The following is a 65,862-nucleotide window of genomic DNA, read 5'->3' on the forward strand; positions in this document are numbered from 1 at the left end:
ATGTCAGTTAGAACTCTTCTATCCGATAGTTTGAGAAGTCTGGTTTCGGTACGTAAGTTATTATAATTTATAAATTCGATGGAAATATTCATTTCAAAATTGATGTACCGAAGAAATTTATTTTGTACCTTTTCTAAGGTTTGAGAATGGACTTGGTAGAACGGTGACCATACTTTTTTTGTTATTTGTTTTTGGGGTGTTATGCCGTGTTGCGCTAACGCCTTCTTTAGCCAACGTTTCGGAAAGCATTGCAGTGTCCATCATCAGGGCAGATGTGTTAGTTATTTATAAATAACACATCTGCCCTGATGATGGACACTACAACTAACACATCTGCCCTGATGATGGACACTGCAATGCTGTCCGAAACGTTGGCTAAAGAAGGAGTTAGCGCAACACAGCATAACACCCCAAAAACAAATAACAAAAATACTTTTGGCCGTGAAAATCTTAAATCATAGGTGACCATACTGTTGAATTATATTCTAATTTACTTCGTACAAGCAATATAGATGTTTTAAAGTTAACACATTTTTAAAGTTTGTCCCCATTCGCAAAATAAAACCGAGCATTCTCATTGCATCGCTAGTAGTTTCATCGATAAGTATGTAAGTTAAACTGTAGACTTTCGTGGAATAAGACACCGAGATCTAGAATCTGTGAAACTCGAAGAAGATTAGCACCATTAATGAAATAAGAAAAATGAAGAGGATTTTTACCTTTGTAAAAACTAATAATCTGGCATTTACTAATATTTAGTTGCAAATCATTTTCTGAACACCAAGCAAATAGTTTATTCAGATTCGACTGCAAAATAGCGCGATCATTATCATTTTTAATTATTTTGTAGATCTTTAAATCATCGGAAAATAACAGAACTTTGACTTTGCTAAAAATATTTATTATGTCATTGATAAACAAACAAAATAATATTGGGCCCAGATGAGATCTTTGCGGTACTCCACTTGATGCCGCAAATTTGTAAGAAGAGAATGAATCCACCTTTACCGCTAAGTACCTTCCCAACAGATAATTCTTAAATCATTCAAACATGCTCCCTCTCACTCCCAACAATATTTTTTTTTTTTTTTTTTTGAATAAATAGTTAATACATAATATCAAAAAACAAGTCCTGCTAAGCCGATTGAATTGGCTTGTCAACAGGTGCTTAAAGTTAGTTTCAAATACGTTTTTTAAAGTTATAATTTACATCTTATATCTACAGAATTAATTTACGTATTTAGGTAAACGTATTTATTTAATTTACGTATTAAGATTCTGTGGTTTACTTTATCAAATGCTTTACTGAAGTCAGTATATATGGAGTCAGTTTGATATGATGTGATAAAGCCATTAACGATATCATTAGTGTATAATATTAAATTGGAAAGCGTTGATCTTCCTTTAATAAATCCATGCTGAATTGGTGAGATTACTCGTTTAAATTAAGATATCAACTTGTCCAGTACTAGGCTTTCGAAAAGTTTGGGTATAGAAAACATTATGCATTTTGGCCTATAATTTGCTACTTCGCTCTTATTTCCTTTTTTGAAAATAGGCGTCAAATGACTAAACTTCCAAAGGTCAGGAAACTCACCTGATGAGAGTGACTTCATAAATAACTTATGTATGGGATGTGACAATGAATGCACATAATTAACTAGGAATCTAGGTGGAACTTAATCGGGTCCTGCGGATTTGCGGGAATCGAGATTCTTCAGCTTAGATATAACGTCCTCTATAGTTACTGTACAGTCAGATATATCAAGGTTCTCAATCAAATTAGAACAAGAGTACTTACTGTCTACACTTTTACTAACATATACAACACCAAAAAACTCAGCAAACAGATTAACAGTTTCCTGTAGATTTTGTGATTGTTTACAATCGAATGACATAGTACTAGGTATAAAAGTTCCATTTTCTTTTTGGGATTTAACATATTTCGAAAAGAAATTTGAGTCCTCTGTGAGAGAGCCTTCGACAACACACATGTAACTGTTATAACATTTAGTAGAGAGCTTATTACATTCTGCCCTCATCTGACAATTTACTCGGAATTCACTGGAGCGATTTTTGCCATATTATGCCATTTTTTGAGCAATCGCTTGTCAGAAGGTGCTATATTTACAGAACCTAAAAATACGGGGTAAACCGCGAAATCTTTGTGGATTCATTGGCTTTAAACGGCAGTAAGCAGTTTCATATGTTACCCTCTGAATAAACTGATGAATTATATTAACGAAATAATATGGTAAATGTATATACAACTGATCGCTCGAGTGGATAACTGGCTTTATCACAGTTTGATAATGCCTTCGGAAGGCGAAACAGCTGTCACGCTTAGTAATAACAATTACAGAGCAGAACCTACATACATAACCCATAACATATAAGAACCTGTAACAGTTAGTTTATAAATCAACTTTGATTTAATTTAATAAACATGATTTGAGATTTTCACGGCCAAATATTGGCATTATATTGTCCATTAACAAGCAGATGTCTACGATGATTGTGTCTATGATGTCACTAATGTCATTCAATTTGGGAGGCGGGTTAAGGTACCGCCGCCCCGGTAACCATTTATTGTATAACCAACACATCTGCCATAGGTAGGGTTGCCATCCGTCCCGATATATCGGGATTGTCACCTTTATTGAGCTATCTGTCCCGACGTCCCGACAAAAGCCTTAAATGTCCCGATTGAAATTACGCAATGCAAATTTTAATTTTCCTTGCGTCCCATAGCCCAGAGACTGTGGAGTCGATTTTACAGTGTCAAGTCAATTATAACATGACTTGTACAGAGTTCTACAATTATGTTAAAAGGTACCCAGAATTGTTGAGAAAAGCGAAATCTTCTGAAAAGTATGGCCAGCCAAGTACTTCTGCTAGTACCAATTAAAGTAACCTATAAAACAAACATATTAACTTACTTATTATAAAATAAAGAAATTGTTTAAGTATTACAAAATTTTTATTTGCTCCATCCTGAAACGTCCCGACGAGACCCTGGCCGAATATGGCAACCCTAGCCATAGGTCACCCCAAGTGGTTCGCTAAGTTTGATGATTTAGTAGGGGTGCCAGGGTTCATCGGTTGAGGTGTGTTCAGAATGCGCTGGCCCACCAGGTGCGCGACGTGCAAGATCGGGAGAGGCTGGTTTGGGAAGACCCTTTGACCTCTCCAACCGGTCTCTCTTGACCAATCGCCTTACGCTTAGAGATAGATCATTCGTCCGTCACTCCTGTACACTAATGAAGGATCAAGCGCTACACGGCATAATACACCAAAAATCACTTCTAAACCGTTTTTTTGATAAATTAGATAATAATATCATTAAATTAAAAAAATACTTTTATTTAAAATTGAGTTCTCCAAATTAAAGTTGATTTAGGGTCGCTGTGAACTGTGCGTGGTTTAGATTTGCAATACTACGAATGAACGATATTGGCGACAATTTTGTGCGCCAGGTTACATACTAATGATAATGGTTCATAGCTCATGTCCCTTATGAGTGCTAATATTAAATAAAATAACATCATTGATGTTGTTGTAGCTGAAAACTACATTTTTTAATGAAGATTTTCAGGAAATTTCAGTTTGGCAGTGCACTGCACCAATTTCGTAAAAAAACTAGATACAAAAAATCAATAATGCCATTTTCTTTTAAAATTATAGCACTTTATTACTCCCAAAGGTCACGAGCTGCCACTGGTTCTTAGTCTCTATAATTGAAGCCATAGGGCATAGGTAAAACGCATCGCAGAACAGGCCGATCCGCACCTGCGCGCTGCGTACGAAATTGCCACAATAGCATGCATTGTTGGTCCAAAACCGCATAGTATTAAACATGTTTGTTTGTGGTTGAGCTTGCTTTGAAACAAATTATACCTATGCCCTGTATTCAAACGAAATAATAATTACATCCACAAATCACCATAACTCGTGAGAGATCCGCTGTAAGCCAACGCGTATGCAACGAACACAATAATATGAAATATACATGAAACAGAACTAGACACCGAAATATAAAGAATAAACGAAAACCATTGGGACCTTGTTATTAAATGTCATATTTGTCGATCTCATATCGAATGGTTAAGACGCTATCCCGCTAAGACAAGAGATCCAGGGTTCGATTCTTAGTTGCGACCGTTATCTTTTTATTTTCTGTGTCTTATTCTGTTTCATGTTTCCTTTAGATTTGTTAATATTATCTTCTTCTTCAATTATATAGTACATTGATAGGTATAACCCTTAAAAAATTTAAAGAAAAATACTTTCCAGAATAATAATATAATATTGTAACTGTATTATATATTTAACATGAAATAAAACCTCCATACAGGAGGCCTCGGGGAAAATAATTTCCCTCAGGGCCTATGTAGTATTTGGGGGTGCTGTGTGGAGGGTTTTTTTGATGAGAAAGAGGAGTGAAAATCAGGACAATGGAAATTGAACACACTCTTCAAAAATGATATAAAGTCATGAAAAGTGATGAAAAAACTAGCTTAAATAGATTACGTTAGGTTAGGAAATTTTTTTTCTTCTCTTTTAATGACTTTTCAAAAGTGTGTTGAATTTCCACTGTCCTGAGTTGGAAACTTTGAAGAGACCCTTTTTGTGGGAGGGAAGAAGCACAGTGGCAAGAAGCAAATCGTTCCACGGCAGAGCTGTGGAACTAAAAAAAGAGTCGTAGGAACGACCCGTTCTCATGTGACGAATTTCAACCTTGTACAAACGTTGAGCACGTATTGGGCGTCTTTCCCGACTATGCACCGGTGACCAAAGGATCAATGACGATGATTCTTCGAAGTATCTTCCATTGTAATACTGAAAGAATAAGGACAGCATACCCACCTAACGCTATCGATATTTCCGTTTCATTCTGTGAATACCATACTAGAGTCCCAGCTGCTCCCGATCATCTAGTCTAAGCCAGTGAGACTATAGCATCCTCAATTGGGGAATGTTGTACGGCTGAGGATAATGAGAAAACGAAGGAGATGCTAAGGAGGAAGGTCATTTCAAGCATCCTTTCGATTCTGAATTGTGGTGATACTGAGAGTATCTTCCACTTTAAACATCAGTAGTAAAGTAGGCCATATGCACCAGTCATATAATGTCATTATTCAGGGATATCGTTAAATCGACGCTTTATGAGCTACTTACTCGTATATCCGCGCCGTGGATTTTACAACGCCAGTTTATATCGTCATTATCCTATTACTGTTGATAGTAATTCGATATTATATGACGGAACATAAATTCAACTTCCGAACACGAACAGACATTAAAGTTTGTGAATAATTCACAATAATTTTATTTTAAGGACGGGTTATTTCAGAGAATTTGAACGATTCATCAAATTTCGAAGTTAATTATCAAGTTCTGTGAAGGTTTTATTCAAGTTCTGTTATTATATAATTATTTGATGGTTGTTTCACAAAACTAAAATAATAACAGAACTTGAATGGAATTTGATGAATTGTTATAATTCTCTGAAATAACCCGTCCTTAAAATAAAATTATTGTGAATTATTCACAAATTTCAAAGTTCTGTGAAAGTCCTATTGTTATAGGACTGTTATTATATCAACATCGGCCAGTTACTTCACAAAACTGAAATAATAATAATAATAGAACTTGAATAGAAATTTCACAGTCCTTGAAAAATAACTGTGAAATTTGGTGAATTGTTCAAATTCTCTGAAACAACCCGTCCTTACACTTACACCTAAAATGTAAGATCCTGACGTGAGTTGACAAGTCTGGCTATTCTGGAGATTGATGAATGGTATCCATAATTTGTGGTGTTGATTGAGGAAAAGCAATCATTTCTGAATTTATGGGAAGGGATACTGAAAGGGAAAGGTTGCAACAAAGTAGGTGAGTTAATCATAATGTTAATAATTTTGAAAATGCAGATGAGATCAAAGTCCTTCCTACGATTTTCTAAGGAAGAAAGAATTAATTTTACTTCAAGTTCATCGTAATTCGTAATTGCATCATTCTAGCTCTAACCTCCAAGCAATTCCGCTTAAGAATCGATGCCGTGCGGATTCGATTTGATTAATGCGAACATCATAGAATGGAGACCAAATAAAGCAGGCATATTCTAGATTAGGGCCAATAATGAACCAAGATTGTCTGGCAATAACAAATCCATCGTTTGAAGTGGTGATGTATTATGAGAATGTTTTAAGTTACGATACAGCACGAACAGATAATACATTTAAATAATTTAGTTACATTGTGTCTTTATTTATGCTCAGCTTTATTTAATGGTAATTTGACTATAAAATATTGAAAAAAAATTATAATTTTTTTTTTTTTTCGTTGAATATCCCCTTGATGTAATTCTATAACAAGGAAGGAACTGGTTATAGATACTGTATTTCGTAGAACAAAAAAATCTGCTCACTATAACTTTGCTCTAAGACGTGTGGAAAGTTTTTGTAAATATTTCGATAGTGTGATAAATTAACAAACACGTTTGGAACCAAACGAAAAATATAAAACTTAAAAACTAAATACCGTATCTGAAACGTCAATAATGCTAGCTATCGCGTGACAGTCTGAAAAACTGTTTCCTAAACAAAATATCGTTTGGAAATAGTCAGATTACAGGTAAGCAAACCAGAGTTGACACGAACACAATACTCGCATAGATGTTACAGAATATTATTTCCAACTTGCTATTTTTTTTTTCAAAAAACTGCACGCAGCCAGTAGGACTATAACATCCCCAATTGGAGTATGTTGAGAGGCTGAAGGGAGTTGGAAAGGGAAGGATGTGGAAAGAGGAAGGTTGGGAAGTGCCTCAAGTTAGATCGGTGGTAAACCTGTCGATTTCCGCTTCATGTAAAAACTATTTCAACTTAAATATCTAAAGGTGGTTTGAAAGGGAGCTACGTGAATACAAATGTTAGAGGGAGAGCGCCAATTTAAAAATAAACGATAATTGTTGCGTTCCGAATCGATTGGTACTCGATGAATGGACTGTAATTTTTTAACAAGAAAATAAGAACAATTGTGTTTATCGCAAGGAAGAATAGGAGTGTAAAGAAGGTCTTTACCTTATGGAAGTTCTGATGTTGGTTTTGAACGTTTTATGGGCACTATAGATCTAATATTGTTTCACCAAATGAACGGTTTTGTATCACAAATAGTTATGGTTTCACAACATGAACGGTTTTGTATCACAAAAAGTAATTGTTTCACAACATGAACGGTATCACAAATAGTTATGGTTTCACAACATGAATAGTTTTTGTATCACAAATAGTAATAGTTTCACAACATGAACTGTTTTTGTATCACGAAAGTAATAGTTTCACAACGTGAACGGTTTTGTATCACAAAATAGCCACAAGCTAATGCTTCTATGGAAGAGGGGTCTTGAAATATTTGATCATATATTGTAACAAATAAACAAACATGTCCTTATATAATAAATAAAATAAAAATAAAAATAAAAAAAATAAAAAAAAATAGTTAAGTATGCTTTCACAACATGAACGGTTTTTGTATCACAAATAGTAATAGTTTCACAACATGAACGGTTTTTATATCACAAATAGTAATAGTTTCAAAACATTAACGGTTTGTATCACAAATAGTAATAGTTTCACAACATAAACGGTTTTAGTATCACAAATAGTAATAGTTTCATAACATGAACGGTTTTTGTATCACAAATAGTAATAGTTTCACAACATGAACGGCTTTTGTATCACAAATAGTTATGGTTTCACAACATGAACGGTTTTTGTCACAAATAGTAATAGTTTCACAACATGAACGGTTTTGTATCACAAATAATTATGATTTCACAACGTGAACGGCTTTTGTATCAGAAATAGTAATAGTTTCACAACATGAACGGCTTTTGTATCACAAATAGTCATTGTTTCACAACATGAACGGTTTTTTGATCACTCTCGATAATATACAAAATTTATATAAGGCCCCGTAGTAAGCGTTCAAAGATAGTTTGAAAGGGAGTTATGTAAATATGAATGTTAGAGGGAGCGCCAATATTAAAAAAACGATAATAATCAAGCGAAAATTAAGAAAACATTTAATAAAACACGACTCGTTTGAAATAGAGCAAAAATCTCTCGACAAATGCTTTAGTTTCATTTAAAGATACACTGTGAATTTTTTCATGATTATAACATATTAAATAACAGAACGTGTTTTTAATCATTTTTGGAGTTTACTTTGCGATTTTTTTCTATCGAGGGAATTTCATGTAATTAAAGTTTCGGGCATAACAAATTTATAAATATTATTTTTTGGAACTTAAAAACATCACGAGAAACTTGTTATAAATCGATAGAAATTGTTGATGATAAATTAAACTGTTTTCCGATAATTATTACGAGGGGGCGACAAATATGCCACGATATGTAACGACGAAAATAACATCAATTTAACAAAAGACACGACTCGTTTGAAATAGATTCAAACTTTCTCGGCAAATATTTATGTTGCATTTAAAGATACACTGTGAATTTTTTCATTCCTATAACATATTAAATAACAGAACAAAACGTGTTTTTAATGATTTTCGTAGGTTACTTTAAGATTTTTTTTCATCGAGGGAATTTAACCTTTTCGGCGTTAAAAATGTATCTTCAAAAATAACATATATTTTTATAGGGATTTAAAGTGTTGCAGAGAGATATGTTATAAATCAGTAGAAACTCGGAATGCGGTTGCTTAAGTTGGGGGTTTACATAAGTAAACATACCCAAAACAGGTTTTTAGGGTGTTAGTTTGGGTTTTTTTGATAATTTATGAGTACTTCCTAGCCTTCAAACTTAACTTTGATCGAGTAAAAATGAACCTAATTCCTTTACCATCTCCCAGAACATGAATAGTTATATCTTGTAGTACTTAAGTTGAAACAAGTTATATTTATTTATGTTTTTGCTTATTAGGGGCCTTACTAATAAACATGTTTTAAATTTTACATTTCGTTGTGTAAATTTAAAGCACGTTTATTAGTAAGGGGGGCAACGTTTATTTGACAAGTGAATCAAATTTAACAATTTGGAATTTGACAAGTTTATCGTCAGCTCTGGTTACCAAACACAGTTAAAACCATTTCAAGCAATGTTTTGATTCTGAATTATAGGATTTCAACAGGGGTAACTGAGAGTATCTAGCCTGTGACAGACCACGCTATAAGCGCGCTATATTTTCGTGGCTTGGCCTATTTCAGCATATCGCTCGCATACATTCCCATTAGTAGTGCATGGCGAGCGATGTGCTGAAAAAGGCTTAGCCATGATGCGTATGGCGTAATAAAGTCGCATCACAGTTTAGTATCCACAAAATCTACACTAGCGACGCTACCGACTGAAAAGTTAAGCATGTCAATCTTTTTAATTCAAAAATAATTGTGGTTTTTCAGTACATACATACAGTAATTATTCTCTAACGACATTGTAAAACACTTTGAAACAGGCATAAAAATAAATAGCGCTATATAAAACATGGAACTTATTGCGAAACTTGAACATTGAACGCGCTTTTTGTAGGAAAAGTACGAACATTGTTTATAAAGTTTGTGCAGGGCGGCCAGAAAATCTCATTACAATATTGATAAAAAAAATTTAAGACTGCGCTATTTCTATTATATGGTTACCTATTAATTGAGTGAGCGTGGCGAAGTCCAATTTTAAAAGACAATTAAATTTGGCATTTCGTCTGTCTGTAAATTTGTTTGTTACGTCCCGGTTCCGACTCAAGATGGTGGCCTTATTGGATAGTACCTTTTATCCGGCCAGAGTTGCTATGATCGTGGTTAAACTACTACGAGCTGTCAAAATAACATGTGGAGTGCCCCAGGGATCAACTCTTGGACCGTTGCTGTTCCAAATCTATGTTAATGACACAACAAACATGGGGTATTAAAGTAACTCTACAGTTCCAACTCCATATAACTATGCCTTGCATTATTTCCGGAACTCCAAAATTTAACAGAGACAAAAATGGTTTTACCACATTTACGCCTCAGGGATCTCATTTGTATGTATCATATCTTTTCCAGTATTTCTTTGCCAGTTACATGCTTTACTGCCATTGATGTACAGGGTTTTCCAATAAGAGGTGTTATTTTGATATTCAATCGTAAAAGATCATTGGTTTCGTTGCTTGTGTGGCACGTAGCGCCGTCTTGTTGAAACCAAACGTTGTCCAGATTAATACCATCCAATTTCAGCCAGTAAAAATCATTAATTATCTCTCGATACCGCAATCCATTCACCGTAACTGTTGATCCAGCCTCATTTTCGAAAAAGTAAGGTCCAATGACTCCACCGGACCATAAACCGCATCAAACAGTCACACGTTGAGGATAGAGAGGCTTTTCAACAATAACTCTTGGGTTTTCCGAGCCCCAGATGCGATAATTTTGCTTGTTGACGAAGCCACCTAGGTGGAAATGGGCCTCATCACTCAAGATGATATTTGCATTTGATTCACTCAAGTGAATTTAAATAATTTCAATGCGTTTTTGAAGCGTGTATCATTTTTATTAATGGCGTAGTTTCTACTTGTCAAATGTAAAAAAATGACAGCTTCAAAAGTAACATCTACCGAAATAGCGGGCTATTCAAAATAACACCTCTTATTGGAAAACCCTGTATTATACTCGTATTAGTCTATGTTTACTGCCATTCATCAAGGTTGGTAAAGTATGTTGATACATTTATTTATACTGCGTTTTACAGATAATAAATATTCTTGCAAATAGTAGGGTAAATTATTATCCAAATATAACAGAATATAAATAATGGCAGTTCATATAAGTTTTAAAGTAAATTTTTGGCCATCCGATATTAGCGTTTGGATACTATCTTTCTCATAAAATATTCAAAACCTTTTTGACGTCAAATTCCCTCCTAACAGCAACGAGAAAATTGTCTCCCAACTGGAAACTGTAATATTTATGTGCGTACTTATGTCGAACCTCCGAGCACTACTGAAACATCTCAATCTCCTTCTCTCCGTTTCCTTTTTTACATTGTAAGTTCTCATAATTGTAAGTACTTATCCTTGTAAGTGCTTATCTTTTTTAAGTACTTAATTTTGTAACTACTTGTAATCGTGAGTACTTATCTTTGTAAGTGCTTATCTTTGTAAGTGCTTATCGTTGTAAGTACTTATCTTTGAAAGGGCCGAATGTAAATGTATATTAATGGAATCGGTTACACGACGAAATTATATAGGCACAAATTACACATACCACTGCCAAAATTACACATGGAGAGAATTTTATCTACTCGAATCATTACTTAAATAAACGTAATCTAATCTGAATTTCGTTTTTTTTTTTAAAGTAAATTTATTTAGCATACACTTGAAATAACATTAAAAATGTATCATTAAATGTAAGTTTTCTTTGAAATAAAAAAATACAGCTTACACAGCCTTACTAATAAGCATGTTTTAAATTTTGCACAACTGATAAACAACCGTTTACCTTACATATTATACCGGTCGGTGGCCGAGTTAACATCGCGTTTGGGTCCCACCCAGGCGTAGTGTGTTCAATTCCTCGGCTAGCTAAGTCCTCCATCACAACACAAGCAACCTTTTCAGCTTACTGTGGTGGTAGTAAGAGATTTTCAAATATTGTCAGGTTATTCGTAACCCGGGAATGTTTGTCTTTCTTTTAAAAAAAAAATATTTGGTTTAAATTTAAACCTATTCAAAAAATAGATTTTTTGACGTACTTAAATTACAGTAGGTGTAATTCTCTTCATGTGTAATTTCGTCCGTGTGTAATTCTGGCAGAGGACCTCCACATTTTACCTCGACATACTTCGTATTGTGGCGCAACTTGCGATTTTTTTTTTAATCCTCAAAGTTGAAAAAAACACTTTTTAATGTTGATGATTCATTTTAATGCTTAAATGCTTTACATATGAGTAGGCTTGCAGGGTGAATAAAATATTGTAAACTAGACAAAGCATTACATTTTTCTTAAAAAAATACCCTTGAAAATTCAAGTCTCTATGTCTATGAAAGGCGATTTTCAGCCCACTGTGTGGCGGTCGTGCGGCGCGCGGCGTATATTTGATTTATATATAAATCTACAGTTTTATTCGGAGATTGATGAAATTTTGCACACGTGACCTTCAAAACAAGAGGAAGGTCACTGTATACATTAGATTTCGAAATAACTCTGCGTAAAGCATGGGCAACGCCGGGGACTAGAGCTAGAATTATATACAATCCTTTATCTTTCCATTCGTATGTCGTAACTAGTGAAAACACGGCGCCATTTCGAAAGGTCGCTCATTTCAAAAAGAGAACTCTCGTAATGGCGGCGCTCTTCCGTTGGCTTCCGGCGCGGGAAAATTACGACGGAAGTAGGAAGTAGGAAGCGGGGGGGGGTAGGTACCGGAGGCCGGAAGTGGCCTGCCCAGTTTTCTGTTTGCAAAGGACGGGAACAAATGGAAAGGATATATAAAACGTTACCCTGTACAGAGTATCGTGTGGTGATCGCAAACTGAACATATCATCGCATGTCTATTTTATTCATTTTGAAGATTTCCGTCGCTGGATTTGGAATCGATGCATCCAACTGATTTGGATTGCCCATCAAATATCAAACTTCTTTAAGGGAGAACTGAACGCGATGGTCTTTAATAAAGTTAACTATAATGGAGTGCTGATACCAACCCTGGTGTTCGGCAGCGGGAATGGAACTGACTAAATAAGGATGAAAATAGTCTGAATGCTGTAGAAATGAGATCCCTGAGGCTTTTACCAGTTTGTGTGGTAGGTGTGGTATGTGGAAGATCCTTACCAGCATGTGTGGTAGGTATGGTATGTGGAAAAAGTTAGATAAGTATGTAAAAAACGTTTTTTTCGCTTTCGTAATTTTTATTTAAATTTGTTTATATTTTGTAGTCATTTTATTACCTATGGTAATTCGCCAAAGATTTTCCGCACTTCGTACATTAACGACTTTAAAGGAAAATTCATAATATTTAGATTTATTATGCATAATTAAATTTACACCAAGAGTTTTTTTTTATTGTTTATTTACTTGCTGGGGCTGCTAGCTGCAGCCAAGTTTAACGACCAGATCTGAAAAGCCAGATACTTACTTCTCAATCACTTACCTTCCTCTTTCCAATTTCCTTCAACCTCAAATCTCGTAAGTTAGCGACTGCTCAGTTCGATAAAAATGTACGAGATACTAGATAACGTGTGTTGTCCATTTCAATACAAATCGAATAGCTCAAAGAGATTAATTATGAATGGTTTCTTTGTATTCTGATCAATAAACCCCCTATAGAATATAAACACACGTCATATGTACAAACACATGTATTAAATTTAATAATACATATATGTGTTGTGTCGTAACACTATCCACTGGCAGTTGTTCATTTTCCCATGCAGATTATTCCATACTTCTCCAGTACGATTATAATGAAATGTCTCCCAGATAAAAACAAACCATTAATCTTATCTTTTGCACAAAGCATACTGTTTTTCCTGCCTTACGTAAGTTATGTTGTATATGTAATTCTCTATGTTGTTCTCTATGTCATTCTACGTCGTTATCCATGTTATTGCGAACAGAGATACGCCATTCAAAATGGCGTAGCTGTGTGAGTATTCCTCGCCATGATTCTTTCCAATAATTAAACATGAATTTTAAATGGTTTAAAAAATCGATAAAAATAATAATAAGGAACCTGCTGACTCTGTATTTTTTTAATTTTATTGTTATGGTTACTTTTAATAGTTAAAATAAGGTTTAATTTATGGGTCTCCAAAAAAGTATCGAATCTATATGGACGTGGCCCGTTACGTCACCAGTCTTAAAAGTCCTACGTTTTTTTTTTGAGTCCAGACTTTGTATGGGAGTCAAGACGTTTTTTATTCTAAAGATTACCCGCTTTTAACATCGAAGAACACTAGGTAAAATATTAAAACATTAATCACTAATGCTATCGTATTGAATCAAAGTACAAAAATGCAAATATGCATGTGGACCAGAGTTGCCAATGCATATAATCTAAAATGCCCACAACAGATGAAGAGATTTTCAAATTCTCCACAAAATCCCCACAAGTTCCTTTACCTCCAAAATGAAACTAAATTCTATTAAAATTAGCATCGTTTTTTTATTATACTAGAAAATAACGTATACTTTCGGATTTTTTCTTTCGTTCAGGCTTTAAAAATAAACATTTATGAAAATTTGCAGAAAATCAAAACGAAATATTGTGCGTTCCCACAATTATAGTAAACATTATTTTTCAATATATAACCGAGAAATGCCCAGAACCCCCGCATTTCCTCCACAAAAAGGATATCCTCGTAAAAAACCCAATTCTTGAAAAAATTAGATATATCCCGCAATTTGGGGAATTGTTCATGAATTAGCAATCTTGATGCGGATTTTGTAGACCATAGATATATTACTAATGTGGACTGGTTGTGAGCAGTTCAGTCTTACCAACCAAACGGTGTGTTATAATGGGATCGTGTTTTATTCATTTTAAAATGACGATTCACAAATTTCACGCATAATAATGTAAAATAAAACTTGGCGTTTTTTGATCAATATGGATATATTTTGAGCGATAGTATGTTTCACAATAGTTCCCCATTGTCTTATTCAAGCGTCGTATGGTAGTACGCCTTTCGGAGTCTGGACGAAACAAAATAATAAAGTAAATAATTTGTAACATTTAAAAGAAATTCGTTTTTCCAAATTATGTACGAATGAATTTAAATGAATAAAGTAAATCCATTGTAAAATATGTTAAAAGCTTAAAATACATGCACTCTTGTTTCAAATTAAGAACTATGTAAGGTAGGTACCTACTTTCCGCGTGAACAATGTTTCATACTCGGTAATGAATTCAATTGAATAAAGTCATTCCATTTTACAATGTCAAACGTTTAAATTAAATTCATTCTATTTTCAAATTACATATACATTCTTATGTAGGTACCTACCTATTTCAGTCGTGAATAATGTTACACACTCGTTAATGAATTCAATTGATTAAAGTCATTTCATTGTAAAATGTCAAACGTTAAAATTAAATTCATTACGAATCCGAAGCGAACTTTAGCCTTTACTTGCGCGTAAATGGCTAAATGTGTCATAAATCTCCTACGCAATTCTTATTTCCATTCAACTCTTGTCGTTTAACAGCGTGCACACTTTTACAGGAGTTTCAAAACCATCCTCTCTTCCTTAAAGCCAATATTACATGGGGAAAAATATACATTTATGAAAGTCTATAAAAAACGGTTCCATGACAAAACAGAACAGTTACAAAACCTAACATAGTACAGTGTGTAAACTAGACCCAGCAAGAGCTCGTACAAATGTCATCGATGTTCGTCTTATTCCTTCTCACGCGCCTTGTTTGAAAACGAAAATGACAGAAGATGCTAGAACTATGACGTCACGTACAATCTCTTGCTGGAGTTAATATATCACCACGAACCCGAAGCATTTAACCACATTTTGAGCGTATTAAGAGTAAAAAATGTAGATGTCATTTTACTGTAAGATAATATTTTATTCAAAACCCTTCAGACTTTTAAACATTTTTACCGACATCACCTACATGCAAGGGTGTAGCTATAGTATTCACATGGGAGGTAGGTTCGACCGTAAAGAGGAGGTTCAAACGTGGGAGGGGGCAACCGAAATGGGTGGGAGGGACTTCTACTTACCAGAACTTACTATTTACATCACATTGATAAACGGTTGGTGCAAATACTATCGTCATATTTTCCAGGAATGTAATATACGAGTAGGCACTATTTTTGTACCTCCTCCCTTGTATACGCCCTTGTCTACAGGTTCCAGATTCCTCGTGGGATTTCGGAATCCTTACGAGGTATTAAATGTGCTATGTATATTTTAATTTTGAAGTTGTCGCAAAAACAAATACCACTTTAAAAACTAGATAAAATAATCTTTAAGATTAATTTGACACACCGGTTAGATCGGTCCCTTAAAGATTCTAGTGGCATTATACTTGAACGACTAATTTTTTTTTCTATCACACGTTTTTCAGTCTTCAGTTTTGTGAAAGAACCGTAGCAAGATCGGACACTTCCCAACCTTCCCGTTTCAATTTCAGACTGAAAATATACCCCAAATTGGACGTAATCACTTTTTTAACTGTGAGCCCTCCGCCATCTTGAAAAGATCACATGAAAATAAAGGGACAAGATTCTAAGCGGTTTTCTCATCCCATGTAATATGGACTAAAGTCTATAAGGGATGGCTCGCCCGAGGACCTGACAAGTCAAAGCACTACACCCTTTCTCCAAGGGATGTCTTTCTTCCCCGGAGCGGACGAGGCAATCTCCTCGCTACTTGTTACTGCTATATTGTATAATATTATGTATTACGTATGGGGTGTATTCCCGAGATAGGGACTTTACGTTAAAAACAGTATTTCGTTTTGCATTATTGTCTGTCAAGAATTACTGTAGATAAAAATTGAGGGCGCTGCGATCATTTAAATGGTTTTAAATGACAACACCAAGATGAATGGAAAAATGAAAAAAAAGTGAGGTAAGTTTTTAGATTTTCACGGCCAAAAGCATTTTTGTTGTTTGTTTTTGGGGTGTTATGCCGTGTTGCGCTAACTCCTTCTTTAGCCGACGTTTCGGACAGCGTTGCAGTGTCCATCATCAGGGCAGATCCGGTAGATCCGAAGATGTCATCTTCTGCCCTGATGATGGACACTGCAACGCTGTCCGAAACGTCGGCTAAAGAAGGAGTTAGTGCAACACGGCATAACACCCCAAAAACAAACAACAAAAATGAAAAAAAGTGTTTATTTTTTAAAAAAACTCTGGTAAAAGTGAATATTTTTCACGTCAATATACGGTGTTCAGAAATTATGGTGATGATTTTACATTAAATTCTAAGGAAATGTAACAAATTAAAACATTTATTTAATAGGCGTTAAATAAAAAAAAATAAACAAACTAAAAGGAAGAAAAGTACACTTTAAGGAAATAAAAAAATATTAAGGACGGGTTGTTTCGGAGAATTTGAACAATTCATCAAATTTCAACGTTCATTTTCGGGTTCTGTGAAAGTCCTATTCAAGTTCTGTTACTATATCATTGTAGGCTAGTTGCTTGACAAAACTGAAATAAAAACAGAACTTGAAAAAATCTTTCACAGAACTTGAAAATGAACGTTGAAATTTGATGAATTATTCAAATTCTCCGAAACAACCCGTCCTAAGTATGCCATTTTCCCCCTCTTATCAATCTATAAGATTCGGAACAACATTTGAATTTCGTTCTAAATTCAATGTCACTCGGTATTGCCATCGTAAAGATTTTTTGATTAATATTACCGGTCGGTGGCCGAGTTGACATCGCGTTTGGGTCCCACCCAGGCGTAGTGTGTTCAATTCCTCGGCTGGCTAAGTCCTCCATCACAACACAAGCAAAATTTTCAGCTTACTGTGGTGGTAGTAGGAGATATTCAAATATTGTCAGGTTATTCGTAACCCGGGAATGTTTGTCATTCTTTCAAAAATAAATAAAAAAAAATTTTTGGCATTTTATAAAATCTCTACGCTTTACGTAATAAATTTATTTTTTATATTATATATTGGTTTTTTCACAGAATTTGAACAATATATTTTCAAGTTCTGTTTTTAACATGTTCTATTCAAGTTCTGTTTTTTATTCAGTTCTGTGAGCAACTACGGGAAAAGCTTCGATTTATCCAAGTATATTTTTTGGTATTCATAATGTATTGTTGTTAATGATGTCGAACACGTATGAATTTGATGAGATAACTATGTCATTCTGTAGATAGTCACTTCGAATGGAATAGCACATTTCTCGACACAAACAAGTTAATACTATTATCGTCATCGGTTACATTTGAAAACAGTTTTATGGTCTTTCCGCAAAAATTTATTTCCATAATAAATAATAAAAATATATATAACATTTTATGAGCCATTACAGGTAGGTAACTACAGTACTCCAGGATAATCTTTTATGATATTACTAGTGATGGGATACACTTTTTATTTGCAATCGACATTTCGAAACATTTTAATAATAATAAAAATCTTTTTAACAGTCTATTTGGTTGGGGGGTAGGGCTCTCGATTACGAATCCGAAGGTCGCGGGTTAAAAACCCGACATGCTCAAGAAAATTTTATTTAATTAATTTGTGTCGTTCCACAATTAATTCAATAAAAACAATATACACTGAGTCCGGAAACTCGTAGTACAAGCGGAAAACTGGTGAATTGACATCACACAAAATCGAAAAAAAAAATCGATTAGTACATATCGTAATTTTTTTTTCCGTTCCTAAAAGGTTAAAAAAAAGTTGGCGCTGGGACTACTGTACATTTTTAAAGACATTAAACATATGGTATTAACCTCCTTTTATTTTATTATGCTTTTACGAAAACGCCGTGTAAATATTACGCGGCGCGTAAACTTTGGAACAGTGCAGAACTTGACTTTGGTTTGTTTGGTTAAATCGGTCTTAAGGCCCCGTAGTAAGCGTTCAAAGATGGTTTGAAAGGGAGATATGTAAATACGAATGTTAGAGGGCGTGCGCAAATATTTAAAAAAAAAAGTCAATAATTAAGCGAAAATGGAGAAAATATTTAATAAAAACAAAATTGTTTGAAATAGAGCAAAATCTCTCGACAAATGCTTTAGTTGCATTTAAAGATACACTGTGAATTTTTTCATGCCTATAAAATATAAAATAACGGAACAAAACATGTTTTTAATAATTTTCGGATTTCGAATTTGCGATTTTTTTCCATCGAAAGAATTATAATTAACGTTTCGACATAACAAATTTATACATATTTTCTTGAAAAATAACATCTTATTTTTTTGCAACATAAAAAGTTAGAGAGAAACTTGTTATAAATTGGGAATGCAAATACTAAAGGCCGGCTTTACCACACAAACTTTGAAAGGGCGTGTAAGAATTTAATTAGTAAGACCGTTAATGTGTAAATAATATGTTCGTTTGTAATATAAACATCTGAAAGAATCTTTCATCTGCTTCCAAAGACAGTATTATTAATTCATTTATTTATTACGCGTGTTTACAGACTATTATCCAATAAAAACACAGTACAAAGCATATAATACGAACTGAAAAGCAGTAGTAATGAACGAAGAAAATGGTAGGTACCTATGACAGATTGTACAAAAACACACATCAGTAATATTAAAATTTCTTTAGTAAAACTTTTCTGAGTAAAATTTTGATGAAATTCACAGATTTATAAATCTGTGTATTTCAAAAGTTTCTCTTCGAAAGTTTTTCTTGAAATTTTTACGTTGCATTTGAATGGACGTGTGTTTTTTTAATTCCTATATTATATAGATGTCTGTTGGACGTAAAAGCAACACGCGCTATTTTTCTCTATCTTCACAGACATACTGATCCACAGCAACGCATGGCGGGGTAGAGCTAATAACATATAAGTTTTTATAGTTTCAGTGTAGTCCAGCACTGATAAATGTGAGGTTATGTAAGTACAGAAATATATATTTATATATTGAACATTCTAATATTTCAATCCAAAGGGACAATTTTTAAATATCGTGTACAAAGCTTTTCATTTTATTTTAATTAAATTTGTACAAGTGTTATTATGTTTTGTCAAATCGATATAAGTAACTAGCTATTTCAGATTGCTTGTTCTAAGGAACTAAATATTCGTGAAAATGCTAAATGAATTATATTGTAAATTTTTTTTTTTAATAAAACCATCTAGTAGGATTTTACTAGGTAGATCATTAATAGGTAACTATGTATAATTTTAAGTTAACAGGTAAACAATTTTCAGACTGTTATATCATTTGGGATACGTTAAAAAAACATCGAATGTATTTGAAATTCAATGTCAAGCGAGAATTTTGATGACATGATATTTTGTTGTTTGTGTAGTAACGATAGAGGCTTTTATGTTTCATTTAGATTGGTGGACATTATATAATCTATGACTATTTACGATTCACGTTTTTTCAAGGAATGATACATTATTTATATTAATTAATAATGACAATCATTCCCTTATATTGTATTACTTCCTGCTATCATATTTTTTAGCAGAACAAATGTTTAAGCAATGATGGAGGACTTAGCAGACAGATTATTGATTGATCTGTTAAAGCTTTGTTACTAAAATCAATGAAACTGATTTCAAAGTAGATTTTTAATAAAATATACAGATTCTTCAACGAAAAATCATCATATCAACATTCGAAAACTTTCTGCGTCGACATCAAAAATAAATTATGCACAAACATCTATCCCAGTTTACCTACGTAGGTACTTTTCTTCTCTCACGATGAAAAACATAATCATACATATTATATTGCTTGAAAAAACAGTAATTTCACCTGCTTTATTCAAATGGCGTCGGTGTATATTTAGAAAATAAGATAGTACCTTTATCAGTCGCGACATCTTATACATATAAACCAGATGCAACGTCTGTTGTGAATAATTTAAACACCATTATCTTAAGGTGGGTATTTCGGAAGAATTTTGCTGCCAACGGAAAAAAAAAACATTTATGATTCATTCTTGTCGAGTGTTACTACCTGGATTCCGTTTCAGAAAGCCGAGAAGAAGTATTAGTAATTGTGTAATAGAAGCATCTAGAAAAGAAACTATGTTCTTCTACATAGGAGCTGTCTTCACATTCATAACTGCATGCGCATTTTAAATTACTCACATTTTGAACTCACAGCAGCTGGTCTCGGAAAATGACAAATCACCAATCTGACAGGTTCATCACTAACCGGGAAGCAACTATAGTTTATCTTCTGAACCAGAAATGAGAATATTGTTTACATTCACGTTTACAGGTGACTTAGGCACACACCCACTAATTCTTCAACACCAGGCAAATCGATAAGCGAACTGAAAACTAACAAAACACCACACGTTTTCCCGACAAATGTCAGTAGTCAAAAGTATGGATTTTCAACGATTATTAATTAAATACCGAACTGATCCGAAAACGTTACTACGCCATACTCAAAAATCTAGCGCAACAAACAACTGGTCGTTGAGATAAGAAACAGCTGGTTTAAGATTTATCACAACACTGTTTGAAGTAAGTTACAATCTCTCTAAATGTATTGTTTGTGCTTTTGTGTAGTGCACAATGAAGATTTTCTCCAATGTACGGTCCGAAACTTCACGCCCTGTTAGGAAAATGTACGGTAATCGGTCTACGTGAAAATTCGTGGAAAAGCCAGCATCAGATGCATATACACAAACCCGCGGCTTATACAAGTACCAAGTACAAGTACCTACCCGATCAGCTGAAATGTCAAACCACAAGGAGCCCTTTGAAAACATTCAGTGACATCTGTTGGCACAAGTTCAAAGCAAGCTTTTTTCTGCGCAGGAACAATTTTATTGTCTTAGGTCCTGAAAATATTATATATTCAAGGTATTATTCAATAATGTTTGTTGTTGAATAATAATATTATTCATATTGATATAGCCAACGGGTGATTTATATAAATTTATAAATGTAAATTGAAAATTGGACTCGTTTATTAATTTTTTTTAAATGGTATTATGAAAGTTTACGATTTTGTATTTTAGTAAGATTGGGGTGTTACAGAAATGTAACACTGTCATCAAATGGCCAATCAGCACCATTTTGTTTTTTTTTACGTTTGGAAGGTCCCGTTAAAAGCCAAGTGTAGGTTCGTGCTTTCTATCAAATTGTGATCAGCTGCAAGCTTAATAACTTGACAGTTGAGCTTTTCTGCTGATCATAATTTGTTCAATCGCTTTTTTATGTGATTACTGCACAAGAGTCCCAACTGCTCCCACCCGTCTGGAGCCAGTGAGACTGAGGCATCTCCAATCAGATCTGGGCGTGTTCCCCTGTCTTAATTAAAATTTCACCTTTAACTGATACGTTATTAAGAACTCTGTCAATTGATTTGTTAAAGGCCTGCAGTCTTGTTTTTAACATAAAAATAATTCATTTAATCAGATTTTTAATAAATTAACAATATTTTACATCAGCAAGTTTTCACCGTGTATATTATCGGTTGCAAGTCGCTTTCAGAAAACTATCTTTAAGGAAAGTTATATCTTATTTTACAAGCAATAATTATTAGCCTGAAACACTCATCCACATTGAAAAATCTCCTGATAAAAGATACACGACGCCAACGAGCTGTCGACCGGAAATCGAAAGGACACGGGTTCATGTCCCGTTGGCGTCATGTATCTTTTATCAGGAGATTTTTCAATGTGGATGAGTGTTTCAGGCTAATAATTATTGCTTGTAAAATAATTGTTACCCTTTGTGCTATGCATAAAAAATCTTGTCTTAAACATTAGTTTACCAAAAAAATAATAATGAAAGTTATATCATTTCAATGAATCTAGACTACATTTTATTGCGCCTGGGGCAATTAGAGACAAACAACAAACAAACAACACTATGCTCCACAATGTGGTATTTCATCGTGATTACAAAGGTAATAAAAAATATTAAATGAAAACACACTATTAATTCTCTGAAAAATCTAATTTATTTCACAACCCATCTTCTAACAACATCCTTTAATAATTTATAAATATTGTTTATATATTAACAACCTTTTGACTTTAGATTAGTGATGGGCAACAATCGAAATTTCCGATCAAATAACATTTCGAATGTGCAAAATTGTGCAAGCGATTTAAAAAAAATCTACAATTTCTTTACGCAATAACAAAATGTACATTTTGCACAATTTTTCGTGTCTAAAATGACAACTGAATCGGAAAGAAGGGACCATTATGTTTTTTTCATTTTAAATTTAATTTGCTTTACGCTGTAATGACTTTAAATCTACAATGTACAGATTTTCAATTTTAATATCAGGATTGAATTGTTTCCGTATTAAATCGATTATTTTCACAGAAATATGATATATTTTTATCGAATTACAGAACTCCCATGAAATGTTTTGAATCGATTATTTTTTGTTTTTTTTTCGAAATGTCATTTTGATTATTTATTTTAATGTTTCGAAACGTTATTTCGACTATTTTTTTGTGTTTCAAAAAGTTATTTGGTTATTGAATAAGTGTTTTGAAATATGATTTCGATTATATATTTAAGTGATTAGAAACGTTCTTTCGATTATTTTTTAATTGTTTTCAAAGCCTTATTTCGATTATTTTTTAATGTTTGAAATACGCATATAGATTACGCCCATCACATCTAATCAGAATTCTTACAAGCTGTTTTATTATTTTGGATATTTTTTATCTATACTAGGGTCTTACAGGGTTAAAGTATCATTTCTTAATTAAATATATCGATTACGGATTACACATAGGTACCTGCATTACACATATGTATAGTACCTGCACATTACATTATAAACTTGAAATAGCTAAATAAATACTATTTTTTGTCATAAATGGTTAATTAAAAAGCTTTAATTTAGAACTTTTAGCCAACCAATTTTATAACTTTCACGGTAACAATATGATTAACAAAAACTCAGAAAAATGTTATAAATTTGGGTAAACAATCACATGTGACTCGCTTCTAAAGGGACTCAATTTAATTTAATTTCGTTTCAGAATTTGAATGCTTAAAAGCCAATGTAGATTTCTAAGTATCACTCCATCTATCTCTTTGATATTAGTTAAATATTGACGATATTAAAAATCACAATAGTAACACTCAGTTAAAACTATTGTTTTCTAATTGGCTATTTTGAATACATAAACAGCAACTTAAGAGTTGTGCAATTTGCTGAGTCTATTTTTCACAGGCGTCAAACTTGAGCTCGACAAATATATGAGACGTAACGCCACGCAACGTGAGAGATTGACTGCGGTGAAACTAGGAACTACAAAATATAAAAGCAGGATTTTTTTTCAATACAGTGTTTTCCAATAAGAGGTGTTATTTTGAATATCCCGCTATTTCGGTAGATGTTACTTTTGAAGCTGTCACTTTTTAACATTTGACATGTAAAAACTGCGCCATTAATAAAAATGGAACAATACACGCTTTAACAACGCATTGAAATTATTAAAATTCACTTGAATGAATCAAATGCAAATCATCTTGAATGATGAGGCCCATTTCCACCTCGGTGGCTTCGTCAACAAGCAAAATTGTCGCATCTGGGGCTCGGAAAACCCAAGAGTTGTTGAATTGTTGAAAAGCCTCTCTATCCTCAACGTGTGAATGTTTGGTGCGGTTTATAGTCCGGCGGAGTCATTGGACCTTACTTTTTCGAAATTGAGGCTGGAGCAACAGTTACGGTGAATAGATTGCGCTATCGAGAGATTATTAATGATTTTTTATGGCCGGAATTGGATGGTATTAATCTGGACAACGTTTACATTCAACAAAACGGCGCTACGTGCCACACAAGCAACGAAACCATTGATCTTTTACGATTGAATATCAAAATAACACCTCTTATTGGAAAACCCTGTATTTTAATAAGTTAATATCAGATTTAATAAAGTTTGGTTCCCGATTGCACCGCCAAACACATATTATTATTTTTAAAAAGAAAATTATTTAAACATATTTCAACATACCCCCACAGAATAGAGAATCTATTGTTACAAATTACATTCCCAGTAAATCGGTTCAGCCGGTAATAAATCATGTTAAACATAATAAAAATTGAAATGGACGGGGGTATATAGAATCATTTAAATAAGTCGTCTCAACGTGGCGTAACCACATCTTTAAAATGGCCGTGAATGCCTAAACAACTGTCACAATAATAACAGTATTAAATTTGATTCACATTAAAAAATTTAAAAAAATGTTGAACCTTAAATTATACTTTTCATACAGAACTTTCTTAAAATGTATTCACAATTTTGGCATGAAGAGTTTATTGAATTGTGTATTACAAAAACGTATTGTATGTTTATCCCTTTACACTGGGATATTGGGATTGTGAAATAATGGTCAATCCACTGTAATTAATACAATATTTACCTCGGATGACAGTTGTTAATGAAGAGAGACTGGACAAACATGTGTAGTCTTTGTGTACGGTGTCCGGAAATTCGTAGTACAAACGGGAAACTGGTGAAACTGGTTGAACAACTTTTGGATTCGGGGCTACGCTTTGACGCGTTTTAAAAGCTATTAAACAGCTGGGTTAATACCCACTGGCGAGTCATTTTTTTTTTCAAATTTGAAAAATTCAATTTAAAAAAAATTCCAACAGTTTTTGAAAACGAAATTTTAACTCAAAAAAGTAATGCCACAAAATCAATTCCAAATGCGATGTAGATTTACCAGTTTCCAGCTTGTACTACGAGTTTCCGTACACCAAGTATACCTACAGATGTCTCGTTTTCACTTTTCCGCGTTTTCACGCGGTCGTCTCACTCATACAAGACTTCAGACGCTTATTACATATTGATGTTACACAGTATATGTATTATATATAGTATCGACTATGTAAGAATATTAATATATAGAATAAACATTATTCGGGAATATTACAAAACACTTTGCGATGTTATTGTCAATTTATGTGGGCATAATCAAAGTTTAACCCTTACGAAAATATAAATAAAATATTATAAGGTTGGAATGTTTCACAGTAATTCAAATTTAGCGATGTTATCAAATCATCAATCGGCGCCATTTGTTTTTTTATGACATCTGAAACGTCACCGAAACGCCGACTTTAGGTCTGTTGGTACTCGACAAATGGACTGTAATTTTTAACGAGAAATTAAAAATGAACAATCGTGTTTATCACAAGGAAAAATAGCAGTGGGAAGGAGGCCTATACCTTGTTAATGTTGTTGCTTCAATTATAAGTTCTGATGTTGGTCTTGAATGTTCAGTGGCAGTATAGTTTATAGATGTTCATCTAATATTGTTTCGCCACATGAACGGTTTTTGTATCACAAATATTTATTGTTTCACAACATGAATGGTGTTTTGATCACTCTCGATAATATGCAATATTTATTTAATGTATGATGGTTGGGGCTGGTAACTTATACTGTTTTCCGATAATTATTACGAGGGGCGAAAAATATGCAACGATATGCAACAACGACAAATAACATCCATAAACAAAAGAGATTTTCTTTTTACCTTCTATGTTTCAAATATTCTTGCTTCTTTTTTCGAAAGTAAGACCTTTAGGAAATGGAATAAAAATAAGAGGAGGGCAATTTAGGTAGGAACCGTATTGTTGGAATAACCATAAAAGTGATTCAATATTAGTTTCAGTTTTTGGACTATTTATGAGTAGCAGAAACGTTTACCGTCATATTTTTATGCTGATCACGATTTGGTATAAAGTTGAATCGAACCTATAACTGACGTTTTACAAGGGTCGAATTTTCATACCGATTCAGGGTGAAGAAATTGACGTGTTATATTTTGGTACCGATTTGCGTACAGTTTAAGATGGCCGACATTATTTGACATCTCGTCGTGTTTAATTGTTTTATGTGATTATATTATGTGGAATTATTGCGTGTTTATTTCGTTTGTTATTTAAAATATTCATCAAAAATACTATAGTACGTGTTAACAGTTGATTGTGAATGTGTTTTGCTGTTATTTTTATTTTATGGTATTATGAATTTCGTATGCATTTTTGATGATTTGTTGACGACAACGGCAGCATTTTCGTATTCATTTGAACTAAGGTTATGTTGAAGATGTTGCCAGTTTTGACGATTTAGTGCCGTCCCAGAATATAATTTCTTCTGTAATGAGAACTACCTGTATGAGATCGTAAGTATGAATATAATTTTCGTATAAAGTAAATAATTTTCACATGCATCCCGACATAGTTTCTATATGGAGATCGGTATGAAAAAAAATCTTACTGATACATAACTGATTGTAAAAGGGTTATATTATATTATAAAGAGGAAGGGCTGCGCGGCCTTTTTCATACAAAACCAAAAACGGCGCAGCCGGACGAGAGATCTCTAAATAGTATAAAATGAAGTCGATATCCGCGTCTGTCTGTTTGTGCACTTAGTTCTTCTAAACTACGAAATGGATCTTCATAGGGTTTTTACTATAATTTAAAGAATTTCTTTCGGAAGGTTTATATTGCATATTGTATTTGTAGAAAGTAGATATATATCCCTATCAAATCTCTAAAATAAAATGGGAATCTTAACGACATAAGTGGTGAAGTCGTGTAAAACCAATGTTCGGCGCGCGGCCCAGCGTAATCGACGGACCGTATGGTCGACTTTGCCCTAGCAGGTCTAGAAAATCGATCTTTCCGTGGGGTTTATTTTAATTATTTCTAATGAACGCATTACTAAAATTTCAAATGTTTCTAGAGGGATCCCTCGGTAAGTTACTAATTCATCGTCTAGAAAAATAAAATCTGGTGCTTACCTACCGCTAATTTTATAGTTGAAAAACGTTTTATAAAATTTTCAAACCGTTTTACATAAAATATTTTAATCCGTAGAAACCGTATGTAGAAACATTTTAGATTTTAGTAATACGTTCATCAGAAATAATTCAAATGTGGGCGTCGAGCAAACCCCCGCTATTAGAGTCTTATGTCGCCTTATGTGATGGCGGATAATGGACAAAATATTGTAATTAACAAAATATAGTATCTCGGATGTATTGACACCTGTCTATACATTTTTTGAACATGCATTGTGATGCACTACTTCGTGTGATATTTTAAATTGAGCCGCTATCAATAACAACCCTTACGTAGATGGCGATAAGGTTTAAATTCCCGCTTAACACCATCCGCCTGTTTCGATTTATGCTAGAAAAAAACATGGCCAAAAAGTGCCTTTTATTTTATTTTGTGGATGTTCAAGCATAAATATTTCATTGTTTTTCGATCATTTTATAAATAAATTAATTTGCCACACTATACAATAAAATCATAACCGAAAATAGGTTCGTAAGTAGGAGATTTTGAACTATATTGCAGTTTTCATAAGCCTTATACATTATTTTTTTCTGGGCTTAGAAAAAGACTTATCTAAAAAATACTCAATTATTTCAAAGGCCAAGATGTATTTTACTCGCAGTATTTAATTAAAGTATCTGAAACATTTCTAGGCGACCAAATTTTCAAAACAAAAACACATGATTTTGCATTACTACGTATGGCATCGCCTTAATAATTAGCCGCTAAACTGATTTTTTTTCCATTTGAGGATCAGTATGAAAAAATATATTTGTATAAAACGCTTATTACGAAGACTTTTCAAAACAATGGCGCTAAGTGGTTATTTGATTGCACTGTTACATTGGAATTTCTGTGAAGACATCTCAACCTATTTTTGTTGTTTGTTTTTGGTGTGTTATGCCGTGGTGCGCTAACTCCTTCTTTAGCCGACGTTTCGGACAGCGTTGCAGTGTCCATCATCAGGGCAGATCCGGTAGATCCGAAGATGTGTAAATTTTGGTTGTCGAGTTTGTGCTTATTTGTTTGTGGCCTGGGCCCGTCCAAGTGCGAAATGCCAATGGGAGTGGCGACATCTTGTGGCGAATTCTGATGATGGACACTGCAACGCTGTCCGAAACGTCGGCTAAAGAAGGAGTTAGCGCAACACGGCATAACACCCCAAAAACAAACAACAAAAATGCTTTTGGCCGTGAGAATCTAAAAACTTACCACACCACATCTCAACCTAAGTTAATTAATTATCGATCCGTTTTCTTTCCCAAGTTAATTATATATAATCCTTATCATATTTTTATAACAACCGATTTTATTGACTTCTAATCACAACAGGACTCCGCCTTTGACTAATTAATTACATTCACCTATATTTCAAATTACGATTTCTTTCGAAATACATAAGGTAGGCGACACATTACGATATACGCATCATGGCTTAGTCTATTTCAGCATGTCGCTCGCCATACACTACCAATGGGAATTTTTTGCCGAGCGATATGCTGAAATAGTGTCAAGCCACGAAAATATAGTGTGCTTATAGCGTGGTCTGTCACAGGCTTAAATCGTTATCATATACATAATATATTAATATGTTTGTGCGTTTCGCTTAGAGGAAAACTGTTATACTAGTATTTCGACCTCACATAATATTATAATTAAAATAGTTTTGCTAGGTATCTGGCTTCACCCGAGTTTCAACACATTTTTTTAAATATTGAAAAAAAAATTAAACCAACTAATTTCGACTAATTTTGGACAGTTAATGGAAATTTCCAAGCTTCATAGCTCATGATGGAAATTACGTAACTATATGAAAATGGTTGCTTGAACCAAGACGGATGGGAAAATATTGGGTATTACTTTAGTATGTTAAATAAACAAAAAGGTGTGGAAATTTCCGCTCACTGTTCGAGAGTATATACCAGGACACACACACACACATATTTTCTGCTCTGTAATATGTGTTTTAAATATAATACATGCAACGTTTTCCTCGGTCATACCACGAAACTTTTCGCGAAAGTTTCGCGGTATGAGCGTATAACACGGTGTATGTATGTATGTATATATATCTCACTTCCATGCATGCCTTCTTCTGAACATATGCTGGTCACCCTGCATGCGCAGATAGCCCGCCTAGAAAACGGTGAAGTCAGTGGCCTGGTTCACGATAAAGGTGGCACTTATGATGAGAACCGTCATTGCTTCTTTAGCGAATAAGGAAGTCATCAACAGTACAGATGCTGGTAGCCCTGTACGCGCAGACAAACCGCCTGGAACACGGTGAAGTCGGTGGCCTGGTTCACGATAAAGGTGGCACTTATGATGAGAACCGTCATTGCTTCTTTAACGAACAAGGAAGTCATCAACAATCCAGATGCTGGTAGCCCTGCACGCGCAGATAACCCGCCTGGAACACGGTGAAGTCGGTGGCCTTGTTTACGATAAAGGTGGCACTTATGATGAGAACCGTCATTGCTTCTTTAACGAACAAGGAAGTCATCAACAATCCAGATGCTGGTAACCCTGCACGCGCAGATAACCCGCCTGGAACACGGTGAAGTCGGTGGCCTGGTTGATGGAGTAGGTGAGAAGTTTCTCGGCGGCGAGGGGGTGCCACACCCCGAATGTACAGGCCGCATCATCCTCGGGCCCGTAGTAGTGGCAGCGCTGCGTCAGCCTTGCCGAGGGTATGTACTCAAACACGTCCACGAAGGAGCATCGGGGCAGCAGCAGGGCCAGCCCTGGAATATGCAACATTTTTTAAATTTTTTCATGTAATCTAACAATCATGCAGAAAAAACATTTAAATTTATTATTTATTTATTTACCTTGATATAATATACTATAATACACCATACTTTCCTTGAAAACTTTCAGTTTTAAGCTGTTAAAACTCTTCAAGTCTCGCAAGGACATTACTAGCCACAAACGAAGGACAGATCTGACCTGGGTATCCATCTTCTCTAAATAGTATAAAATAAAGTCGCTGTTCGTGTCTGTCTGTTTGTGCGCTTAGTTCTTCTAAACTGCGTAACAGATGTTGATAGAGTTTTCACTATCACGTAGAGAATTTCTTCGGGAATGTTTATATATATATATATAATACATGCATATTAAATTTATGGAAAGTAAAGAAAAGTCGATGTTTTGTAATCAAGTGGTATAATATATTTTCGGGCGCTTACATTGTTAATGCTGGCTAAACCTCATGAGATTCATCAAAATAACGTACTACAGAATTGTAAATCTTTAAGGTTAAACGCAACGCTCGTTGTATTCTACGTGTTCACAGATGGCGTTAATTAATTAATTTTATTTAAATACGCTTTTGCAAGGTATTGCTTTACAATATTAAGACAAATCATTTGTTTGCGCCCGTATATACGCAATATGAATATGAATCAATAGTTTTGTCCATATTAAAACTCAATTCTATCGAGTTCAAAGTATGTATTAAAATTTAATAAAGTATTCCGTTTGTTAGTTTTTGAATCTATCCAACGGACCGCCCGATTCAGCACAGAGTCAAGGTTTTTGTTAAAGTATTTTGGGGCTCCAGACCAGAGGTGGCTGCCAAATTCACGGCACTTGCCATTTGTACAGGGTCAGCAGTTGTGTACTATTAAAGTATCTGCGGGCCCTGTACAGTACGCCCAGCTTCTGAGAGGCCAACTTTACTCTGGCTTCGATGGAGCCCCCGTACCTGAGCTGGTCACTTATAGTTGCACCAAGCATATCAATGGAAGGCCTATTCGGAAGATTGCTTCCGTTGAAGGAGACTAGATTATCATTTGGATCCCTTTTAGACGTAATCAGACAGGATTGGGTCTTTGAAACATTAAATTCGACGAGATTATTTTTACCCCAGGAGGAAATACTCTCGAGATAACCGTCCATTCTCTGCTTCAAAGCCCTCTGAGCCGTTGGAGTTTGTGTGCCCTTTGGGGGGCTTGTCAAACAAAAAGCTATCATGAACTGTACTGTCATCCGCGTAACAATGAATCGGTGCACATGTCAAAAGGTCATTGATGTGCAACAAAAACAAAGTCGGAGACAGAACCGATCCCTGTGGGACGCCAGCATTTATAGAGTGCGAGGAAGAGATGAAACCGTCAGCAACCGCCTGAATCGACCTATCCCTTAAAAAGTCAGCAATCCACGTACACAGGGATGCGGGAAGTCCGTAAGAAGGCAATTTGTTGACAAGTCCTCGGTGCCAGACCCGGTCAAAGGCCTTGGATATGTCTAGTGCGACCGTTTGCGTCTCACCGTGACATTCCAAGCACCGCCCCCAAACATGCGTCACATACGCGAGAAGATCACCGCACGAGCGGTTCCGCCGGAATCCGTATTGACGGTCGTTGATAATTTTGTTCTTCTCGAGGTATGTGAGCAGTTTGTCGTTGATCACACGTTCCATCACTTCGGACAGAACTGATGTGATCGCTATGGGGCGGTAGTTGGCCGGGTTGGAGCGGTCACCTTTCTTGGGAATAGGGTGAATGACCGCTTTTTTCCAACCAGAGGGCACAGTGCCACACTTCAGGGACATTTTGAAGAGCTTTGTCAAAACTGGAACTATTTCCGCAGCACACCTCTGCAATACCAGGGCAGGTATTCCATCAGGTCCTCTAGCTTTGTTAACATCGAGCCCCCGTATGACGTGGAGTACATCCCGATGCCGGATCCTCAGCTTTTTCATATAGAAGCCGCAGTGAGGAACCGACGGCGGAACAGCACCTCCGTCGTCGAGGGTCGAGTTTTCCGCAAACATTTTCCCTAATAGGTTGGCCTTTTCGGTGGCGGTGTTTGCTAGTGAGCCGTCAGGTCTGGTAAGAGGTGGCAAACTGGGTTTGCGAAAATTCCGACCTATCGAGCCCGCAAGCGACCAGAATGCTGTGCTGCCATGCGGGCAGGCAGCCAGCTTTTTGCTGGTCGTGTTCGAATTTTCAACGTTGGAAATCAAAACAATTATTGTTTTCAGTTTCTCTCAAATATTTATACATGATTACATACGTGGATAAAATCCTAAAAATAAAAAACTCTACGATTTTTTTTTTATTTGTTAAAAGTGAAATTAAGGTTTTCTTACCAATTAAAAGTTTTCTAAATATCGAATTCTTTCAAATACAAACATTTTAAAGATAATTGTATCTAGATCCTTAAATGATATTTCTATTTACGAGAGTTTCAAATATAAGTAATATATACTAAGCACAAGAGATGTGCTTTATTTCAAATGGAAATGCAAAATGCAAAATGGGTATTTTCCATTTTGCATTTTAAATGCTTTTCTCAATGCATTTTCCATTTTAAATGCTTTTTTGCAACATTCTTCCTACTATCTCCACTCATATTTTTTCATAAGCCCCAAATATCAGTCGGTCCTCAACCTCGCTATGAGAGATAATTTCCATTTGTCAAGTTGCTCCCTGGTAGGAGCCCTGGCAATTGAGTGATACCATTACAAAAAATACTGATTCAAATACTGAACATGGGGCCATGACGCTGTAATATTAAATGTTAGATAGCAGTTTCTATGTTTTTACGTTGGCAACATTAGTCCTGCGCAAATTTTTTGTTATTTCATAATCTGTAGTCGTGGTGTTTTTGGATTTACCATCATGTAATATGTTTGTTTTACATTGATGTCCATTATTCAATGACAAAATTGTTTAAAAATTCTATAATTATTATTGTTTGACCTGAGAAACCATTTTGCATTTTCAATGCATTTTGAAAATAGGTATTTTGCATTTTGCATTTCAAATGCTTTTCTAAAAACCATTTTGCATTTTGCATTTTCAAATGGAAAAGTTTTGACCCATTTCCATTTTGCATTTCAAATGGTTTTGGGTACCCATTTTGCACATCTCTGCTAAGCACATTTAAAATACCTCGTGTCGGTAAAAATATTTTAAAACCTGAAGGGTTAAAAAAAATGTTATTTTTGACGGAATCTCATTCAACGCCGAGTTGAACAAGTAAATATCTACTATAAGTTTCCTCGATGGAAAAAAATCGCTAGGTATGTTGCTAAAATTATAAAAAAACACATCGGGTTTTTATTTAACACGTTATGAAAAAGTTACCAACTCTACATAACTCAGCTATGCAGTAATTATTTCTCCATTTTAAATATGTTTTATTAAATACTATCTGACGTGTACCCAGGGTTGCTCGACTTTACTCTACTTTAAATAAATATAATATCTATGTTTTATGTATATAAACCTTCAGGAAGAAATTCTCTAAATGATAGTGAAAACCCTATCAAACTCCGTTGCATAGTTTAGAAGAACTAAGCGCACAAACAGACAGATCCGGAGAGTTACTTTGTTTTATACTGTTTTGAGATACCAATGTATTGTCACGATTACGAATTTACTAAAAGTTTATCAGGAAACGGCCAGTCATCCAGTTTTTAGTTCATTATGATCTGGGATGGTCCTGAACGTTTCAGACTATTCCACCACATTCAGGTAAAAATGGGAACCTTCTTCATGGATGGGGGATAGAGGGCTACCACACCACATAACTCCCTTGATCGTACCGGGACTTGTTTCTCAGTGTTAGCGGCACGCCCATTGAATATTTATTTTTAAAATACAGGGTTTTCCAATAAGAGGTGTTATTCTGATATTCAATCGTAAAAGATCAATGGTTTCGTTGCTTGTGTGGCACGTAGCGCCGTCTTGTTGAAAGTAAACGTTGTCCAGATATATATCATCTAATTCTGGTCATAAAAAATCATTAATCATCTCTCGATGGCGCAATCCATTCACCGTAACTGTTGCTCCAGCCTCATTTTCGAAAAAGTAAGGTCGAATGACTCCGCCGGACCATAAACCGCACCAAACAGTCACACGTTGAGGATAAAGAGGCTTTTCAACAATAACTCTTGGGTTTTCCGAGCCCTAGATGCGACAATTTTGCTTGTTGACGAAGCCACCGAGGTGTAAATGGGCCTCATTACTCAAGATGATTTGCATTTGATTCACTCAAGTGAATTTTAACAATTTCAATGCTTTGTTGAAGCGTGTATCGTTCCATTTTTATCAATGGCGTAGTTTTTACTTGTCAAATGTCAAAAATGAGAGCTTCAAAAGTAACATCTACTGAAATAGCGGGCTATTCAAAATAACACCTCTTATTGGAAAATCCTGTATATATTAGTTTTCACAACAGTCGCCTACGCCTATTAGTTACAATCAATTTTTTTAATGTTAGCGTGCTCCCTCCATCATTTGTATATATTTTCAAACAAATCTTCAGTTATCTTCTTCTTCTTTCTGAACACTTATAACGGAGCCTTAAATGGTTTTAAATCACGATAACATCAAAATGGTTGAAACTTACTGGTTTACCCGAAAGATACAGTCTAGGCCCCAAGGGTGGGTTAGATTAGATTTGGTTAGGTCAGGTTATGCTAGATTAGGTTGGTTTTGGTTAGATTATTTTTTTTTAACGAAATTACAACTTTCCCGGGCTACGAATAATCTAACAATATTTGAAAATCTCCTATACCCATCATAATATGCGGAAAATGTTGCTCGTGTCGTTATGGGGGATTTAGCTAACTGAGGAATTGAATTAACGACGCCTGGGTAGGAACCAGACACGATGCCAATTCAGCCACTGACCGGTTATGTTAGGTTAGATTATTTTTCATATTTTTATTTATGAAACCGATCAAGAGTCCCAACTGCTTCCAACTGTCTGGAGCCAGTGAGACTATGGCATCCCCAATTGGAGATGTTGTTAGGGTGAAGATATTGGGGAGGGATGGAGAAGTGGGAGGAAGGTGGGGAATTACCTGGCCGTTAACCAAACACGGCTAAAGCCATTTCAAGCAATGTTTCTATTTTGAACGGTAATCTTACACCAGTGTGATACTGAGAGTATTTTTGACGAATGTGCCGCAAATATACTATAATATTAATTTTGATAATTTAAATAGCGCCATTTTTGTAAAAAATCACCTCAAGGGCGCTGATACATTATTTGTGTTAATTGTGAAATAATACAAATTAATCAAACAAAATTTACTTGCGCACGCCGGATTTTAACCCGCGACCTCACTACCCGAGAGTCTTACCCCTTAACCACGGAAGCCCTCAATGTTCTGTTTTTTTCATGGAACTGTTTGTTACATACCCAAAAAGCCTGAAGACGGTGGATTCTTCCTCAGGCGATTCTGCGTATTGGCCTGTACAAAATCCCACAACTCCCACAGACTCCTCGGATTCAGCATATGGAAGTCAGCTTTAGGGTTCCTCCTCAGAAACCTCTTGTATTCCGGAAACAGATTAAAGTCAGGCTTCTGGAACCACTGCACCAGGGTCGAGGTGTAGTTGCTCGGGTCCCAAGCCAGCAACGAGACGTTCTTGTACAGCTTGGAAGTCTGGAACTTGAACTCCTTCTTGGTGATGACCTGGGAGTTGACTATTCTGATGGTCGTCTTGGCTCCCACGTCCTGGCTGAAGTTGTGCGTCGGGGCGTGATTGAAGCGCAAAACCAGATCGTGGGAATCTGTAAATAAATGTTTTTTCATATAAAGTGTGAAAAATATATTCGTTTTTTAAATCCTGTAATTTTTAATTGTAGTTTTTGTAAACATGCAAATAAATTGAGAAAAAATTTGCAGTTTTTTATAAACCTAATAAGTTTTCAAATGATTGTATTGGACAAAACCCCCGATTGCTTCGTTCAGACAAACCGCGGCCAGTAAATAAACAATTTAGCAGTCAAAAAAGAATAATAAAGTGCATAAGATCAATTGTGGCAGTATAACATACATTTCCTGGCCGTTCCAAAATGTTACGTACCAACATTTGAGGAAGATCAAATCAACTTAACGATCTTTCATGGCAGCAAAATAATCAGGCACGTAATAAATAAAAAATACTGGCATATTATTTACTATAGAGGTGTATCAGCACGTACCCGAAAGATTTTAACAGTTGAGCTGCTCGGTTGTAGACCATGTTAACTGACATTTTTGAAAAAAATCTTTTTCGTTTTCGTGTAAACGGTGTTTTCTGATGTCCTCTTTCACTCTCGTAGTGGTAGTTCTATTTTAACGAGCGATTTGAGATGCGTTATTTATAGTATCCGACATACTGTTTCACGTAAAGAATGGTAAGTGATGTAAGATGGCGGATGGCTAACAGGTACCATGCTCTGTGTCATCACGATTCATGCATGAAGTAATTGCAAAAATTGTAAATTTGGAATCTTTTGACAGTGATGACAGTGCAGCAGATCCCTCGTTTTCTGCCGAAAACAATAACCTGAACTCTTCAAGTAAGGAAAATATGACCACGATAAGATTTTGGTGCATTTCTAACTTTTTTTGTATAAAGCATTTAAAGTGTTTTCAATCAACACGTTTTACACGCTACAACTTTGATCGATTTAAAAGGATATTTAACTACATGCAAATGCCATTTTTTATCTCAAAATGTCATGTTATCAATCGATTACATGTTTTGTGATTCCCAAGGATCCAGATAGTTAACCGTGGATGAAAAAATATGTCGTTTTGAACTACCTTTTTTCTCCTTTTTTACACTTATTTGATTTGGAACATATAAATATTTTATATACCATAAATTGGTTCGTGAATTCATGTCAAGTTGTAAAAGATGGTAACCAACATTTTTTTCCCATTTTTCCCATTTAGTTTATTTTTTTTGAAATCACATTACTGCAATGAACGTAACTTTGTACAGTTATACACGGTGTCCGGAAACTAGTAGTACAAGCGGGAAACTGGAGAATCTACACCACATGGGGAACCCAAAAAAACATAAAGTTTTTTGATTTGAGCATTTTCAAAAAAAAAAAAAAAAACAAAAAAAAATATTTTTCGGCTATTTTAGGGTTAAAGTTTTTTCTGGTGTTTAGGGTTGAATAACAGATGTTTTAACCCTGCAGAGCAGAAATATTTTATGATTACACCGGGTTAAATGAAGGGTGATTTCAAAATAATGCTTCAAATCCGAGTTTCTTCATTTGTTTTACTTACAAATAGTTTTGATTAGTTGGGTACTTTGATCTTCAGTAATAATTTATAAGAATTTGATTAAAAAAAAAAAAAAAAAAAAAAAATCAACTTCAAACTCGATTTACTCGATAACGAAAGCTCAAAAAAAAATATACTACAAAATCGACTCCAAATGTGATGTAGATTCACCAGTTTCCCGCTTGTACTACGAGTTTCCGGACACCCTGTATAATAAAAGTTTAGTAAACATTAAAAGCGACAAACATTCAAAATGTTATCACCTATCCTGCTGACAAACTGCTTTGGTAGTTTAGCGGGTATAAATAAAAAATTAAAAAAAACTCAAAACTTGTTTTTGTCACTTAACATGGTATACACCCGACCAGCTGAAATAACTGATCAAACTGCTGCACGTCGTGACGGATAACGTGATACGCTCTCCGTCTCGTCTGTTACCGTGCTGCTGGAACGAGACATCACGCATCATGTGACCCGATAGGCTGTACCCAACTACCTGTGATGGTAATTTCATTTAATTTTGTTTAAAAGAAAGACAAACGTTCCCGGTTTACGAAAAACCTGACAATATTTGAAAATCTCCTACTACCACCACAGAAAGCTGAAAATGTTGCTTGTGTTGTGGTGGAGGACTTAGCCAGCCGAGGAATTGAACACACTACGCCTGGGTGGGACCCAAACGCGATGTCAACTCGGCCACCGACCGGTCATATAAACCGGTAAATATTATATTTGTTTTTTGAGCGGAAACCCACGTGTGGCCAGCTGGTATGATGAGTTACATAATATGTAATTTTTATAATATTATTATAAAACAACCAGTCCTTGTTAAATACAAACATATAATTGTATAATATTTGAATTGAAATAACCTTAAGGCTTTTATTATATTTTGGAAGTATGGATAAGTGTATCTTTTTTTTATTTTCTCCTCTATTTTCCCTGCCTCATTGCACGAACCGCCACTGGTTCATGCGCTAGCCTCGGACTGTGTGGACGAAGCTATTGGGGAATTCCAGTTGGTAATCTTTTTCATTATTTATTTTAACATATTTTTAGAGACGTTTTTAAGCAATTTTTTTAATAAGATTTGAATTGTTGACTGTGGAATACAACACAACGCTAATATTCAGAATCGACGTTCGTTGTTTTGCATGAATATAAATAATACAGTGATTATTAGCGGAAAAAACTCACCTATAAAATCTCCCAAATTGGATCCCAGCAACGAGCCAGAACTGGCTACAATAGCACAGCTATTATAGAAATTATTCCTCAGGAGCGGCATCTTAGGAATCCTTTTCCCAAAGCCCAAAGCTGCAAACGGAGAGTCCAGCGCCGTTATCGTCCTCACATTTTTATTCTTCAATTCACACATCAACTCCTTATAAGTCTTTTCTCTAAAATTCCCATGTTTTTCTGGATCGAACTGGACGTTGTAAGGATTGATTGCTCCATCCTTTAAAATGTTCCCTTCTTTCATAATAATCCTATTGAATTCTTTCAATATTAATGTTTTGTATTGCTCTACTTTGGCTATGCATTTTTCTGGCTTGTCGACTTCACATTGGTATTTCTTTGTGTCCAGTTCCACAAATGGTCTCCCCAGGTTTGGGAATCTTGGTCGACCTTCGTTTCTCTTGAACATGCTGTTTACCTGCTTTTTTGTTCTTTCCAGCGTTTTCAATACGGACTTTTTATCTTGGCCTGTTTGTGAAATATTCCTATCAGTCTTTTGTTTATTGTAAATGCTTTGTAAAAAGGATTCTGTTACGGTTACGTTTAATCTAATAGGTTTCTTGTCTCCGTTGTGTGCACCATAATAGAACACTTCTGGAGTTTTCTCCCGTTCTGGCTTAGTCGGTGTCTTGGAAAACAGACGCTGTCTCTCTAAATTAATCCAATATTGAGACCATATCAAGTAGAAATATCCACACATCCCAAAACAAACTAAATTTATGAAAATCCACACACTCAAAGCGACAGACTTCATTTTGAAGTTTGTTTTTGGATAATATCTTCAACCGACTTAAATATAACTTGTGTGTTCTCACATGTATTTTAAACCGAAGATTTTAACACGATTTGGCACAATATTACAATGGAAGATCTTAGTATCGTAGGAAGGCATGAAACTTATCGTAAATATGAAGTACACGGACCGGATACAGGAATCAATATTTTAATTGAGCTGTCAATCAAAAACATCGCTTTTCACTTAACTTACATTATATTTTATCACAACACTCGTTGGGGATTAATTGAAAGGTATGTTTTAAGTACACAGTGGACTCTTAAGTAGTTAAATATCACGTTGAATTAAAAAAGTTTTATGAAGAAACACTGCGCTTTTTCAGTGAAACGTCAAAGTGTAGCAATATAGACGCATGCGCCTTCGTATGGGCAATCCGCATTACGCAGACGTTCAACAGCTGGGGGAATTATTATGTAGGAAACTCTCTACTCTTTCGTCTTGTGTGATTTTATATTTTGTCCATCCGCGTGCGTGGATATACTGTACTCGGAGTGTTTTCATGACGGTATACCTTGTCCATAGTTCGCTGGTGTAAAATCTCATGCAGCATGTGTGGAGAGTGGTTTATTTATGATGTGTGGAATGGTTGGTTCTTCACCGAAGACGAATGCTTAATATTATACTATTACTAGCTTATAATTTGATCTGTTGATAACTTAATCGTTTTATTTACTACTTATTTAAAATCATTTTATTTCATACCGCGTCTTTGTCAGCCAATGAAACAACAACATCATAGATCGAAATATTAACATTACATACATTAAAATAAATATATATATATATATATATATTTCGAATTAACTTTTCATACAAGAGAGGTATGAAATATAAATTTATAAAAATATAAAATAATAAAAATAATAAATATATATTTTGAATTAACTTTTCATACAAGAGAGGTATGAAATATAAATTTATAAAAATATAAATAATAAATTTATAAAAATATTAATTTATATTTTTTATAAATATTAATTTATATTTTTTATAAATATAAATTTCGTGGTTATAAGTAATATAATAATTAATTTTATACCATAAGTTGTAACGTAAGTAAATGGTACAAAAAATTACAATAATGTGATTTTCGGGAAGAAAAATAGTTTTTTGTGTCGATGTGTCTCATTCAAACAAATACTAATATTTTATTTATTTGTATGCAGATTTATTGGGAGAAAATACATTTAAAAAATTTTTGCAATTCAATTATATCATTTCTGAACATAAAAAACCATAACCTTGTAAAATATAATACATCCAAATCGGTCGTTGTGGTTTTCAAATCAATTAAAAAATAAGGTAAAAATGGTAAAAACGAACTCGTACAGTATACAAAAACCCTCAATATGGTTACATGGAAGGAAATATGATGTCAGTTGTAGCGTAAAATACTTGGGAATCTTGGAATATACATTAATATCACAGACGGCCTGAAATCATCATCTGACTCGATGATGTGGAGAAATAAAGAAAAGTGAAATCCGTTAGAGCAGACATGCAGCGACGGTCCGTGACTTTTCAGTGAGCTAGCGTGATAGATGAAAATATATTTTTGAATTTCAATTTTTTGTTCATATTTTTGAATTTCAAAAAAAAAAGTTTCACAAAGATTCATACTGGTTAATTTCAAATAAACTCATACGTCGACGGCGTTGTTCATGTCGGAATGATTTATCCGATAAAAAATATTCTCAATGTTTCGGATTCGAAAAATTCGATTACACAATTTTTTAAATATTTACATCACTACTGACAGCAGCTTTTATTATCTTTGAGTTATATTCTATCTTTTATCTATGGCTTGTTCAGTTGTCAAAAAACTCAAAATCTAAACTTATTTCTGATTCTTACAAATTCCAAAGTACGCGAATTATTTGCTTCGCTGCGTTATTTGAGAATTATCGCTAATTGCAATGTTTCGGAACCGACAGTTCCTCGTTCAGTACTTGCTGAAAGCAAACAAAGATGTAAACATTGCCAGCGGGTGTTTATATTATCACTTCGATGCGAATCCGAAACTTGTCAAATTTTGTCAAAACGTCTTTGGTATGTTGATTTACTATGTTACAGATACGCATTCATAATACCAGCTAATACATAGCTTTATACTTTAGTATATTATATTTGACAGTCCCGTTAGAGATTAATTCATGTTAAATATCTCGTAATAAGTCCACTAACCTTAAAATAAACAAACATTGCGTACGGAGCTTGCAATATTTTTAAACTTTTGTTCAATATCATCTGAATTACTATCGAAATTTTATGGAACGCAACTGCTGTCCCTGTATAATTCGCATGGGCACCCCACATATGAGTTTGGTAGTTATCTTTGATCTGGAACCTTGAAAAGAACTATGCCAAAATTGGCAATCTTTTATAATTTTCCTTATCACGGTCGGATTGCAATCATTAGAACATTGACGTCGGGTGGGAATTATGTATTTGTTTTACTGGAATGTATATGCACAGCCGAAACCAACATTTATAAACGACGGGCTGTTTTATGAGAAGTTCTAAAATATCAGCTAGATAGAAGGCCGTCCTCCTGTCATCAATCTAAGTGGTTTATCTATGGGCCAAGGTTGCCAATTCGTGACGAATTCTCCAAACGCAGGGAATTTCTAAGAATTTAAACTGATCTAGTGTTTTGTGGAGAGAACCTTGATGTGGATGCATGGATTCTACAATATTACGAGGACATGTTAAAAAATAATATTTACAGTTACAAGGGAGAATGTACCAAATTTTCGTCTTCTTTCGCAGCAAATTTTTAAGCCTGAACAAAAGAGAAAACCCAAAAAAGACTATAAATGTTAATTTCAATAGAATTTTTATCATTCTGGAGGTAGAGGAAGTTGTGGGGAATTGGAAAATCTATTGTGGGTATTTTAGAACATGCATTGGCAACTGGAAAATTTTCAAGATATCAACATAGTTTCAAATATTCCATCACTGACGCAAGAAGAACTCCATAAAATTTGAAAAAAATAACTCTATAAATTTTCCGTCTGTTCATTACTTGGAAATTATCTGCTCTTGTCCAGGGAAATATTGAAGAAACTAGGTACACCTTTCCACAGCTTTTTTTAAATCAATTATTAATGGTAGGAGTAGGTATGGTTCCATCTAAAAAATAAAGTAGGCTAGTACTTCCAGACTGGCATGATATAAAATAATTTTTCTGGCAAATATTTGTTACAGCGAAAAAAAATATTGACATGATACATCATGTCATCCTAATATTAAAATATTGACGAGATACATCATGTCATCCTAATATTAAAATATTGACAAGATACATCATGTCATCCTAATATTAAAATATTGTCAAGATACATCATGTCGGACCAATGACAATTTTATTGTGCATCAAAGTAAAATGTTTCTTTGCATTTTTATACAATATTATACTTTTTCTTTATATTGGGAATTCAGTTATGAGAATATTAAGAAGGTGTTACATTACATGAATGTCTCCCTAAAATGAAATTATGAGATAGTCTACCAAAGACGAGTGGTTACAATTCACCTAAGGTGGTTGGACATTTCAGACATTTGATGGAATGAATCCATTATTTCTCCTTCAAAACTTAATCATTTGAAAACACATTTTAACCCCTATTATAAAACATTCGAACACTTGAACATTGGAAGTTGATGGCATTATTATGATATTATGACAAAAACATTAAATCGTTTCAATGGCTTAGATAATGTATGTGTTTTGACAGTTCTTCCAACCTAATGTGACCGTCTTTCATAGTGCAGGACCTAGCGGCAAAGATCGTTCGAAAACGGACCATTGACATATTTGTCACTCGGTTGTGAAAAAACTCCCAGCTTTTAAGTTCCCTCCCTACTATAACATGGGTCTCTTCAAAACTCAGGTACTCCTTACTTTGCGCCTTTGGGGTGATTTTTCACAAAAACGGCGCTATGCAAATTATTTTTAATTTATTCCATCGTAATGCTTTGTTTTATAATTCCAGAGGTCCCTCCTTATCGCATTGAATCTCTGATGCTGCAGTATCCTAAGCTGCAGAAGATCGAGGAGTCCCAGATCGAGAATGTCCTCAGTGTCCTGGACACGATCGGAGTGAGCAAGGACAGCCTTCTCAACAACCCCACTCTCTTCAAGGTCCACCCTATTACCATTGACAATCGGTGGCATGTTCTCGTGGAGGCAGGTTTAGTCAATGTTAATCTGCAAATGCTGACCAAGTAAGAAACATTTGATCCTAGTTGATTCTGTAATCTATAACATTAACCTGATCTACACTGCTGTCGCATATTCAATCAATTGGCGTCTATCTGCTTACGCGGGTATCGCATAAGATGTGATCCATAATGTATCACTAAAACACATACATTATGTTAAACATGCTGCGTGGTGGGATAGATTGCATCGAAAAGGTTAGGGATGATGTTTCTCTAAAAGTTTTGTGCGATATCTAAGTTGCTCACTTACAAAAAATTTATCTCATTATTACGTCCAATTCTGACGAAATTACTTTCTCCTACTAGATCCCGTTACTTTTTTTTAAATTCCTCGTAGCAAACAATACGCTAGTGCTAACATAAAAAGTGCGCTTTACTGGAAAGGGCTACTATAATATGTATGTGAGTTAAGCTCCATTTTGTACTATCTCTTTTACCGTTTGCATTACTTACCGATTGACTGCTAGGCGAAGATGAGCGATGTACGTTTAAAATGATTTGAAAAAAATAGTAAATAATATCTGAGTGTTACTAAAAAGGGCAAAAATAGTATTAAGAGACATAAATACTCTGGGGTATATGGGGGACCTAGTGACCCCCATTCGGGTGATATGTCATTTTTACCTTCAGGTACTTAAAGGTTAAATAAATAAAAAACAATCAAATGGTAATTTTTGTTCAGATATGTGACCGTAACGAGGAAATATACCATAGCAGAGCTGAAGATGAAGCAGATGCTGCCGCAGGATTGTGATCTTTGGATGAACCTGGTTAAGTGCTTCAACAGATGGCCGGACATTCAAAGGAAAATGAACAAAGATCAGTTCCCCATCAATCCTAACTCTACATTATGTAAGTTCGTTTTATTAAGTTGAAATCTGTCGTATTCGGGTCGGGGAACTATCACCACGACAAGGCGCCTCCAGGTATCCATGTCCTGCTCTTACTTCAGCGGCCTCCGTTCAAACCATGCCCAGTCTCTCCTCGCACAGCTTCTGGAGTTTTTTCTCCCAAATTGTCCGGTGCTGCCCAACCGACGTCTTCCCTCTGGAATATTCCCTTGTAATTGATTTCAGATGTTTTTTTGTCTTTTACATTATGTCTTGTTACCCTTTAATTTTCAGATTGTGGTGTCTATAATATTAAACTAACTATGTAAGTACTTGCATACTATTTGCTAACCCTGTATGCAGGTACATTGGAGGGTCTAGAGTCGTTAAAAAAATGTACCTTCGTTAAATAAATAAAAAAATAACAGTCTTGACGTGTGCGGTGAAGGAGGAAACCATATGTTTCCTTAAAACGCCGTTGGGAAAGTGGTGTTCCCTGGTGAATTCCCTCTGGAATAGCATTCAAAATTTTCGGCAAAGTTCAATCTTTTGGCATTCTTAACACACTTTAAGCAGGCGAAAACAAGGGTCCCATTCGAGAAAATGGATTTTGTTTTAAACAGCCATATCTTTTAAAATAATACATACAAATCAATTTTTTTTTCACATAGTACTTACCGCACCCCATCTGTAGAAATGTTGTTTTAAATCAAAGATTACTTTGTAATACGACTCCATAAACTAAATTTAAAGTCAGTGTTGGGCCATTTAGTGATTTTTTTATGTGCAGTAAATATACATATTCTATTGCATAAATAACAAGTGGTTTCACTTTGCCACATGCCATTACAAAAACAACAACAATTTGCGCATCTCCAGTGTCATGAGTGTAAGGATTTATTCCCCATTCTACTGGTTTGATATAGTTTATTTTCGGTAAAACATTCTTCCACACAAAAGACAAGAAGATAGATTTTATTTTATTTTTATTTAGTACAGGTGACGATACAATGACACATGTACATAAACATAAAAAATACTTTGACTGCCCAACTAGGAGGAATTCCCGTTTTAGGACAGTCAAAATTGAATTAGTATTCATGCACGCATACATTTTTGTAAGAACAAAAACAAAAAAGGAAAAAAAAAAAAGTAATAAAATATACACGGTGTCCGGAAACTCGTAGTACAAGCGGGAAACTGGAGAATCTACACCACATGGGGAACCCAAAAAAACATAAAGTTTTTTGATTTGAGCATTTTCAAAAAAAAAAAAAAAAAACCAAAAAAAAATATTTTTCGGCTATTTTAGGGTTAAAGTTTTTTCTGGTGTTTAGGGTTGAATAACAGATGTTTTAACCCTGCAGAGCAGAAATATTTTATGATTACACCGGGTTAAATGAAGGGTGATTTCAAAATAATGCTTCAAATCCGAGTTTCTTCATTTGTTTTACTTTCAAATAGTTTTAATTAGTTGGGTACTTTGATCTTCAGTAATAATTTATAAGAATTTGATTAAAAAAAAAAAAAAAAAAAAAATCAACTTCAAACTCGATTTACTCGATAACGAAAGCTCAAATAAAAAAATAAAATACTACAAAATCGACTCCAAATGTGATGTAGATTCACCAGTTTCCCGCTTGTACTACGAGTTTCCGGACACCCTGTATATATATAACTAAAAAAAATATATAATTAAAAAATAATGATACATAAAAAAAATATTATTATAAAAGATTAAAAGCAAAAAGTTATAAAGTTAACTGATGTTAACTTGTTGTTTGGTTTGTTTAGTTTTGTTTATTTTCTTGTTTTCTTAATGTGTTTGATATTTTGTTTGTTTTATTTTTGGAAAAGTGTGAGTTCACACTCTTTTCTCCCTAATTGGTGAAGCCAGACAGTGATCGATTTACGAAGAGCACCTATGCTTTCCTTTTTCCAAGCATCAGGTATAAAGTTGTATAGTTTTGGGCCTAGGAATGAAAAGTGTCTTTGAGCGAGTGAAGTTTTGGTTGTGGGTGGTACGATTGGATTTCTCCGTGAGTGTCGGGTGTCGTGAGAGTGGTCGATAGATGGGTAGAGATGACGTTTTTTATGAGTGTTCAAAATTATTTTCCTCATGTATAATTGTCTGACATCCAGAACTCGTAACTCTTCAAATAGTGAATCGCTGTGGTACCTAAAAGGTTTTTTCATGAGATGTGGAAGCCTTTTATCACATTTATTTATAAATAAACATAACACTCGACGTCACAAAAATCGCACATCTTCGAAAATAAGGTTCTAGAGTTAAGTTTCTCCGAGCCAATACAGCTAAGGGGCCGTTCAAGTATTATGTAAGCACTATAGGGGGGCAGGGGGGTCTTTGCTTTGCTTATTTTTGATGACATGGGGGGGTGGGGGGGTCGAGATAGTGATTACGTCAGCACTGCTCAGCAGTAGTTATTTTTTTTTACACATTGGCAACCCACACATAGTCTATGTTTGAAAACCGAATACATATTCGGGGATTCCCACAAATAATTAATAGGTTTAGGTACTCGCTTAGCTTGTTTAAATTTTTTTTTTTTTTTGTAATTATTTTTTATTTTTAATAATATGTTTACATGGTACATAATTCATTTTACATCTTGGGTCTTTTTACTACTCTTCCATTGAAAGCATTTGCTTGTGTATGGAAGGGGAGTGTACATAAATGTTGTTGTTTGTTAGTACTTAACTCTTTGCACGCGGCCGTATCAACTGTTGTTACGGCAAAAAGTCTATACTCACACGCGGCTGTATCAACAGTTGATACGGCAACTTTGACGGCCGATATTCCCGCTCTCTTTCGTCATAAATGTATTTCTTGCTCACTTGGACATTTGTAGAACTATCACGATGCTGACATCTACAAGAATTTCTCAAAAATAAAATTTTATTTCATAAAAAAAGATCGATAACCAAGTGCGCCTCTTCGCGCCTTTTAGTCCTTTAGTTTACATTTTTGTCAACGGATGGCGTTAGTACTAGTTTGTCATTCACAACTTTTCATAACTAAGAATGATAAGTGATCATACTGATCATGGTGTCCCACTTGTGTCTATAAACACAGTGGCCTAAGTACACACACACCGAGAGTGGTTTATTTATGACGCCGAGTGAATGGCGGGACCACATTCAAAAGATACGGTACGTCTTTGTATGAAATTTTATGTTTTTGTTTTTATAAACATCTAAGAGTGTTGACACACGAGGATTTGTTTTCATATTGTGGAGAATAATCTGTTCTGTCTATATAGTCCAATAAATCATGCCAGAATGCTATAATTTGACATTTAATTGCATGCATAGGTATTTGAAAATATGTACCGCGTACGGGTATAGATAAAACGGAGCATATTAACGCGTTCAAAAGGTTAAATAATTCATTGTACATAAATGTATGTTTGCTGTAGTATTTTTTTTTTTGTATGAATATTAAATGCATTAAAGTCCTCTATCCTAAGTCTATTTTATAAGTGCTGCTTGTGAATCAATAAAAAAACAGAATACATTAACAGAAAAATGCATATAGGTACCAATTTTTACATAAGCGTGGGAGGGGGGGGGGGGTAAGAACTTTGCTTACTTTTGGTGACAAGGGGGAAGAGGGGGTAAAGAATTGTAATAAATCTGCTTACGTAATACTTGAACGGCCCCTAACCTAAACAATATTGATATCAATTGAAAGTACATTTAACAACCTCTTATCAGACAACAATTTTATTTCGTAAATGATACAAATTTTCCGAGTACGAAACGTTAAAAAAATATTGCGCATATGCTCTTTACAGGTGCCACAATATGTGTCATCTTCCTGGGCTAAAAAGGAGCAGTTTAAGTCAAATGTAGGTCATTCACTATTCAAACTTTGAAGAGAACACATGTCAATAATTAGCCCTAGAAAACAATCCATTAAAATAGACACCACTGCTGACGAAGCCGCTCAAGTGGTGGCACTACTGCAATCAGGGATGCGACAGTGTGATGTTGCTCGGAAACTAAACTTAAGCCGTTTGACGGGTTTTCCAACGGCTTCAAGCGACTGGTGGCTTCATCCTAGGCATGGATCAGGACGGCAACGCTGCACATTCGAAAGAGACGATCGCTTTATTGTCTCATAAGATTTGCAATAGGTGCAATTTTTGTGACGCCGAGTGTAGTTGGAACCCTTATAAAGAGATTGGTAAACAATATTCAAATATAATTATAGGACAGTAATGCCTTTCCCACCTTTCAAGTAGGACCGGCGTAAAAGGTAGAACTATCCTTCCTGCCGAAAGTGTGTTAATACTTGACCACACCACCTCCATTGCGAAGAGTTGCAGAGGTTCGATGTTAAGTCCAAACTTTGTTGTTTTAATTGTGAACTTTTAACCCTGTTATAGACGATGTTCGAATGAAATGTCTCAAACGATTTCTCGAACTAAGTATCATGTTGCCGGAGAAAATTTTTGAAGAACATCTCGAAACTTACGTTTCGATGAAGCACCGTTCTCTCCAAGGATTAAGCGAAGTCATTCACATTTTGAAAAATGAAATCAAAATCAGCCAGGATAAACTGCAATCCCACGGCTTCTTGTATCAGCTTCCAGAAAAGAACTTGAGAATGATTCTGAGCGAGATCAAAGAGCTGGGGGGCTTGGATATCATGGAGGTCTTTAGGAAACATCCCGGAATAATGAAGAAGAGTTGCCGGGAGCTCTTGAAGATTAAACAAATAATGAAGGTACTAAAGATATATATTTTTTTAAATATTCCAAACTAGGCAAATGCCCGTATCATGGCGGTAACATAGAACATATAACATAGAACATATAACATGTACAATAATATGCATATACGAGGCGTATCCAGAAAGTAAGTGTACTGAATTTTTGTAGCTTACAATTTTTTTTATTGAAACATAAAAATTACATGGTTACCGTAGTACATATGTAAGCTATTTTTCGACATAGTCGCCATTCCTCTCAATGCAGGTGGTGAAGCGGGGTAACAACTTTTTGATGCCTTCCTCGAAGTAGTTTCCCGCCAACTCCTTCGTCCACTTCTCCACCTCCCCCTTTACCTCCTCGTCGGTTGAAAACCTTTTTCCACCCATGTACAGCTTCAGGGAGGTAAAGAGATAAAAATCTGAAGGTGCTAGGTCAGGGGAATGCGCGGGGTGGTTTAGGACATCCCATTTAAACGAAGCAAGCAGTTCCTTCGTTGCGTTGGCCGTGTGTGGTCTGGCATTGTCGTGCAGCAGGCTTACTCCCTTTGTCAGAATGCCTCTCCTGTTGTTTTGAATCGCCTTCCGCAATTTTTTTAGGGTCTCACAGTATCTTGCAGAGTTGATGGTCTCCCCTTGAGGCAGATATTCAATCAAAATTATGCCTTGACAGTCCCAAAACACGGATGCCATAATTTTCTTGGCTGAAATTGTGGTTTTGAACTTTTTGGCGGAGGGTGAAGAGGTGAGAACCATTTTTAAACTCGCGATACCACTTGTACATACTCGTACAATTCATAGCTTTATCACCATATGCAGTTTTCACCTCATTATAAACCTCAAACGGAGGTTTTCCCTTTCAAACGAGATAACGGATGACGCCGCGTATTTCGCACTTGGCGGGAGATTGGATTGACATTTTTCACGAAACGTGTTGTTGCATCGACACTTCTCAACGTACTGACCTTGAACCGGTCTCGTTGCGGAGGGGAAGAGTCAGGCTACACGTAAGTGTAGCCAACATGTCGAAAATAAAATTCATTCGGTCGTGAGAGCCTCAGTACACTTACTTTCTGGATACGCCTCGTATGTAGTAAACTAATAATATAAAAACAATAATAACAGATTTGGGTGCTTCGGTGTTGATATTATTAAATTGTATATTTGTGTAAATAGAAGAAGAGTAAGCGACATATGCTTCTTTTTAAAATTGTAAATTCGGAGCTCGATTGTTGCGAATTCCTGAGTCTAATCAACATAAGAGTACCAAATCAACACACTAGGCATGAGGTTCTTTCTTAATATCGCCAATCACAAATAAAATTATGAAGCAAATTCCCAAATTCCTCAGCTACATACTTAAGCAATAGAATATACAAATGATATTCACATTTTTAACAAAACCATTTGAATTTTTTACACACCTTAACAATTTTTTCATGTCAAAATATTATTTCTGATAATTTGTGATTATTATTATTTTTTTAATCTAAATTGTAAACCATTGTACTAATGTAAGTAATTATTGTATGCAACCATTGTTTATTATAACACCTCTATGAAAAATACAACCATTTTATGTACCCCATGGGGTTTTTACACTGGGTACATAAAATGGTTGCATTTTTCCACAGACATATGAATATTAATAGACGAGAAGTTAAAGGCAAGGGGTTAATCCAAGTGTTGCGGGACGCAGAGAGGAAAACTGACTGTGATTCGTCAATAAATCAATCTGACAGTAAATAGGCATCTCGCATTATAATATCACCATTTAGTTCTTAAAAGTAAAATCTGCTTTTGAATGAATAGACATTTTTACATGGGAGCGCAAATTACTCGCCACGTTATGAATAAATTTGCGATGCCCAAATTCGGCAAAATAAATTTCTTCTATTAGTCAGAGTCGAATATTTTGTTTACGTATTTAGTTAAGACACTTTTATAAATGTTCATAATTTACTTCCCAGCAACCAACCATGAGCACACTTGAGAATCGCTACATTCGACCAATTTTGGAGGGTTGTCACAACCGCTCTGTTCCTATTAATAATAAAATAATAAAATCTTTAAGAAAATATATAACATTTCACTTTTAAGAAGATAATAGAAATGTAAAACAACTAAAAAAACAAATGAAATTATATACACACAGCTTTTACCAGCGATTCCTAAGAGTATTTGGAGTAAAAATTTGGACATCATTTTGCCGTCCGATGACACTTTTTCAATTAAAAACAAAAACATGTTTTTCTATCACACATCGCCACTCGGTATAAGCTAGCGCATTACGTGATATGCACTCCTTCTCGTTCCAGCAGTACCGTACATGCGAAATAACGCGCGTACCTAACACATGGTCCGTTGCGACGTGTGATAGAATGATCCAAAGATAATATATGATCGGTGGCGACGTGCGATAGAAAAATATAATATTTTTAATTTAAATAGATAAAAAATATCATCGGACAGCATTAATGACACATACATTTTTCATTCCTAACATGCTCACTGTATCCAAATTTTACTTCCAAACATACCAATTTTTCACAATTGATAACCAACCATTTATCCTATATTAAGGGCGGCTTGCACCATAAGTTAAATTTGATTTAAATATAATTTTAAACACATTATTTGATTTAAGTCGACTTGGCGTCTTGCACCACAAAATTTAATTCGTTAAATGCGTTTAAAGAACTGTCAAAGTTAAATACCCAAAAGCGGCTGTTTAACTGAGTTAAACGTGTTTAGCCCTACTCGTAAAGCAGTACTGTCAAAAATATTTAGGTTATCTCTTCGATTTCTGATTGTGTTTAAAATCTATCTCATTTTAATTTGTATTCACAATGAACATTTGGGATTTGTATTCTGACGATCATGAAGAAATTATGTTATTGAAATTATAAATAACTTAAATAAATTATAATATAGTCAGAAAAGTAAACAAGAGAACAAATTTATTTGAAACACTCAGTGCCAAGAAGTTTCAAAGAATATTTCGTCTCAGTAAAGAAATGACATCATTATTAGTGCAAGAAATTGAACCTCAGTTAAAATTCAACACCAATAAAACATCAGCGAGGTGCTCGTCACTTGGAGCTAACACTCCTTATCGAGGAGTACTTTGCAAGGTTGTAAACTTCTAATCATACCTACAGCATTCTTATAATACTTTAAAACAATATACCTAATATGTAAAAGAAATAAATAAAAAAAACAAAATTACTCGGATAATTGTTTTATTTTTAATTCCAACAACAGAAGCTCTTTTTGTATTATTTCATCATTATGTCTATTTGCTTTAACTTTTTCTTCATAAAATAAATGAACACACTATTAAACCACACACACAATCACAAAATATTTTGACACTTCAAGTAAAATGAAACATCGTAGCTGTTTTATTTACGCGTAAATGGCGGTAAACACGCGGTAACTGTTTTACCGACGCGTTAAACGCGTTTAACTAAAATTGCCACCGAACTGCGTGGTGCAGGACGCAACTAAACGCATTTAAGTTAAATGTATTTAGGGTCTTAAATACGTTTAGTTAAATACAATTTAAGATAAAATTTGCGATAGTTGGTGCAAGTCGCCCTAAGTGTTGTTTATGAGTTGTGTAAAATTCAAAACTCGTTTAGTAATAACGCCATTAATGTGGAATAAATTTTAAAATGATTGGTTTATTATCCTTTATTAATACGACGGAGTTCCAGCAAGATATAACAGATGAAAAAATAGAAGTTCCAAATGATACGATTATGTATGTTATCAGAGCGCAAAAGGCGAAGGCACATCCCTGATTCTTATGCAAACGGCTTTGTGTTTCGCGTCCAGACGTATCTCGATGTGATAGTATATGTTTCTACACTGATCCATATTATACGAAGTGAATAAGCTTAAAATAAAGTAAAATAATGCTTAAATATGGAATGTAATACGACAATTGGGTTTATTCTCTTTTTCACATCTATTTTTACAAGTTTTCATAGCACAAGCCACCATTTTGCAGTGTTATTTCGTAAAATGAACCGATGATGCCTCGACCATAGCTTGACGCTAGTTCGCACAAGAATGATGACGTCACATTTTCTAAATTCACGGGAGGCCATACGCGAGCACAGCCGGCTCCAATGGAACCGGTATGGGGAGTGGGGATAATACGCTTTTAATCACTTAGAGCAGGTCTACTAATATTCATATGTCTATGCATTTTTATATTATTAGATGCTGGGGTGAAAAATAGCACGATGCGGATCGAGAACTATTTTGGGCTGTTAATTCAATAATGTTTTGCGTTTTAGGAAGAGAATATTAGTGATGAAATCCAAAGCAAAAATCTGCTGGTGTACACCCTCAATGCTGAGACCGTTCGCAACAGGATCAGGGAGTTCAAGACGCTGGAGCAGTACGATGGACTGCATGAGAATCCTCGGGTAAACAATCCAATGCTTTGTAGTGTGTGTAATGGTAGGTAGAGACAATAAAAGTTATGATGAATTATCACTATTTTTCATGCTATGTGTGTATGTACCACGTCAGGATGCATATCACGTGAGTCACATCACTTTGGGATGCGGTTCTGTTCTCAACACCGTGTGGGCGGAGGTTTTGTGATGTTGTGGGCAGCTGGTGGTGAAGATCACGGATCTTCCAATGTTTCTCCATTCCATTGCTCGATACCGTGGGTGGTGGAGATGAACAGCGGTGAATTCCACAGGCCGATGCTCGACACTGTGGGTGGTAGCGATCAATGGTAGCGAATTTCCCAGGCCGATGCTTGACACCGTTGCACTACATGAGATTATTTGAATTTTCAAAAGAGTGTTAAGGTCAATCATTATTTCGTTGAAAACACCATTTATTAACTTTGTTTTTGGTGTAAGGTATTTATTCAGGTTTATGTAGAAATAATAAAACCAGTTTATATATATATATGTTATGGTTAAGGTTTTCACGGGTGTAAGATGTAGAATGATGTTCTCGGTTTACCCGCGTAAAGTAGTCCTTAAAAGGACTTTTTCATTCCTGACGTATCGGACAGATCTCACTGTCCATCTTGAGAGGCCTTATGTCCTGAATTTTGTCTCAAACTGAACGCTTTCGCGTGTCTGTTCGGTCCAGAAGTCAAGATACAAGTGGGTGCTTATCAATACACGCATACTGCTTGATATTGCCAACCCCGCCCCCACCCCCTCTACCGTCAAATCACTCAACACGCATACTTCGTCCTAGACATAAGAATTGGTAAGCACCCACTTGTATCTTGACTTCTGGACCGAACAGACACGCGAAAGCGTTCAGTTTGAGACAAAATTCAGGACATAAGGCCTCTGAAGATGGACAGTGAGATCTGTCCGAAACGTCAGGAATTAAAAAGTCCTTTTAAGGACTACTTTACGCGGGTAAACCGAGAACATCATTCTACATATATATATTTGAATAATTTATTTAACAGAGATTTTTTTTTGATAAAGTTTACGCTTCTGGGTATACGTCATAAGATATAAACACGAAATACATATGGTTAATAAGATATATTAGCTGGTAAACAGAAAACAAACGCAAAAAATAAATAAATCGTAGGGTTTTTATTCTAATACCTGCGCAAAACTCATCAAGGTAATTTTAGCACAGCTCCGCGTATTTTGCTTCCAGCAATCAAATATATTCTGAAGATTTTCTGCTTTCAACAGGTTAATTAATGGTCCTAACATATGAAGTAGATTTATTTTTCAAATTATGCGGAATGAACCTCCTTTTTAGTGTGTGTTTTTATAATGCATGTCGTTTGATGAGTACATATTGTTATTCTCATTATATTCTATTCTATATTTTCATATTCTTTCAATATTTAATTTAAAATTATTATCATTGCAGATTTGTGATTTCATCTACAGCAGAACAAAAGTGTGCGAAAGGTTGCAAGTGTTGGAAAAGGCAAATAAGAGATGCACCAGTCTCCACAAACTGACTACAAACCAAAAGAGCTTTGACAGGTTTGTCTATCAACAGATTATTATTATACTAAGAGTAATTATCTGACTGCGCTTGTTCTTGAGGCTATTGGATACACAACAGGTTGGCTTAGATTACGTTTGGTTTGTAAATAATTCAATCTGCTTGTAATGTGTTCTATTACAAGTAAATGAACTGTAAATCAAATCCACAATAATACGACAGTAAAGGTTATTCAATTGTGTTTGAAAAATCACGGACAATGTGGAATGAAGGAAACAGCCTACCTTGAATTCCCATGAATCCCGACAGTAGGGCTGTCGACGAACTTGCACTGTTCACAGGGTGAAATTTCCTCCAGAACGAGATAATCTTTAATATGATTTTGATATTTGCAAACCGAGCACAAAGCATGTGAATATACGACGAGGACACGACGATAACACCTTCTTGCAACACGACAAGAATACGAATGTTGTACTTGCTACAATTTACAATGTAACGAATCATCTTCTTCTTTCCAAGTGTGGGAAAGGCTGTTTTTAAAGAAGGAAATGGATAGTATATGATGGAAAAAATGGTAGGTATCATCCAAAACTGTTTCAATACTAAACATTGCTTCTTTTGCAAGTTCTTGTTCTAGAGGCTGGACAGGCAGGCTTGAGTGGATGGACAACAGGTTAGATTATGTTAAATTAAATCTGCTTTCTTTACAGGTTCGCTCAGGACTTTGGCGACAAGACTAAGGGTGTGGACATCCTGCGTGCATTAAGCAAGGTATTTGCGTCAGTGTGCCCGCCGGAGCAGGTGCGGCGCGACCTGCTGAAGCACCAGTATTGGACGCATGCTCCACTGCCCTCCATCATCGCTGTTGTGGACCACCTAAAACCCACCTTCTCGTTAGAGGAGATCTTCGGCAATCTCCAGATGCTGCTGTATTCTTTGTAAGTTGGCTTTGCTTGTATCAAATTTATTATTAACCCGTACACCGCTCAACAAATCGGGGGTTTAGGATCGCAGGGCCTATGTACAAAAACGAATACACATAGTTTGAGATAAATACAAGTTAGTCCTACAGCTAGTTTAAAATAAGTCGCTAGGGTCTAGGGCAGTTGTCACAACATTGGAATTGCAATTATTTATTCATTAGTATAATTTCTCTCTTAAAATTAAACTCTTTATTAAAAAAATATTAATAATAATAGTGTTGTTTCCCATTAACCGTTCCATTCAAATCTTTTATATTTATAAATACTATATTCATGTCTTCTCTTCTTGCATTTTCTTCTACGACTTCCTTTTCTTTGAAATTTAGATTCATTAACTTCTTTTAAATCTTCTCTGTATTATGTATGTGCATTGTTTTTCCTTAATATGATTAAAATGTTCTCGCTAACATGTGAACACTGCAAAAAAAAAAAGTAACCTACGTAACATATCATGTAAACTGACATTAAAAATGATGAAACACTAAAATTAAACAAAAATCACGCAACCATTGCAAACATTCTTTATTGTGAACTATCTCAGTATCTGTGACTGTATGCAAAACTGACATGTGAACTATCTCAGTACCTGTAACTGTATGCACAACCGATATGTTAACTATCTCAGTATCTGTGACTGTATGCACAACTGATATGTGAACTATCTCAGTATCTGTAACTGTATGCACAACTGATATGTGAACTATTTCAGTATGTATCTGTAACTGTATGCACAACTGATATATGAACTATCTCAGTATTTGTAACTGTATGCACAACTGATATGTGAACTATTTCAGTATCTGTAATTGTATGCACAACCTATATGTTAACTATCTCAGTATCTGTAACTGTATGCACAACTGATATGCCAACAGTTGAAAGTTAATTTTTTTTATTATATAAACGGCATAAAAATTGAAGCTACAGTTTTCTTACTAATTTCCTACACAAAAGGAATGTGTTTTCTAAATATCGAATTCTCAAAATGTTTCGGTAAGTTTGTTGTCAACATTTTCATGTTTGATATTATAATTTTATTATTTTGAAATATTAATGTTTATTTCAAACACAAACATCTGAAAGATAATTTTATCCAATTTCTCAAATGGTATTTGTTTTTACAACAACATCAAAAAAAAATATATTTAGAGCACATTTAAAATATCTCGGAAGCATTCTGAAAGTCGATGAGAAATTTCTCCGTCGTTGGGACTTTTTGGTAAAAATATTTAAAAACCTTAAAGGGTTGAAACACTTTTGAAACCTTGAGTTTTTATTACAATAACATAAACACGTAAGCTACGTTACCATCCCATACTAAATTTATGGTCGTAATTTATGATGCAGACAAAATAAAAATTGAAATAAGCAAAATATTGTATTGTATCGACTAAATGGCGGGAGATCATCTGCTGACTATGTTTTGTCATGGAAACCGGATAACTCATCAATATGACAATTCAACACACCTTTAAAAAGTGATATAAAGTCATGAAACAAAAACAAGTTTAAATAGGTTACCAAGGTTAGGTTTGTAGGTTAGTTTTTTTCATCGCTTTTAATGACTTAATATCACTTTTAAAAGGTATCTTCATATAACCTTTTTTCATTTATCTGGATGAAATACGACTATCGATTAATAAGCCTGATGAGTCATGTCCTTAAATTATTCCTTAAAATAATACATGCCAGGATACGCAATAAGTGCGAACAGGACTTGGATGACACTCAGTTTGGCTTCAGAAATACGTTTGGGACGCGTGAGGCATTATTGTCTATCGATGTACTATTGCAAAAGTGTCGTGACCAAAGAAAGGAAGTTTTTGCCTGTTTTATTGACTACGAAAAGGCATTTGACAGGGTAAAACATGCTGACCTAATGAAAATGCTTGCGGATTGTAACATTGACACCAAAGACCAGAATTTCATAAAAAACCTGTATTGGTTCCAAACAGCAGAAATAAGACATGGGAATGAGAGATCTAATGCAATTGCCATTCAGCGTGGAGTACGACAAGGCTGTATCCTGTCGCCACTATTGTTTAATCTCTATTCCAACTATGTCTTTAAAAGAGCCCTAAGTAATACTGAGAAGGGTCTTAAGATCAACGGAGTTGTCATTAATAACATAAGATACGCAGATGATACTGTATTACTAGCTGACTGTTTCGATGACCTCCAAGACCTATTAAATCTTGTTAATAATGCTGGTGAGCAACTGGGCCTAACAATCAACGTCAATAAAACAAAATGGATGACTTTTGGACGACTAGATCACTCTGAATCAGTGATACAGTTAAATGGTTGCAATGTCGAAAAGGTCGAAAGATTTAGATACCTCGGCAGTATTCTCACGGAGACTCTTGACCCAGATGTAGAGGTTAGGTGCAGAATTGAAGCAGCAAGAACTGCGTTCATTAAAATGAAATCCCTCTTCTGCAATGATAATATCAGCTTAAAACTAAGGCAGAGAATGCTAAAATGTTATGTGTGGTCGGTCTTGTTGTATGGATGTGAAACATGGACCTTGAAAGTAAATACCATGAACAGGTTAGAGGCTTTTGAAATGTGGCTTCACCGGAGAATACTCAAAGTCCCATGGACCGACATGATCACCAACACAGAAATTCTCAGGCGGGCTAGAGCAGAAAGAGAACTGCTTCGATTAATAAAAATCAGGAAAATTTCATATCTGGGTCATGTACTTCGAGAGGAGAAGTATCACTTGCTCCAGTTAATATTGAAAGGCAAGATAGAGGGTCGCATAGGGCCTGGTAGGAGACAAATGTCTTGGCTGCGAAATATACGAGAGTGGATCGGCATTAGAAGTGTGGAGGAGCTATTCCGGGCAGCGCAAGACAAAGAGACATTTTCAAGAGTGATCGCCAACGTCGGGGGGACCTGATACGGCACATAAAGAAGAAGAAGAAGGATGAAATAAAGATATTTCTTCATGAGTATTTCTACAAAAATGTCAATGGATAAAAAGAATAATGCAATAATGTTGCATTGACCATTGATATTTTCAACGTCACTTACAGACAGTTTAGCAACAATCTTTTGATTTGACAATTAAACACGCCTTTAAAAAGTGATATAGAGTCATTAAAAGTGATGAACTGTCATTTCGATGACATACGGTCACCCCTTTTAATATTTGTACTTTGCTCTTTTTCCTATCATTCTCTTCTGGTTGTACCAACGTAACAATGGTACCTCTTGCGTGTTATGTTTTCTACATTTGTAGTCTCTGTAATATAATGATGTACAACTGTTTTATGGAGACTATGAAATACAAATGATATTGTTTTTCTAGGTCTGATGTCCGAAAATACACCGACGTCCTACTGGCAGTTCGTGACAAGCAAGAGAAAGATCCCTCCGTGACCATTCCGGACATCGACTATTCCAATCTGACCAACTTCCAGATTCTGAGTCTGGTCACCTACCTGTTGGAGAAGGAGCACCACTTCTCCTGCGACGGGATTTGGGAGAAACAGATTGCCAGCGGTGGTAAAGCGATAATGGCGCAATGAATAAAACTATAACTCGCTAATTGTTAACACACTTTATGCAGGAAGGGTAGTTCTACCTTTAAGGCGGTCCTACTTTAACCGTTACAACGCTAGTATTGGTTTTGGCTTTACCGCACATTTGGACACAATGTATTATTTAGTTGCTCCGCTTCTATACGGGAACAAATCAAAAAATGCCGATTTTGAAATAGTGATGCAATTTCTTTATGAATTGTGCTCTGTTCCTATTTCAATGGAGAAACAACTCAAATAAAATCAAGTTTGTCAGATAAAACAGATAACATTCACAAACAAAACTTCCTGAAAATAAGTTGAAACGGTGGCAGTTTGTTTATTCACTAGCGCCATTGCATTGTGATAAAAATTATGTTGAAAAAAACTTAAAATGCCATTTTTAGGACTCTGTAATTTTTGAGATGTCTCCGTATAGAAATAGGCCATCGATTTGTTTCAGTGAAACTTCATGGATCACATATGCAACATTTGTGTATGAAAATAGCCACTGATTCATTCATTCATTACATTATATATATATGAATGTATGTTTTCACATATTTAGCGCCGAGGGCACGGTTTATTTGTGCACGTATTATAAGTGCCCATTAATGGCGAAGAGGTTAAAACATCTTATTACAAAACACTTATTACAAATATTCTTTAATGTCAGATAATACTTTTCAAACATACATGGCAACAGTTAAAAACAAAATCAGTTTTTTGGAATGGACGCCCATTTTTTCTCGCATAAAGTGTGTTAATAAATGCAATAATTTATCTCGTATTATAAATGAATAATTTTGTGGATATTTCTTTTTTTTAAGTAATAAAGTTGATGTGATGTTGATAAATTGGGTTTCTTATTTGCCACCTTATTTCAGTCGATTTTAAATTTAAAGAAAGGTTGTTAAAGTCATTTATACCTAGATAGAAATAAGTATTTTGAATGTGTTTGGTATTAAATTTAGGGTTTTTAATATTATTCTGATATACGCAAATGCGAATGGTAGCAGGTGTCGGGGACGCCCGAGGAAGACATGGCTCGATCAAGTGAATCAGATGAGTCAGAATAATAGAAGAGTATGTATGAGACGGTGACTAGGTATCTCATCAAAATAAAAGTTCAGCACACCTACAAAAAGTGATGAAACAAAAACTAGGTTACATAGGTAACTAAACCTAGTTTTTGTTTCATCACTTTGTAGCAGTCTCGCCCGTTAAGTACCTACCGCACTGACAGTCAGCATTCTCAAGTTGCCGTCTTGTTTGGCGATCGAGTCTGAAGTGCGCTGCGCAACATTTGGATTTGGTTCTGTCAGTTGTGGCTCGAGTCCCGGAGGCACGAGACGTTCTGAAAGACTTGCTGACTTTGGCGGACCCTGAATATACGTAAGAGGCCCTTTAAATTGAGATTGATATACTTTGGTTTCTTAGGGATTACACTGATAATTTATAAATTTGTTCAGAATTATCTAATTCTGAGCTGGCGCCCATTTAATTCTTATAGCATCATTTATTCTTTCATAATTTTCAACTGACATGACTTGCATTTTTAACTATCGAGATTTCTTTCTCGACACGCCTTGAGATATAACCTTTTATATTGAGTCTCTTGCTTCATTTATTAACTTCATAGAGCTATGTGTTTAGTAACCGCATTTTATATAATAAATGTTAAATTTGTCATAAGAGTTTTATTACTGGTGTAAGCATTTAATCTACCCACATGTACCCTCGAGTTCCTTTTATGGAAGTATTAAATACAGGTAAGATTATTGCTACAACTTTTAAAGGGTGTGTTTCATTGTCATTTTAATGAAATATCATGGAACCCTATGAGACAATGTATGAATGTGAATGAGGCAAGAAGTGTGTGCCAAGACCGAGTTGTTTGGTGGTCCATCCTCATTCCTCTCTACCTATCCCTTCGGGGAAACGGCATGATGGTTAGTTAGTTAGTTAAGTTATTTATTTGCTTTTCCTTAAAAATTTATTGTATTGAATATTTTTTATACATTTTGTCTATTGTGGGTACATTGAATATAGTAAAGAGAATGTCGGTGGGAAATGTAGATGGTTTTTTCAAGATTACCTTAACTACCAATCCTTGAACTATTTTAATTGGATATGAAATATTTTCATATGTTCTTCCCCAGCCAATAATACCATATTGTAATGTAGATTGAAAAATTGCATAGTACTTTTTTTTGGTTTATTTCTAATAATAATAATATTTGGCTAATTTATATAGCGCTGTTCTCGTGAAAAATCACCTCAAGGGCACTATAGAAATATATTTATTAAATAATAAATACGGCTGGCTTACCACTCGGATTCATAATAACTAGTAACTTAAATCTAAGTCTTATAACAATACTAGCTGTCGACTTTTCTCTACTTTCTATAAATATAATATGCATGTATTATATATATAAACCTTCCGGAAGAAACTCTCTAAATGATATTGAAAACCCTGCTAAAATCAGTTGCATAGTTTAGAAGAACTAAGGGCACAAACAGAAAGAAGCGGATAGCCACTTTGTTTTATACTATTTAAAGATAAACACATTTCCTAATTCTTTTCACAAGTTCACAAATATTTGTTTTTCATTTAAAATCTTGATCTTTATATAACCCCAAGATATTTAATGTTGTAAGTTGGACTAAATATAGAACATGCTTTAGTTCTGCTACATTTCCTCTTTGTATTATAATTTTTAATTTAAATATTGATCAATAAATAATATCTATCATTTATATTGTTTAAGGACTGAAGATTTTTATCAAACATTTTCAATATATTAATAACAGTATTCGCTAGGTTATTAACAGTATTCCAGTCAGTGCCCTTAATTATTAATGTACCGTAAAATATTATTTTACCATTTAGCTTTTGTGTAAAAATGTCATTAACATAGATGATAAACAGTAACGGTACCAGGACTGTACCTTGAGGTATGCCACAATTACTTATTTTTTGCTGACTAAGCACATTGTAGATTTTTACCACATAAGGACTTTTGAAAAGGTAGCTAATTATCCATTCTAGAGCTGTACCTTTTAATCCAATACCACATACGCCTCATTTGTCATACAATCTCATTTCCACAACACCTTTACCCTGCCAGTTCCATGCCTCACTGCCATATTATATCGGGCAGTGGCGGTTCTTCACCGGGGCACAATGGGGACAATCCCCACCACCTATTAACGAAACCTACTAAAAGAAGAAAAAAAACAGTATTTGCTTTGTCCACACCAAAATGAATGATTTCTTTAAACATGAAAGCAATTAACATTTGCAGTAATGCAATACATAAAAATTATTCTGAATTGTTTTGAAGCTTACTAGCGACGACCATCACGTAGCGAAGCTAATCGACAGACTGATGCATTTGTAAGTGTGCAAAATCTAGCGCGCGCGTGGGGATATTCCGATGTGTTTCGTTTTCGATCGCAGGCAGTCCACAAATCTTTTTTTTTTAATTTAGACATCTGATTATGTGGATGACTTGTGCATAAAAAATTTTTTGGGAATTTTTTTATTGTATTCTCCGGGTAGTGAGATTTCAGTACAGTACCTACACTGTCCTACACGTAAAAAATGTCAGTCCCCACCATCCAAGAAATACTCGATCCTCCACTGATGTCAGGGTTGGTATCAGCACTCCTATCAGTTGTGGATTGATTGTCTCGTTTCTTTAAAGAACTTTTTATTAGTGACTGCCGCTCAATCCTCTATTTGGAGTTACCTGCGTTCACCTTTCTTCAAATGTTCTTATCATTCTGTCTCAATATAACCAGTTCCCCAAAAGACCGTAACCTGGACAGGAATATAGCGATTCTATCTAATAGACATATCTGTGTAAAAATATTTGAAAAACTGAGTGGGAAAAAAAATATGTACGCCGGTGTCCCGCAGGGGTCAATTTTGGGACCCACCCACACGTCAAATCACCAGATATCAAATGGGAAAAAAAAATTCACCGTCTCCAGATATTTTCATATCAGAGGGTTCGGCTCGGTAGAACTTCTAACAGGGCCTATAAATCCTACTGATCCCTCAACATAAATATTTAAAAAATCTTTTGTTATCCTACATGTATTCAAAATGACCGACTTTTGCATCTTTATATATAAATTTTTTGATAGATCTAATACGCCTAAATTTTTAATTAGAGAGCTAGGTATAATGCCAGTAGCCGAAATAACGAATGGTAATATTTTTATAGTCTGAGAATGCCAAATTCTTTTTATTTCATTTCCTAAATCTGTGTATTTTCTTATTTTTTCACTAACAGATTTTTGAATATTACAGGAATTTGGAATAGCAACATCAATGATATAAGTTATTTTTTTAATTTTGTCATGTAAAACTATATCGGGTCTATTATGACTAATCGCTCGGTCTGTTAGTATAGTTTTATCATAATATATTTTATAAAATTCGTTTTCTAAAAATGAATTTGGTTCGTATTCATAATATGGTACTACATTACGGCAGTCAATCAAGTTATGTTTAATTACCAAATTTTGGTGAATTATTTTTAAAACTTGATTGTGCCTAAATGTATACTCGGACGGTGCTAATATAGAACATCCCGATATAATATGTTCTATAGTTTCCGGAAAAGCCAAACATTTTCTACACAAATCATCAATTTGATTTGTATCTTTGATTATATGCTTTCTATAATTTTTAGTATTAATGACTCTATCCTGAATTGCAAGCATAAATCCTTCTATTTCTGCGCTCAACTCTCCAATACTCAACCATTTGTTTGACTTAATTTTGTCAACATACGTTTGGTTGAGATAATTGAAGTGTTTTGCGTGTAAAATTTTATTTGACCAGGAATCTAATAATTCCTGATTGGGATTTATAAAAATGTTGGCATTCTCATCGTATAAATTTAAAGGTGTAATATTTCTATCTGCCTTGCAAATTATTTCGTGCATTTCTGAGCTATGAGCTTTCCTATGGAAAAAAGTTCTTAGCATTTCTACCTGATTATGTTTCAAAGAAGTGATTTTGACTATACCTCTACCTCCTAAATTTCTAGGTAAATTAACTCGTTCTATAGCTGAATTTGGATGATGGCAATTAAACTTTGTTAGCGTAGTTCTAATTAATCTTTCTAAGTTATCTAAATCTGTATTAGACCATTTAATTATGCCAAATGAGTACGTTAATAGAGGTATTGCCCAAGTATTTATTGCTTTTACTAAATTTTTAGCAGATAGATTGCATTTTAAAATTTTCCTTATCCTAGTTTGAAATTTAATCCTAATATCATTTTTAATACTACTATGGTCTAATCTATTTGATTGTGGGTATCCTAAATACTTATAAACCTCATCCCTTTTCATACTAGTAATTTGGAAATTTCTAAATATACTCTCGTCCCCATCTACAATTTTGCCTTTCTCTATATGGATCGTTCTACATTTATCTAAACCAAATGTCATTTTGATATCATCTGAAAAGTTTTTAACTACCTCGATCATTTTCTCTAAATTTTGTTCAGAATTCGAAAATAATTTTATATCATCCATAAATAATAAATGCGAAATTGTACTACTCTCCCTTGTATTACCCTTAACTTTTATTCCAAACTTGCTTTTAATTAACATTTTAGATAGAGGATTCAATGCTAAGCAAAACCAAAGAGGACTCAATGAGTCTCCTTGAAAAATCCCTCTTTTAATTGAAATGCCCGGTATTACTATTTTCTTACCTTTTAAATTGATAAGTAAATTGGTATTCCAAAAGGACATAATATTTTCCAAAAAGCTAATAATAATGGGGTTAATTTTATATATTTTTAATACTTTGATCAGCCACGAGTGCGGGACACTATCGAAACCCTTTTGGTAGTCTATATAGCAAGTATGTAAATTACGTTTTCGAGTTTGAATCTGTTTTAGAATTACAGAATCGATAACTAATTGTTCTTTACATGCCATATGTTTTCTGCGACAACCTTTTTGTTGTTCAGATAAAATATTTTTTTCATCTAAATGAGTATATATTAAATCTGTTAAAC

At 34.7% G+C, this 65,862-nt stretch overlaps 2 protein-coding genes across 2 annotated transcripts; one reads left to right on the forward strand and one right to left on the reverse strand.

Annotated features, from left to right (window-relative positions):
* Nucleotides 1-29,633: 29,633 nt before the first annotated feature.
* On the reverse strand, nt 29,634-39,687 carry SiaT (beta-galactoside-a-2,6-sialyltransferase). Its single transcript, XM_089647101.1, has 3 exons — nt 38,709-39,687; nt 35,642-36,016; nt 29,634-30,225 (listed from the first exon to the last, which is right to left on the reverse strand). The coding sequence occupies exons 1-3, from the start codon at nt 39,502-39,504 to the stop codon at nt 29,984-29,986; spliced, it is 1,413 nt and encodes a 470-aa protein (XP_089503227.1). The 5' UTR covers nt 39,505-39,687; the 3' UTR covers nt 29,634-29,983.
* Nucleotides 39,688-41,351: 1,664 nt separating this feature from the next.
* LOC149411243 (transcription termination factor 5, mitochondrial-like) lies at nt 41,352-60,678 on the forward strand. Its single transcript, XM_089647138.1, has 8 exons — nt 41,352-41,595; nt 43,542-43,773; nt 44,453-44,622; nt 49,010-49,350; nt 53,640-53,771; nt 55,216-55,334; nt 56,010-56,237; nt 59,599-60,678. Exons 1-8 carry the CDS (start codon nt 41,463-41,465, stop codon nt 59,816-59,818), a joined length of 1,575 nt encoding a protein of 524 aa, XP_089503264.1. The 5' UTR covers nt 41,352-41,462; the 3' UTR covers nt 59,819-60,678.
* Nucleotides 60,679-65,862: the final 5,184 nt, after the last annotated feature.

This window comes from Hesperophylax consimilis, chromosome 26 (genome assembly GCF_061612785.1).
Source record: "Hesperophylax consimilis isolate HC1 chromosome 26, BYU_Hcon_1.0, whole genome shotgun sequence".
NCBI classification, from domain to species: Eukaryota; Metazoa; Arthropoda; class Insecta; order Trichoptera; family Limnephilidae; genus Hesperophylax; species Hesperophylax consimilis.

What these genes read in the sequence shown, in the direction of transcription:
- SiaT (XM_089647101.1), bottom strand. Translation starts at nt 39,504, where the DNA reads ATGAAGTCTGTCGCTTTGAGTGTGTGGATTTTCATAAATTTAGTTTGT. An exon ending in CAATTTGGGAGATTTTATAG is followed by an intron (nt 36,017 to 38,708) that starts GTGAGTTTTTTC and finishes ATTTATTTACAG; the next exon opens with ATTCCCACGATCTGGTTTTG. An exon ending in ACCGTCTTCAGGCTTTTTGG is followed by an intron (nt 30,226 to 35,641) that starts GTATGTAACAAA and finishes TGCATATTCCAG; the next exon opens with GGCTGGCCCTGCTGCTGCCC.
- LOC149411243 (XM_089647138.1), top strand. Translation starts at nt 41,463, where the DNA reads ATGTTTCGGAACCGACAGTTCCTCGTTCAGTACTTGCTGAAAGCAAAC. An exon ending in AATCTGCAAATGCTGACCAA is followed by an intron (nt 43,774 to 44,452) that starts GTAAGAAACATT and finishes ATTTTTGTTCAG; the next exon opens with ATATGTGACCGTAACGAGGA. An exon ending in CAGATGCTGCTGTATTCTTT is followed by an intron (nt 56,238 to 59,598) that starts GTAAGTTGGCTT and finishes TTGTTTTTCTAG; the next exon opens with GTCTGATGTCCGAAAATACA.